The sequence below is a fragment of the Cuculus canorus genome, chromosome 1 (genome assembly GCF_017976375.1).
Source record: "Cuculus canorus isolate bCucCan1 chromosome 1, bCucCan1.pri, whole genome shotgun sequence".
Classification (NCBI taxonomy): Eukaryota; Metazoa; Chordata; class Aves; order Cuculiformes; family Cuculidae; genus Cuculus; species Cuculus canorus.
The window spans coordinates 178,372,745-178,444,833 of NC_071401.1; the positions used below are offsets into that span (position 1 = coordinate 178,372,745).

Sequence of the window (72,089 nt, forward strand, 5' to 3'; positions counted from 1 at the left end):
TGACTTGTGTCTTTGCTAAGGAAAAGATTAAGGATTTCACATTTCAGGTCTAATCTCAAGGCTTTGTGCTCTTGCCGTTTGGCTCTCCCTGAGGATGAACAGACCTGTCTGATCTGACATGTTCAGAGGCCCATGATTCGTAAGCTGCTCGAAACAGCAATGCAACTCTCCAAAAGAACTGAAAAACACTGGATGAAAAAACATAGATTTATATATGCCGAGGTACAAATTCTGCATCTGCACATTCTCAAACATCTTGCCAATTTAGTTTTCTCTTTACTGAGATCATGACATTAAGAAAAAATTATCTCAAATGTATTTATTTATTTATTGTAAAGATAGACACTTCAACTAAGCTAATTTTCTAAGCTCTCTCAATAGTCAAAGGTGAGTTGATTCCTCCCGTTTGACTAAACACCTTCTTTTTAGATAAGAGATATCACTCCACTTGCAGTATTCAGAGGTTGGCTAACTCCATTTCCAGTAGTTTTCACATAGTATCAAAATGATCCTATTTATTGCATTTTAAGGTACATTTCAATTTTAATAGGATGCGCATTAATTGTTTTAAAAATACTCTCATTTCAATGCTTTCCATGGGAAGAGTTAAGCAAGAATTCATTGTAATTATTGATTTTTTTTTTCTGATCTGTGTTAGATTGCGTACCCAGTACTCAAGCTCTGTCAGAAAGGTCCCTTAAAACATACGTTTCCAGTTTAACACAACACTAACAGTAGTTTGATTTTAATGAATGCTGTGCCTGTAACTTAATTTAAAAAAAGCAAAGACTTTCAAAATGTATTCTCAATGTACGTGTTCATATGTTTTTGTAGGTAAGATACAGAATTTTGGAGCTCAAGTTACATATCAGAAATTGTGGTAAATTTCACTACTTTAATGAGAGGGAGTTCTTTGGTGTACATGATTTTTGTCATGTTATATGCAAAATATTGTAATGTCCATACTACAAGTGAGTTAACAATGCTGGTTTTTATATATGCTATACTTTTAAGTACCAATAATTATGTGTAACATTCACATTTGTACATCTGCCTTGTATTGCTACTTAAAGAAAAAGTCATAATACATGATGAGGCAGCTTGATGAAAACTAGATATTTACTAGAAATAATAGCTCCAAAATTTGTCTTTCTAGGGTTCTTGTAAGAGACTGATTCTTTTTGACTGCCTTAAACCACTTGTTTTCGACTGTAGCAAAGGCAGTGCCTGTCAACCTTATCTTACTCTCACAAGCAGCCCAGCTGCGCTTACTGCCCAGAGAGGTCACGCTACAGTCTTGCCGGTAGGGCGAGCAGGGGCAGAATGATGATACCTTGGACCCACCTCAGACCCCTAAGCTCCCCCAGACTCAGTTCTAGAACTTTCGCAGAAGAAGTGCTGTGTTGGGCCCCAAAAAACTATAAACAATACTCTGGAAGACAGGCCTTTTGCAGCAGCGCACTCACCATCCTGGGAGAGAGAAGAGGAGGACCAGAGTTCAGGTGTAGTCCTTGCACTTTTCTCTCTCCCTTTCCTCCCTTTCTCTCTTTCTTTGTTTTCCTTTAACACAGATTTAGCAAGCCAATGCTAATTTTATCCATAAGAATGCCTGTACAAATAAATTCCTTTTCGTACCAATTGTTTGGCATTGTTTTGCCTTCACTTAGCCCAGTGGATTCTGAACCCATAAATTTTACAGGGACATCCACGCTCTTACCCTAGTGGCCCCTGGACTGTCCAGGCTGGGTCATAACAGTTCTCTCTCTTGATCTATTTTCTTGCATTCTCCATCACTCTAAAAAGTGATGCAAACCCACAGAAATTAATTACTTCTGGAATGCCTTATAAAATTGTCTTACTCTTTATTGCTATTCCATTTACAGGGTTCAGTTACATCAGCTTAGATGAATTAAACTTGAATAGAACAACTTTCAAGGGTGAGATATTAATTCTGAGAAAATAGTTTTACATATGCTTTCACTGTATGTTTGATACAAATATATTATATGAACAGCAGTTGAATATATACAGGCAGGGGTTTTGTTTTCACTTCCTATATTGATTATGGGTGGTATCCTGGAAACACAGAACTCTCACCTAAAGAGACGCAAACAAATTAAAAGACCCCAAGTATTTCAAAGGATTATGACAAATTAACATGCATTGGTAGGGTAGTAATCTGCTAATAATGGTATCTGAGATAATTGCTTAAATCTAACATCTTAAGTTAAACCTTAGGGAAAATGCTGCTTTCTATTTTCAGCATAGTATGATGTAGGCAGAAGCTGTATAGTGCTCCCAAGTATTTTAAGCTTTGTAAATACAGAACACAGGTATTCTGTCTCTTAACGCTAGATGGCAGACAAAAGTGGGAAAACATTTCCTTATTCACGGAGCTAGAATATGGAGAAATTAATTTGCAACTTGAATGCATGTTCACTGAAAGTTCTCAAAATAATAAGAATGAAGAACATTGGACATAGACACAAAATATCATGCTTATGATAGAGTGGATAGTTTCTGCAGCATTTCATTTAGTTGCAGTTTTGGCTCAAATACTGCAAATAGTCAAGTGAAACATTTCTACCTTGTTTTCTTATTGCTTTTTTATCTCCATTACTTCCCTTCAATATTTTGCTTTTGTTAAAGAATAACTAAAAATTCTTGAAGCCTCAGAAAGGCATAAACAACTCAAATGGAAGAGAAGCTTCCAGAGGAAACTGTTCTTGCCGGGTAGTCTCATGGTTGTGAAATTGCCTTCTGTAGATCCGAAAAGCAGATGATACAAGACTTGTATTGCAACTGCTTAGTATCTTTGTCTTATATCAGTTATCAAAAGTAATTAGGCCTGTTTGTTCCTCATTGTTATTAAATCTTAGAAAATAATGTGGAAGTAACATGTTTGCTAAGGAGGTAACTTGCTTTCATAGAATGTTATAAATTGTTGTACTAAATATTAACTAATCAGTCGACCTAGCAGGTAGTGAATATTTTGGGTTGTTACCCCATGCCTCTCACAGATGCATCTTCCAAAAGAAGTGTAGGAGGGTCAGAATCCTCAAGGGTACATCCACCCTGAATCACACATTACAGTGGGAATTCATCAAGCTGTAGCACCACAGTAACGTGACTGCTTGCAGGATTAGAACTAATGACTGCACTGGGCACAAGGCACTTGCTCTCTGCACTAGGTACTGTTAAGTAACAAGAAAGTCTTGAACTGCTGTACTAAAATCTGCTTTGCATTGCCTATTAGGTGTAGATGTGTAGGGCATTTATGGGACTGAGAATCATGATAGACTTCATTGCTATTAAGCCATGATGGGCATATACAGTACTAGAGCCATATCAAGAGCCCATTAAATCCCACCTGATTTTTGACTCTGTGTGCTACTACTGTAGCTGCACAAACTCCAAGCCAGCCTGGCTGTCTTCAGTGCCACATTGGGCACTGTGGGTAGCCTTATGAACTATAATCAGAAAGAGCCAAGTTTTTCTCGTGGCGTCTTTCCTGTTGGAGTTGTTCCAAATGAGAAAAATAAGTGTACTGGAAAAGAAGGTTAAGTGCAAAATATGGCTTTTCTGCCTCATGGTTAGGGAGTCATCTACAAGGATGGCCATACCTTTTGGTCTTGGTTTCTCAGATTATTCTTATTATGCAATAGCTTTTGGTATAAAATTAATAAATAGGATCAAACACCATACTGTTGCATTCCCCTTCCTATGTAAGTACGTTAGTCACAAAGATACAACATTATGTCCCTTTCCCAGGCTTTTATCTTGGTTCCATGAATTTTCTTTTCATTTCTGCATAGTCATGTAATTTCAACAAAAGGAAAAAGCATTTTCCACTCTGCCTTACAAATAGATTGGAAATCTCTTAGGGAATCAAAATTGTGCGTTCATACATTTTCAGGCTGAAAACAGCAGTGAACCTATTTTCTTTCATCACCTAGGCAAATATTCTATTCAGAATAGTGTTATACTAGATATTGTTAATGACCTTCTCTTTGTTCCTCTTACCTCCTGTTCCTGCTGTTCCTCCTCTCCCTGGCCAGAGATCTCCGTTTTCTTACTCCATTTGAAAGAAATGGACAAATCCCCACGTTTTACTTGAAGGAATTGTTGTAAGATGTCTATAGAATTATAGGCTCTGCATTTTGAATGGATAAAGCTAACTGGCTCTTGTTCCAGTCAAGACTCTCAATTAGAAACTGGATCTGGGCTTTATAATAGTTGTGCCCCTCTCTGTTCATTTTTCCTGCTCTGCTAAATTCAAGAAGTTTGCTGCTTCCCACACAATGTAAAGTAGCTTGGATCTCTAAATCAGGATTCTGTATTCTGCTTGGTGAATTGGTACCTGAAGTCCTTTATGCAGCTAACCTTGATTCCCTGTGCCTTCACAGCTCATAGTCAATGGTCTCTGGACTTTTGTGCGTTCTAGCAATCTGATGGCTAAACCCAAGAGCTGAACTAATCAAATAATTATATAGTAGTTATGAACAATGCAGTTAATTACTGAATTTGAAATTCAAACTCATGCTAGAGGAGACTCATGCCTTTTCAGCTCCCTGTGATTACTATGATAGTCATTGTGTTATCTTTCAGCCCTCAAGAACTGATAGATGTGAATTTTGTTACTGCAGCATCTCGTTGACAGCATGATTGTAGAAGTGCCAAAGTTCCTAGCATGAATGGAAGAAGATCAAAACACACAGTCTCTGTAGGTCCACTGGAATTAATTCACTGTCCACATTGTTTGCAATTGCTTATTCAGTATTGTCAGAGAAACAGTCACTGCTATTTACTTTGTCTTTTAATTGAAACACTGAACTATGTCTGTCCTTTGCACCAGATCTTGAGGTATTATACTAAATTCCATCTTAGCATTTTCCCCTTTATTAAAAAAACTGTGGTTATAACTTCTCATCTGTGCAGAAAGCACTTTGTTATTCCTCTTCTAAACCAGTCCATCATAGTTTCTTCTTCTGAAGCTAAACATTATTTCCTTATTTTTCTTTGCTCTGACCAGCCTTGGTGAGGCTCCTTTTCTGTCAGTTGTTTTCCATGGCTGTGGCGGCAGGTAAGCTGGCAGGCTATTTAGTGTCCTAATGGAGAATCCAGACTGTCGAATGCTACAAATGAAAAATAGATGTTTTGTCAGAAGCCAACTTAATTTGTAACGATTTATTTCTATCTTAACTTAAAGTAGCCTGATGAAAATTGTAGAAGCATGAGTAAAAGCTCAGTTCTGTATGGGTAAACACTATTTATTGAAGTTGCACAAAATTTTATACCAGCAATGGGAAAAAGTTGTTATTTAGAGAATAATTTATAAGCTGTGGAAGATAATTCTACTATCATAATTCAAACAGACAAATTAAGCAAACCAGTTTCCAGGCTTTGGGCTGAGTGGGACTCTAACTCAGTGCTGTCAGTAACATCTGTGAAATCAGAAACGTGGCCAAAGAATGAGGACAGGACTGGTGAATAATCAAGCTTTTACTGAAATAGGTTAAAAACTTATTCAATAGACGTAATCTCCTTAGGGATTAAAAAGAGGCACGTAGTAATGTACGCAGTTAGTGGTGCTGTTTTACAGTGAGTACCTGGGACTTGCCTAGTTACAAGTCCCAGGGGGTCCATAGCTGTTGTTTTCACTCTGGCTTTAATGCCTGTGGCTAATTCCTGCTGAAGGAATTTTATTTAGAAAATTCTTGTCCAAAATATTGCCTAACAGTAATTATAGTAGTTTGTGTTGCAGTCCTACATTTTAAGGCTATAAAGCTGAATTTGTTGACATGTAGCTTTTAATCTTTCTACACTAGCAATCTTTAAATACACAGTTAACTTACTCATCTGGGAAGTGCACATAGTTGTACAGAAAATGAAAGGCACCCAGATTGTGTGTGTGTGCAGGGCAGCAGCATTTGCACTCACGTACATGTGTACACAAAACATTGGCACGTGCACAACTGAGAGCTAGATCCACTTTGAAGTGCTGAAATTTCACTTTTGGTATATAAACAGTGGTAGCAGGACAGAATCTTGTCTCCTGTTCATTATAATGTTAATTTGAAAAGTTAAGGGTAGTTTGTAGTGCATCTGGACTGGAAATGGATGTTTTGGGATTTTCCTGACATTTTCTAATGGCCTTTTGCCTTGCCTAAAAGTTCTCCTTCCTTCCCTAAAGTGTTCTTGTCTAAATCGAACCCTAACTCTTTCTGAGGAATGGGGTTATTGACACTGTTCATCATTTTGTGTCTTCCCATGTCGTGACGACAACTGCCTACATTGCATGATTGCATATATGCCATCTACAATATTGTCTGCAATACATTTTTCTTGATCTCTTGTTGGCACATTGGCTTTAAGTGTTGCACTTGAGGCTGCTTTAGTTCCACAGACCCTGTCTCCTAACATTCTAACTATATAGGTTTGGAGTGAATCATTAGGCCTGGTCCAAAGAACCTTGTATGTTAATATATCTATTGAATTAGCAGTGGTTTTGTTTGTTCTGTTTTTGGGTTTTGTTTTGTTTTTTTCTTTTTGTAAGAAGCTAGTATTGTGGGAGGTTGTACCAGTATGGCAGCAAAAAGGTATACATGATTTTAGTCCAGAAAAGATGATTTACGGTGAAGTAGTTTATCAACTGCATTCTGGAAATAAGCAATATTTTAATATTGAAAATTATGAATTACCTTGCTGTAAATGCATCTATGCTATGGACTAAATCTTTGAGCAGTACTTAGGTATAACTTAAGGCTAATCTCATAGGTGAAAGAATCTGTTTGCTAGCCATTACACTACTTTCAAAAGGAGTTCTTGTTACATTTCATGCTACTGGTATGTATTTGCATTACTTAATACGTTTTTGAATGTTTTTTCTATCTCTAGGGCAATTTCAATGCAATACTATGTTAACTCTTTTTATCTACCTGAGAATATATTAATAAGTAAATCCTTTATATAAAAATATATTAAGAAGTAAATGTTTCTACCATCTTCTTGATATCTGAATCTTTTACTTTCCACCCTGTCTGCGGTAGCTGGGTTTTAAATTTTATAGTTTGAAAAGAAATAGAATCACATTAATAAGGAAATAATTTTTAATTTCTCTAAAATCCTTTAGAGATGTTCTGTCCCCTGTCACTTGGGAGAAGAGGCCAGCTCCCTGCTCTCCACAACCTCCTTTCAGGTAGTTGTAGAGAGCAATGAGGTCTCCCCTCAGCCTCCTCTTCTCCAGGATAAACAACCCCAGCTCTCTCAGCTGCTCCTCATAAAACTTGTTCTCCAGCCCCCTCACCAGCTTCGTTGCTCTTCTCTGGACACGCTCCAGAGCTCAACATCCTTCTTGGAGTGAGGGGCCCAGAACTGAACACAGTACTCAAGGTGCGGTCTCACCAGTGCTGAGTACAGAGGGAGAATAACTTCCCTGGACCTGCTGGTCACACTGTTTCTGATACAAGCCAAGATGCCATTGGCCTTCTTGGCCACCTGGGCACACTGCTGGCTCATGTTCAGTCGGCTGTCAAACAACACCCCCAGGAAGCTCATGTCGAGCTTCTCATCGACCAGCATCCCGAAGTCCTTCTCTGCAGGACTGCTCTCAATTACATCATCCCCCATCCTGTATTGAAATCAGGGACTGCCCGGACCCGCATGTAGGACCTTGGACTTTGCCTTGTTGAACCTCATGAGGTTCAAACGGGCCCAGTTCTCCAGCCTGTCCAGGTCCCTCTGGATGACATCCTGTCCTTCTGGTGTGGCAACTGTACCACTCAGCTTGGTGTCATCTGCAAACTGCTGAGGGTGTACTCAATCTCCCTGTCGATATCACTGATGAAGATATTAAACAGCACCGGTCCCCTTACGGACCCCTGAGGGATACCATTTGTCATGGATCTCCATCTGGACTTCGAGCCATTGACCACTACTCTTTGAAAACGACCTTCTAACCAATTTCTTATCCGCCAAACAGTCCACCCATCAAATCCATCTCTCTCTAATTTAGAGAGAAGGATGTTGTGGGGGACCACGTCAAAGGCTTTACAGAAGTCCAAATAGATCAAATCTGTCGGTTTACCCATGTCCACTGCTGCTGTTACCCTATCATAGAAAGCCACTAAGTTGTTCAGACAGGATTTGCCCCCGGTGAAGCCGTGCTGGCTGCCATTAATCACCGCCCTGTCCTCCCTGTGCTTTAGCATAGCTTCTAGGAGGATCTGTTCCATGATCTTCCCAGGCAGGTTGAGGTGAGGCTGACAGGTTGGTAGATCTTAAGATGTCCCTTCCAACCAGGTTCTATGATTTAGTGGTTCTATGACTAAGGCACTGAGGCTAGTCAGTATTATAATAGTCAGTATTATTGCCACAGGAGGAATTGTGGCCAAGATTTGCCTAAGTCCTAGCTTTGAAAATACCTCCTTAAATAACAAAGTGTCTTGGAATGATAATCCAGCTACAGATACAGAAAAAATGCTTACCTGATTTACATCGTATATAGCAGCAGTAAATTTAGATGGACTGCTTGGCAGTACTACAAATGTAAAGTATTAATGCTAGAGGAAGGATGAAGGAATTATTATGTGGATAATATTGGAATTTCATGAATTGCAACAATAACAACAAATCAGACAGTATCTTGTCTTCTAAGATAACATTAAAGAAATAATACATTGAGGAAACTAGATTAAAAGATTTTAGAAAGTTTAAATTATTCCACAGTCCTAACGCTATGATAGGCTAAAGCCTACGCTAAATGAGTCTTGGGCTATGTTAGTATACCCCACAGCAACCTAAAGAGTACTCTGTACCTACGCGTAGGCACTGAAACCTTGATTCTGTTTGGATGCGATGGGATTTGACACGCACAGCTCACATGTAATCCACAGGTCAAAGAAGCAGTTATTCCTCTCTGCTAAGCACTCCTTAGGCTACATCTGGAATACTGCTGCCAGTTGTGGAGCCCCTGCACAGGAAAGGTGTTGATATGCTTGATAGAGCTCAGCATAGGACCATGAAGGTGATTGGAGGGCTGGAAGACATAATCTGATGGGGAGGCTGAGTGAGCTGGTCTTGTGCTCTGCATCAGGGAGGAGGATGCAACAATAAAAGGTGTGGTAAAATAGCGGTTTTCCTAATACAGAGTAAAACCCGAGATATAGTTACTGAGTAAATCTTCAGTCCGTTCCAATGCTGGAAACCCTGATTTTGTCCAGTGTTGCATAGAGTTCAGATGGATCTTCCTCCAGAACACTGCATAGATGTCATCTGTGGAGGGGTTCCTCCACCCTCCTACACTGTGGAACCTTTTATGTTTTGCAGCAAACAGTCATATACCTTCTCCTGACAGGCTGGGATGTCATCTCTGTCATAAGATTCGTCAGCGCCACCATAGGCTTTACATACAACGCTCAGTAAAGCAGACTCGTCCTGTTCAAGATCACTAACTACTCTAATACAGCATTTTCCACAAGGCTCCTAATACAGCTTGTTCAGCCTGGAGGAAAGGCAGCTTCAGGGAGCCTAACAGTGCCACTGGTACCTATGGGGCCACTGGTACTGGTACCTACCTCTCAGACAAGAGGTCTGAGCTAGGGTCTTACTAGGGTCATGGCAGAAGAACAAGAAAAGAGAAGGTAGTCAAAATCAGGGGCGGGGGGCTGGTTGCACAGAAGGAAAGCTTTTTCACAATGAAAATACTTAAGTGTTTTCAACTTACCCAGTTACCCAGGGAGGTTTTGAAGTCTAAGCTCTTGGAGGTTTTCAAGACCTGAGTGGACAAACCCTAACTGAAGTGGTCTGAATTTGCTCTTGTCCCTGCCTTGAGCAGCTATTCTGTAATTCTAAGCAGACACCTAATTTAAGGCTTAATCTGTGAGCTGAATCCCTCCCTGCTAGCTAACCTGAGAAATTCACAGAGAAATTCAGTGAGAAATTCTGCTGAAGTTAATGAAAATGTCCCTTCCCACACTACTGAAAGTAAATAATTTAGGAAAAGAATTTAACTTGGACAGCCACAAGCCAGAATGAAGCAAAGCTGGACAACAGGAGAAGCAATTGGAGTAAAAGAACAGCTAAGGCTACTTAAATATTTTCATCTGTTATTCTGTTTTCCTTTTCCCAGCAAGTTATATTCCCAGAGTGGATTCAATTTCAATATAACATTATCTGGAATATCTGCTAGTGTGTATGAAAAAGATTGAAAGGGCACAATTATAAAGTTATGAAACCATGAACATATATTGAACTGATTATATGCAAGATGGAGTATAGTCTTACATCACAAGGGTGATTTGTACAAGGAGGGCCACCTCCCTTTTTTATAAACATGGCGACAGCTACTTGTTGCACAGTGTGCTTGCCCTTTCACTTAACGTCCAGGTGCTGGCACCAATCCCTGTTATAGCAGATCTGCTCCCCAGACACTGTGTGCTGTGTATGTGTGTAGGTCTAGGAGGAGTTGTGTGTTCCCAAGGATCTTGCTGAACTGTTCTAGGTGTAGGTGATAAGACTTGTGACTGAAATGTATGTCTACTCATACATTATGCATTGTGAAAATTGTACAAGCATATGTATCTGGTATTATATTCTGGTTAGTCTTCCAATAGTATCCTAGAGGTGACTTGTGTTGCATTTCCTGTTCTTTTTAAATATAATTCCTTGATCATTTTTCAGGTCATGAAATGTAGATTTGTTTTTACCTTCTATGCCTGTCTCAGGGCTTAGTTTTCTCTTCAACATGTTCCTGTTTAAACCCACTCAGTACTAGCTCTGCCTAGACATACACGTTTACTACATATCCTGCCAGAAGAATAAAGACCCCACCTGGCTTTTTGTTAACGTGTGGAGTGAGGGTGGTCAAGGTAAATGATTTTTGAGCATGCACTTGAAATTTTGTTTCCATCTGAAAGCAGAACTGGAGGTCAGCAAGCCTGCTTTATGGTGCAGTGTTTGCCATCAGCAGAATTGCCAGGGGTTCATGATCTGTGGCCAATTTATTTACTCTTCCACAAGTTTCTGGGTGAAGGGAGAGTGATGGTAAAGGCAAACCCATTTGATCCCTTACAGTCTTGCCATGCTGTTTCTCACTAACTGAGGTAGAACTGGAAGGAAATAGCCTCAGGTATCCAAGTTTCCTACAAACCGGCTTCCATTTAAGAAAAAAATATCAGGTATAATAGATTAAATTGTTGTGATTCAAACTGTTTGCAACGTGGTCTTAGAGAAAAGCCATTGTAGACTCAGGCAGCTACATTGGTGTTCAGCCAGATCTGGATTATGGATACAGAGCTACTGTCAGTGCCAAAGTTTCCTGAGGATGTTTAGCTTGTCTATTGTCTGTTCTCATAGGCTTACCTTCACTTGAGGTATTAACATCAGTCCCATGGTGGGATGGAAGGGGGAAAGAAGGAGAGAAAAGAGATCACACTGTTTCTACAAAGCATTGTAGTCTACCTCAGCATCCTGTTTATGAATTTCGTCCTTCCCCTGTCTGTTGATACATGAAAACATTTAGTGCCAAGGAGTTGGTAGTGTGTGAGATTCCTGAGCTGGTTTTATAATGTAGTCAAGCAATTAATCAGTGTAGGTGCAGTATTATGTACCATACACCTAGCATGGACATACCTTGAACCTTATTGGTTTCCTCTTCAGAAAGACCTCAAATTACCAGTCCCCAACTGTAAGCAAAAAGATATGAGTTCTGTATCTTCAAACATGTTTGCATAAAAATGTTATCTTTCTTATTCAATTAATTAATTTTATTATATTTCTCTTTTACGATTAATAGAGCAGACTGAAGTAGAACAAATGAAAATAAATAAAAATTGCTATTCTTAGCTGCCCCTAGCACTATGGAAAGGTCATGTTAGAAGGTTGAAGTACAATGAAATTCTTGTGATCGTGATACAACTTAATTTACAAAAATAAAAACGATTAGGTACTGAAAAGTGACCTTTCAGCCTTTAGCACTATAGTAGAATAAAAAACCTTTGAAATTGTTTAATTGCAAAGACCTTTTCCTCAGTTGGATTTCCCACTGAATTTTCTCTTATTTTTCTGTGAAATTCTCAGTAGACTCCCAGTCCCATTAAAAGTGATTTATTTCACGTGTTATTTTTCATTTTACTGAGAAAAATCCTCTAAATCTTGACCCTGTCTTGAAACAAAAAAATATATTTAGTGCAGTTCAAATATTTTCTTTTTCCTTGTTTGGTTTTTTTTCTTTTTTTTTTTTTTTTTTTTAGAATCAGGTGACTCGAAAAAGAAGTTAAAAAACACTGTGGAAAAATGTCTCTGCTGCATTTAGGATGTGGTCGTGCCCCAGGAGCCTAGAGGATTGCAGTTATGATGCTCATGAACACAGGGGCCCAACTTTCCATCTACGTATAAACATTCCTCCTGCTTCAGCCTAAGCATGCACTTCTGGTTTGCGTAAACAAATATTTGCAAGAACTCTCCTGAGTAAGATCATTTCAGGATGATTTTGGCCACAGCTATTTACAAGTTCAGGTTTTGATTGAAGTGAGTAATTGAATTACGTTGAGCCTCTGAAGTTTGCCTTTTATTTATATATTTCCCCCAACTGTGTGGCTTGATTTGCCATTGGCTGCGGTCCCTGCAGCCTACCCGAGGGCTCTGCAGTTACATAAGGCTCTGTCTGCCTCGAGCCTATATAAAGCCTTTTTGCAAGCCAGCAAGAGACAGAATTTTATCAAGATCCACGTCCCACTGCTTTAGTTTGTACAAGCAGGAAGAGATTTGCTTGAAGATATACTGAAACCTGAACCCAGGCTGGTTTGTTTGCTAGCCAGTACTTCACAGCTGTCAACCTGAGTCGCAAGTAGCAGCTACTGTAAGTAGCTTCTGTGCACTATGAAGAATTTTTCATTTACTGTGCAGGGTAACACACATGAGACGGAGAGTCCTTCTCCTCACAGATTCCTGAGTTTGACAAATCAGTCAGATGCTGTCGGAAGACCAGAGAGAGATGAGCAATTAGCTCAAGTAGAGATTGCTGTACTGGGGGTCATATTTCTGACAGCGTCTGTGGGCAATTTTGTTCTCATACTGGTGCTGTGGCGAAGAAGAAAGAAGCTCTCTAGGATGTATGTGTTCATGCTTCACCTCAGCATCGCTGACTTAGTGGTAGCCTTTTTTCAAGTGCTGCCTCAACTTATATGGGATATTACAGACGTTTTCATAGGGCCAGATTTCTTGTGCAGAATTGTCAAGTATCTACAATTGCTGGGCATGTTTGCCTCTACTTATATGATAGTGGTCATGACAGTGGATAGATATCAAGCGGTTTGCTACCCTATGGTCACTTTCCAAAAGAAGAGAGCTCTCTGGAACATCCCCATTTGCAGCAGCTGGTCTGTATCACTGATTCTTAGCCTACCACAGGTATTTATCTTTTCTAAGACTGAAATATCTCCTGGTATCTTTGAATGTTGGGGTGAATTTATTCAGCCATGGGGCCCAAGGGCGTATGTGACTTGGATTTTTGTAGTCATATTCTTCATTCCCTCGGCCATCCTTATTACATGCCAGGTTAAGATTTGCAAAATAATCAAAAGAAATATATATGTGAAAAAGCAGAATGAATATGAAATAACAAATCAGAAACAAGTCCTGCCATCTCGAGCAAGCAGTGTGAACTGTATTTCAAAGGCTATGATCAAGACTGTAAAAATGACAGTGGTGACAGTTGTTGCATATGTTCTCTGTTGGTCACCTTTCTTCATTGCACAGCTGTGGTCTGTATGGTTCCCCAGTGTCGTGACCGAAGGTAAGATACTCTCCATTCTCATTCATAACTTCATAGCAGGCTAGCACATTGCTATATTGCTTTATACTTGCACTTAGCTTTTATGGAAAAGTTACATGTGATAGTTTGACTATGATTAAGAAGAAATTACTGGATTGATTATCTGCTGCATTTATTTAGGTACAGAGAACTTCATGTGTTATGTGATCAAAATATCATATAAATGTGTATCTAGTGTGTGTGTTTTGAATGATTAATGGTTTAAAGATTAATGAGCAGCACAGTGAGAAGTATCATCTGCTTCAGCAAGCGTTCAGACATTTAGAGCTTTTAAATATACTAGCAGCAATATTTCAGGTTCTTGAGGTGAAAAGTAATATTTTCAAAGTAAAATTATTCAAAGTAATAAAGTAGATATTTCTTATTTACTGGATACAACAGTGATGTTATAAGACATCTGATTTTGAGCATTGAAATCATATTGACGAAATCTCTGTAGTACACTGTGGAACGATTAGAAGCTGTGAAACAGCTGTTTATAGAGCAAAAAATGCAAGCCTGAGAGCGGTATCAAAGAACACCATATTATAAAAAAAATTAATATTCTCGAACTTATACTATTGGCTCTTTGTGAAAGGCACACTCTGTATGTGACTTTATTTAAGTTAATCTGTTCTGAACTCAAAGATATAAACCAAAAGAAAAGAAAGGATAATAGCTCTGCCTAATAAAAACCTCCAAACCTTCTGATCTCTGTTTTAAGAATTCTTCCTGTCAGTGTGGATCAAGGTGTATTCTACACATATCTATATCAATATCTATATCTGTATTTATCTGTATAGCAGATTAGTAATTGCTTTTCAGTTTAATGCAGGTACATCAAAAAAGAACTATATGGAACTATTTAACTCTGAAATAAATACAAACAGTGTACTTCATAGCTTCAACAATTACAAATTGCACTGAATAAATTGAAGTTTCGTAATGTTAGATTAACTTTAATATCTGAACAGGTACACCAGAAAGCAGCAGACTGTGAAAATGTTACTCATTTGTATGAGTGCTTGATTGACTTTGCTATTCCTTTAACTATTTCATTCTAGGTTCAGCTTTCACCATTATCATGCTCCTTGGAAATTTAAATAGTTGCACCAACCCATGGATTTACATGTATTTTTGTGGCCACATTCCATATTGTACAAATAAGCAACTGGAGAACACCTCAGCCCAAGAGGAATCGGTGATCACGGGGAGCGTTCATCTAGTAGACAGAGATCCTGAGGAAAACAGTACTTCTGCATAAATATTGAATGTTTTTTGTTGTTTTGTTACATTTGCTGTGTTTGCAAGACGTACTGATATTTTACCGCTCTCTTTGTTTTGTGAATAAGGAAGCTGAAGAATAGTCTTTTGTTGTGTAAATATATTTCTCCACAGTTCCGTGGCATATTCTCTGTTGCACAAGTGTGACTCAGTTCTTCCATCACCATTGTGTTTTCAGAGTGAATTCTTGTAAAGACTGACAAAGATACATAAAAGCGTATTAGATGTTTTGTGTCCTACAGTACTTTCTATTCTGTGATTCTGGATTTCTAAGTAATAAAATTGTAAAACTAACTGGTCCAACAAAACTGGGAAGGAATCTGACATAGACCTGGATATGCGTTCAAAGTGAACCATGAATCGTTCATCATTTTGGTGTAATTGGGGGACAGTGTGATAAATCTTGAGAAGGCAACAGAAAGTCAGAAAAATCCATTGCTAGCTATTATTAAAACCTGTTTTAAATGAACTCCTTGTATACTTTTATAAAATGCTTAGCAGCTTAACATAATTTCTCAAAAAAAGAATTCCGTGCTTGTGACACTGAACACCTACTTCAGTTTCGAATGCTATTGTGGATTGCTTGAGGTCAGCAGCGTAGTAGCAGTCCAGGATTGTGACTTCACACCATAGAATTTGATTTTCCACGCATTTCCTGAGGTGCAAGCAGTTAAATGTAACTCCGCACACACAGGCACACATATATGTACTTTAAATAAAAATGGGTGCTAGGAATGTACGCTTTCATTTGGTATTCACCCCTTTCTTTCTGGCATGCAGTTTATTGTCAGAGTGGGCTTAGAACTCCTTCAAGTTCAAACTCAATTATTTCCCCTTTGTGGTAAAAGTAAATCTGCATATCTTTCTCTCAAAATGGCATTTGCTAGCTAGTTTGTGGGTGTTTTCTGCAAGTAGCCGTTTATTCCCCTTTCAGTGTCTGCTGTCTAATCAGAGGAGTATGGCAGGAATATCAGCGAGGCTCAGTTGAGAACAAGGCTGCATTCACAGAGATTCTTGGTGATGCTTCTGTATCATCTGCCTTCATTGTACTATATTTCATCAATGTTATTCATATTTGATTTTTGTGATTGCTGGCAGTCTCAAATTTCAATGGAAAAGCTAGGAAAGTGGGTTTTTAAAATAGTCTTTAAATTATACTTAAAGAAATATTGGTTTAAACTAAACGCTGATTAAATTGTGAGAAGTGCTGCTGCACACTGAATAGTTACACTTAAGGTTAATGTCTGCCGATATGACTGAATATTCTGTCATTTCTATTCTCTGTATAGTTAGACCCAGTAGGAGTATGAGCTAATATTGCTGTTCTTTGAGATGGGAAAAGCTAGTGTCGCAGTCCAACTGAAAAGAATAATGAGTCTCCAGCAAGTAGGAGAAGGGCAAAGGTGAATGAAGATAGCACCAGAGCCAGACAGGAATGAGACGAGTTTGTGTGAAGTCTCTTACTGTTATATAATTGCAATTGATACTTTTTCTTGCTGTTTTTTTCTTGATTGATAGATATTAATTCTACCCCACACCATGTTCCTAGCCAGAGCACTTCTGTAACTCAAATGACAGTGTCTTTATCTGGGGTATGAACACCCAAAGTACAATTCATACTGTTGATGTTTGTTTTATTCAGCCACTGATCTTCTACGACTTTCAAATTAGGTCTCAGTTAGGCTCTCTCTTATGACTTAATCCATTGCTTGATGGTGGGTATTTGTGGGTTTTTTACTTCCTTTGTTTGCAGTCAGTATGATAATAAATTGTGCAAAGTTGAAGGAACTGTAAATAGAAATGCTTCAAGGAATTACCTGTGTCATTGTATTACTGAATTTGCACACTGAAAGTGTCTAAAATTATACATTCACAAGGGAAACAGGCATTCAAATTGTGTGCAGATAGTTACTCAGATCCAGAACTGATGTAAGTCCTGGTACTGCTCAGAAATGGCAGTGGAGCTGAGCCATTGTACACCATGTGATTTGGCCTCTGATATTTTAAAAGTATAATTTCTAATACTTACATTTCTGGATTGCTTATGTATTTGTTGCTGGCTCTATAAATAATCAGGTAGAACTTGATTTTTGAAATAACAGTGGCTTGCTGTGTTCTGTAAAAGTCTGAGAGCAATATTAACTGTCCATATTTCAGATATTTTTGATCATGTAACGAATGAAGTCCTAGAACTTCGTAAGTTCAATAATGAATGCTCACTGTCTGTAATGACCAAAACAATTATATTTTTGTCTCTCAAGTGCTTGCTTTCTGATTCTCTTATTTTCTTTCCCCTGAGATCAGACCTGCTGTAAAGAAGAAAAATAAAAGTTACTGTACTATGGTATCAATCTACAGGCCGTGGACGCTTAGTTTCATTCCATCAGGGAGTATTTAAATGCAGGTATTCCTGTGTTTTTCTCCTAGTCAAGTGGCTTCGGCTGCATTTTCCAGATGTAAGTCATTATCTCACATGGCCTGCCCTGCCTGCCCAGTGGGCTGTACTGACCCCTGACAAACATGTTCAATGAGGCATTTTTTATGTTCCACAATTTTCCATCAAAACTCATTTTCAAATGATGACAAATTCATTTTGATAACTCTTTTTCCTAATAAAGTACCCTCTACAGGATTTTTTTTTTCTTAAAGAAAAAAGACTTTTAAATATACAGTAAAATTTGTCTCTGTAGATTTGGCCATAAGTTTTATTGGGAGTTGTAGCCTAAACATCTTGTGCCCCTGTTTTCCTCTATATTTTAATTCTTTAGCTGGACTATATCTTTTCCACTTCAGTGTCACTTCGATTTCCAGTTGGCATTACACTGTCTCATTTAGAGGGATGACTGTGAGACATCACTATAGTCTGGCCAAGGTATATAGTACCTATGTGACAATCAGAAGCCTGAATATACAAGTCCCTGGAGGCACTGTGGAGGCACGTGCAAATGAAAAAAATCCAGTTATGAAATGAAAGCCTTCCTCATCTAAGCCTAGATTATGTGATATTTTTACACAAATCATTTCTGAAAAGGAAAATACATAGCATACAAATTTGCACTCTTGAAATGAGTGGTGATGTTGTTGATACGGGCTCTGCAGTATAGTTTCTACTTATCTGGGTTTGGGGTTATTTTGCCTTTTCAGGGTTTTGTTACCACTTAAGAAAAGCACAGTGTAGTAAAAGGAATTCAGTTATTTCTTAAAAATTTTTGGTTTATTTTTGCAGTACCGATAAGAAGAATTGAAGACAATGTAATCTATCAATTCTGTATAGATTTATTACAGGAAAAACAGTCCAAACTCTAGCAGAATGAAAGGAAAATCCCAACATGTGTTTTGCACTCTTTACAGCAGATATTGATAATTCTGGTATTCTACAGACTGCTGCTGTATTTTCATAGCCAGTCCTACTTCAGGTCCTTGTAAATGGTGAATGCTGAAGCCGGAGGTTTTGAGTGATAGTACTTCTCTTTAATGAAGTGATGCTAACAAATTTTAAAGATGGTGCCAAACTAATATGTCCTGCCAATTTCACTTTTGTCACTTAGTTCTGACAATAGCAACAAGTTCTTATGTGAAATGATATGCATTGTAGCAGGAAGACTGGCAGAGTAATGTGGACACCCAAGTTGGAACTGAGAGAGTTTATTATGTGAGGCAGACGTGGCATGCAGACATGGCTGTATTGTCTAGTTCTCAAACACATGGCCAGGATAAAAGTATCCTCAAGAGCTTGCAAATGTTAGCTATTCTTGGCTGAAGAGTATCATCAACAGACAAAAGCAAAGCAAGATGATCCAGCTACTCATTTTTTTTTTAGTCAAATCCATTTTGGTTGGCTTCCTAAAGAGAAACGCAACAGTCCCCCTCCCCTCCTCTCCTCACCCCCAAACCAAGCAAGCCACTTTCTGTTGTCTTCATAAGGCAGGTATTTGGCCCTCAATGCCCTGAATATCTATGGGAAACATCCATAATTGTGAAGCAGGTGGTTCATATATGCAGCAAAACGTGATTGCAAAGGAAAACAATTCACTTGGGAGTTGTATTGCAGTAAGGCAGTCACAATTTTTTTATTTTCTACTATATTAGCTGATCCATATAGATTTGAACTGAAAGAAAATCACACTGTTAGAAAATAAGAAATAAAAACTGATGTAATTTATGTTACCACATCAAAACTCCAACTACCACTCGCAAACCCACCACTTCATTCCTGTGTGTGCCAGTCCCAGGCCCCTCTATGCTCTCGCGGATCCAGTTAGAGCCTCATGATCTGCAGTACTGTTCCAAAACTCTGCCAATCCTAATCTCTTGCAGAGATACCCCAGACTGTCTTCACTTTGCCTCTCGGAAACAAAAGAATAGAAGCTGTATCTTTTTCTTGGGCTTATATCATGCTCCTGCTATTGCCATTTGAGGACCTTCTGAGTGTCATCTCATTAGGAGGGCAAATTCTGGGCATCTTGAGCAGCCCTTTGTAAAATTTCCATTACTTCGTGTTTTTCAGGAACGAAAGAAAGAATAGGTTTTGAGTGAAACTAAGTAGGCTGTACGCACTCCCTCTTGCTTTGTTTTCTTGCTGACACAGCAGACCGAAGCATATGCTTCTCACCAGCAGGTCATAGCAACTAATTTAACGAACCTATTCTATCATGCAGTTCTTTAATGAACTTTGAAGGTAATGAAATTCTAACCAAAGGCTTCTTGAATTTCCACCCACATGTTGCCCTAGACATGCAGTGCAAACATATTCAAGTGCTATTGCATCCATCAAATGCTTTTTTATATTATGACTGACACCCTGAAAGAACTTCAGAATTATGGATTTACATTCCTTGCATCCATTTCAGTATACTCACCAAAAGTTGTTAAATTATGTATTACCCAGATTTTAGCAACACATCTCCTGAATCCTGAATTAACAACACAGGATCTTGTAGAGAAAAATTTCAATGCCATCTGGGAAAGAAGTCTAAAAAAATGCCAAACAAAAACATTTGATCGTGAAGATCTATGGAAATTATACCTGGGAAGTTGGATATAACTAGAGGCAGACATCGCCTTATGTCCCAGTAACCACGTTTCAAGAGCATTGCTGTAGTAACAGATATCAAAACAAAATACAGGAAAGAATTGATGTTATTGTCATCATCATCATCAAGATCAAGATCAACATCATCATTATTATTATTTAAATGAAAGCAGCATATAATCTACAGTAAATTTTAGAACAAACATAATCTTGGCATAGCAATACATGCAGACTAGTTCTGAAGCTGAAAAAATATAAAAGCCATTATTTCAATTTTTACCTCTGTTGTTGCTATTTTGTTTAGCTAAAAAGATATAGTTATGTTCTTTATTTCCAGAATTATTGTTCTGTGCATTTAATCTCATCAAGCTGCCTGAAGATGAATATTGGCACAAAACATTGAAAAATTGTTTCATATTTATAAGTTTAGTCATGTACATATTAAACCAAAATTGTTGCTTTAAGAAGCTGGTCTTGTATTCTTTAGCTTATTCTTCAGTTCAGTTATTAACTCTATTCCCACCTTTGGAGAGATTCTAGAACTGTATTATCCACTAGCTATCACAGTATATTGGAAACGTTTCCCCATGTTTCTAAATGTGTTAATAGATGTCTGGCCTCAAATGATTTAATGCTGAGTGGCTCCAGCTTTTGATTTACTGATAGGAAAAATTGTACTTCATCAAGGAGAATGCAGACCTTCTGGCAAGAACAGTGATGATGTGAACACGCTGCTTATTGATACGTTTAATGTAAATTCCAGTCTGCTGGCAATGTGATTCGTATTCCTGATCCTCTATTGACCAGACTGATGCAATCTCATGTTCTGAGATGGTATGTGTTCAGCTGTAACTATCTGTTCACAAAAAACTTGGGCAAAACTTCGTGAGACAAATCCTTATTTTCTCCTGAGCACCTGAGTATCTTGGAGTTTAATGCATTTGCTGTGTAAGAAGATATTAAAAACTCCACTGTAGCATTTGGGCTTGATTTGCGTTTCCATTCACACAGAGGAGTAATACTGGACTGTATGATACATGTAGACTCTATTAAAGGAATGATGTGATAGAAAGTCAAACACAATGCTCTGAAAGAGCCTGAATGTCAATATGCATGTGCTAAATACACTAGTTAATGACATAGAGTTGCCATAGGGATGCTCTGCTGCTGCTGCTGCTTCAGATCCTGGACGAGGCATGCCCAGTGATATACAGAGTCTTTGGGAAACTGGGAAACTTCCCTGCCAAAGTCTTCCAGATGAGAACGTAGAAGATAAATGGAGTAAGGTGTCATATAAAAGCTCTCCCAGAGTGCGTTAAAAGTGCACATGCATGAAAGGTGCATACTGGATGGCTAAAGCATATTGTGTTTAATTTGCTAATAGTGATGACAACAGATGATCAGAACTTGACCACATATATGATTAACAAGGCTATCTGCCACTGTGCCTAGACACACAAACTGGCGAAGTGATCAAGAAGTATCTCAGGTGATGTCCCTACTGTATGACTAGCACAGCACAGACATATTGTTAAATACTTGTGCTTCCTTTGTGGTGAAACAGTGCACTGAATATCCAATTGGGCCTGAACAAAATAGAGTGAGTGACTAGGGCATTGGAAGTTGACATCATGTCTTCTTTGCCTCAGTCTTTAATAGTAAGGTAAGATGTTCTCTGCCAGAAGGCAGGGAGAGAGAGCAGAACAAAACTCCACTCATCCACAAGGAAATGGTTAAAGATCTGATCACTCAATTAGACAATCACAAGTCTGTGGGGCTGGATGGGATCCACCCAAGTTTATTAAGGGAGCTGGCAGAGGTGTTCACTAAACCCTTTTCCATCATGTCCAGCAGTCCTGGATGACTGTGGACATTCCACTGACAGGAGGTTGGCAAATGTTATGCCCATTTACAGGAAGGGTCAGAGGGAGGATCCAGGGAACTACAGGCCTGTCAGTGTGATCTCAATGTTTGGGAAGGTCATTGAGCAGGTTATCGTGAGTGCTATCACACAGCATGCACATGGCAACCAGGTGGTCAGGCCCAGTCAACATGGGTTTATGAAAGTCAGGTCTTCCCAAACTAACCTCATCTCCTTCTAAGACAAGGTTACCCACTTAAATGGTGAGTTTAAGACCTTGAATCATTAAAAGAATGCATAAGTCCAAGTAGAAAACCAAAACATGAAGATAAGGACCACAGCTGCAGTATTAGTGATTGCTCAATGGAAATTCTCTGGGGTAGCTGTTAACTGGGTAGGAAAACACTATATAAGCCTTTGCCTTTAATTTTCATTAAAGCAATTTCACTTGTCACCCCGAAATGGAGTCTATGCCTTTATTCACTACAGCCAAGTGCAGAATCCTGCACTTAGGACATCACAACCCCATGCAGTGTTACAGGCTTGGGGAAGAGTGGCTAGAAAGCTGCCTGGTAGAGAAGAACCTGGGGGTGTTGGTTGACAGCTGACTGAATGTGAGCCAGCAGTGTGCCCAGGTGGCCAAGAAGGCCAATAGCATGTTGGCCTGTATCAGAAACAGCATGGCAAGCGGAGCCAGGGAAGTGATTCTGCCCCTGTACTCAGCACTGGTGAGGCTGCACCTCAAATTCTGTGTTTAGTTTTAGGCCCCTCACTACAAGAAAGATATTGAGGTGCTAGAGTGTATCCAGAGAAGAGCAATGAAGCTGGTAAGGCAGCTGTAGAACAGGTCTTATGAGGAGTGGCTGAGGGAACTAGGGTTATTTAGCCTAGATTAGAGGAGGCTGAGGGGAGACATTATCACTTGTTTACAACTACCTGAAAGGAGGCTGTAGCAAGGTGGGTGTTGGTCACATCTCGCAAATGATCGGCTATAGGATGAGAGGAAATGGCCTCAAGTGCCGGGGGAGGTTCAGACTGAACATCAGTAAAAATTTCTTCACTGAAATGGTTTTCAGGCACTGGCAGAGGCTGCCCAGGGAGGTGGATGATTCACCACCCCTGGAGGTATTTAAAAGATGGGTAGATGAAGTGCTCAGAGATATGGCTTAGTAGTGGACAGGTATGTTTGGACTCGATGTCTCAAAGGTCTTTTCCAACCAAATGGTTCTGTGATCATTGTGCAGGCAATGTGCAGGCATTGTGCAGGCATTGTGCAGGACTGTGCAGGCAAGACCTGCCAAGGTGCCACTGGCTGTCTTGGGAGCCCAAAAGTCCGAAGTTTTATGCTCAATACTCCTCCTGCCTCCATCTCTTCATTAGTCCATGGAAGTAAAAGGAGGAGAAGACACGTGGTTGCATCTTTGCAGCATAATAAACACATAGATGGATAAGTCTTTATATTCTGATTTCTTCCCATCATGTCATGTCAGTCTGATTGCTTTTGTAGAAACTCCCTAATGATTCTGCCAGAGAAGGTGGTTACCCTCTCATAGACGGTTCTGCTGAGAATGAGACAATTAAGCTTATCATACTTGCAATTTAAGCAAGGACAGTTGCTTCAGACTAAAACCTCAGAACTGAACTGCCTTTAAATTGTTCATCATTCTCCTGCATTTGTAAGAGAAAGGAATTGTGCAAACAGTATTATGTTTCCTAGAAATGTCAACGTTTTTGTTGGCACTGAACATTAAGGGAATTTATTGTGAGTATGCTATATAGCTAGAAAATGTCACAATATAGTAATATAGGAATATCCTTTATCTTCAATGCTAATATATCAAAACTGTATCATTTCCCATTCTTACCAAATGATGATTTACTTTATAATAATGAGAGCAGGAAAAGATAAATGGAAAGACTTCTTTCTACTCTGAAAATTATTTTAAACTCTGCTTCTTTAAATTTTGTTCTTCACGGAATGTCCCAGAACTCTGAAAATTAATGTTAGTTTTATTAATTCAAGATTTTTTCCAAAATATCTCTGGTGTAAAGGGTAATTAAAATCATTTAGATGAGTGTTCATTAGTGGCACAAACTTTTAGACTTCATTGTGCTCCCCAAGGTGTGCTGCACCCTCAGAATGTGAACGATCACCCAGAGATGAAGGAGTTTAATGAATCACGTGTATTGGTTCAAACAAAATCTTATCTAAACCAAGCTTTGCAACTAAGTACACATACACCTTCAGACATACAGGCACATTCTACATTTAATGTAAAGGCAAATTGGATGATAAGGTACTTAAAAAGCTTCTTCATGTCCTCGTTTATTTAGGACTAGACCATTTACTAAAACATTTGGAATCCAGTAAAGTGCAAATGTGATTATTGCCCAATCCTACAACCTCCCTGTCAACAAGATTATTGCATCTATCTGGTTTAAAGTAAAGTCTGGCAAAAGGCTGCATCATGTGAAAACCTGTGGTTTCCTTTGTGGTCTCTGGAGAAAATGGGATGGCTTCTCCCTGGGCAGGCTTTAAGACAACATTGTCAAACACCTTAATGTGTCACATAGAAAACTATGATTATGACCTGTTTCTATGCTATGCAATGCTAACCCAGCGATCGTGTTTGGTGCCAGTTGTTGGGTTGCTGTGTAACTGAGTGGCATATTTGCAACCTGCCTCAATACCAAGCAAATACATTTAAGGAACCATAGAGTGTAGAAACAGGCAGTTACTAAGCAAGGTTTCTGCAGCACATACGTTATGGAACAACGAATTGTAACAGAGGTTTGAGGGTCAGTGAACAATGCCAATCTGTATGACACAATTACAGAAGCATTTGTGCTATTTTTTTCCTGTCCTCTTGAGAACATCTGCAGACAAAGTAATAACTATTAAAGTTTGCAATTTGTTCCTTGGCAGAAGAACAGTTCAAATCTTAAGCTGCTTATATGACTTCAATTTTTTTAATGTCTGCAGTTTAATGTTGATTGCTGTTTAAACAATCTGGCAACTCTTTCTTCCCAAGCCTTACTTTTTTCCTGAAGTTTGAAAGAGTTTTGTTCAAAAGTTTCAATGACTGAATGATAATCCCAAAGTCAATGAGTATCTAGTGGGTGACAACAACCTGATTTTGGGGCTCCTGGTCTTAGTTCTAGCTGAAGATATAAAGATTCAAGCTAACACAAGGATCTGGAAGAACCTTTGCAAGCTGTCTTTGGGGGCTGCCCTGGTCTGTGGCACACTCTATGTGATATCTGGAAGAAGAGATGATATAGATGTTATTCTTTCTATGCACCTTAGGCAAGGCGTATGAAGACATACAAGTGGATTACTGGTCCTTAACTGATTTTTTGGTCAGACAGGGAGAGAATATTATATAAATCAATTATTCTTTTCATTATCCCCTTATCATCTATGCTATTAAAAAAAAATCTTTAGCACAATGTTTGAAAGATGATTGTACCGAGTGCTATATAAACAGATAGATAAAAACTATTCCTTGTGTGAAATATTCACAAATTTCTTAAAGACTAAGTGCGACAATATTAGATGGCCAAAGATAGAAACTGTAGATCCTTTTCAGTCAGACAGTAATCTGAAAGTGTGAATATTTCCCTTACATGGTTTGTTTTATTTTCACCCTATGCATCAGCTGTTGAACACAGAGGCTTCCAGCCTGTCTTGTCGTTCAACAGCCAGATACGAAAACATGACTCACGAAGAGCAACACTGCACCAAGAATTAGTGCTAGCAAGTAAATAAGAATGCACCTCTCTCTGCCTTCATCATTTGTACCCATGGTACAAATGCTACTGCGAAGGTTTCCCTTATCTTTAAGTCACGGTGCAGTGTGATATATAATGTGTGTTTATGATGCTCATGATTGTGTGATTACAAAGAGACATCAAGATATCTGCAATTTAAGCAAAAAGCAGCCTCTGAACTGTATGCATTTAAAGGAGTGCCTTTTTTTTTAAGAACAGAAATTAATTACAGGTATTATTTTAAATAAAAGTCAGTTATACTATATACTCATCCTTAAAGCTGGTTTTGTTAGTCTTCATAAATATGAAAATAGCAGGACTGAAATGGGTAAGAAAAGTAAGAAATGAAGTGGAGGGAAAGGAGTTAGAGCCTTAAAAATTTGCTTTAAATAAAGATGGGAATACAATGATCATGGAGAAAAATAGGAATGGTACCAAGGATACTAGTGAGTATCAGAAGTTCAGCCTAAATTAATAGCTTCAGATACAGGCTTTCTTGTCAATCTCATTATTGTTGTATATGTCTATTTGGAAAAGCACATTGGTGTCTTATTCTGAGAAATTTGTAATATGGTAACAACGTAAATTCTTTTATAAAGTGTTCTTAAATAAGAACTGCAGGAAGTTTTAAGAGTGCGAAGCCCGTGAGGTTTTCTCAGTTCTAATTGTAATATCCTAGGCCAACATATATCAAAGAAACTGGGTGTTAAATAAAAGTACCAATGCATCATCCCTATTTTTATTGAGCATGCCATACTTGTCTTATTGAATGTTAAATGAACAGAAGCTTCTCAGACTAATAAGGATCCAATTAAACGTTGAGGCCACGTCTCTGATCCTTGTTTGAAGAAAGTGAACTGTGAAAAGTAGTTTTATTCCTGAATTTGATTGGGATTGTGCTTGATTATGTTTGGTAGCAGTGCAGTAGATTGCTAGTGGTATTTGCCCCAGTTCAACCACCAAAGGACAACTGCAAGCAGGAAGAAGAAACAATGCTGGAAATCAGAAGCCAGCTCAGGCCCTAGGCACTGGGGAGGCAGACAGGGTGGGCCTTGGCTGCAGACGGAGTCAGGATGATAGTCCTAAACAACACTTGCATCAGGACTGAATATTTGCTGTGGATTTATGGTCAAGCGCATGATTACCTGATGAAAATGCGTAGGCTTGAGTAGGCATTCGTGATGCCTGGGCAGTTGTCTTCCAACCGCTATACTCAGTTGTTCCTCAGATTTGAGATAACAATTACTTTAAATTTTCCTTTAATGTTGCCAGAGAAATATGTACAGAGTATTTCATTTTTTTTACAGTTTGTAGCTATCATAATAAAGGAATTTATGGGAGCTCCTGGCAATCCCTCATTTGACACTCTAGGGAAAGATGAATATGGGTTTTGTTTGATGGTTTTGTCTGAGAGAATAAAATCAATTGGAGAGTTTCATTCAAGTTGGGTGAAAGGTTTTAGCTAAAAAAATGTAAGAAAAAATTGCAAGATGTGAAATGGATCAGTTTTTTTATGTAAAGATTGTCAATTTATGAAAAAGTAAATAGGGAATCATCAGCAAAATGAAACAAGGTGATTTATTTTAAATTTTCTATTTCAGTAGATTAGAAGACTATCTCCATTTTGAATTTATTTCAGTTTAGTGTGATTGTTAATGTCCTAGTTTAAAAACTGTCCATTATTTAAACAGCTCTACCTCTGGGAGAATAGTTGGCACAATATGCTACCAACTACGAAAGGAATGGCTATGCCTCAAATTTCAGAAGCATAGTCTGAGATCACCTCCTGGGTAGTCACTGCTTCCCCCTCATACCATCTCTTGAAATGACCATAGAGATGACAGGGGACTTAGCAAATATAGACAATGTTATAATCCCCCTATAGCGGTGTGTCTGTGCCAGTTTTGTGTCTTCATTATATTGTTACAGCCAACTGAGCTTCTGAAGGATATTTCTGCTAGATAAGCTGTTCTTCTGAATAGTTATTAAAACCTATATTATGTGAAAAATAATGAAAGGCTAAAATTTCTTGGACTCAGATGGAAATGAACAGGGAGGTAATAACCAGGCAACATGATAGTTAAATCATGTATCTTTCCTGGAATAATCATAGAAAAGACCTCTGTGGGTAAATAATGCCTATACATTTTGGAATTTGTTTTATCAAGTGGCACACTAGCAATATGAACCAAGAGTTCTGGCAATTTCTAGCACGCAGGTACTTCACAGTATAATAAAGAAAATCATCTGAAGTTCTTTCCACAGGAAATGAATCCTGTAAGAGATGGTATAGTTCGTTGAACAGGCACCTCACCTCGCCTCACACTCCTATGTTGCTACGTTTAATCATTTCCTCCAGAAATTTGTTCAAGGATTGCATTGTGCACTGTTCCTTTATGAAGAGCATGCCCGTCAAAAATCCAGAATTTGTGCTGACTTATAACAGGATTATCTTTAAATGAAAAAAGTTTAGATATGCTTACCCTAAAGTCATAACATTATTTAGGCTAGAAAGGACCTCTGGAAGAAATGGAGTCCAACTCCCTTCTCAAAACAGGTCTAATCACTTCAGGTTGCTCAGGGACTTCTCCAGAAGAGAATGCGGAAGGGTTGCAGACTTCATCAATTCTATATTTAGCTCAAAGCCCTGTGTTTTAACTAGGTAAAATCTATTGATGGAGAATTTAAAGCAGCTCATTTATTCTGTTCTTCAAGGTCAATTTTCTAAGACGGTAATACTTGTATATTATATTTCCAAAGCATACTTGGGTTATGCCAATATACAAATAGCCAAGAAGTTGGCTCCTGTTCTGTATTTCATCATGACTTAATTTTGATTTTTTTTTCCTGTAAACTAGAGCCATGTGGCCTGGTTTTGGAATACTGCAAAGTTCTGACAATGTGGTGGAAAAACTGTTACGGAACTTCAGACATACTGATTTTTTTGTTGTTGTTATTCTCAGATTGCAATTCATGCTATTTCTATTTATTTCTAATTTTTGGCACCTAGAATTTTAACAGGATGGGAGGATTGTTCTGTGTGCATTCTCAGAGCTAGTTATTATTAGTGCTGACCTGCCACTAGAACACTGCTGGAACAGAGATCTAGTGAATAAAGTGAAAACGATCACACAACTCCTTGCAGCGACCCTTTGTGTCTGGTTGTCTGAACCTCGCCTGCACAAGCTCATGCTGCCTTGCTCTTGGCGTGTATTTTGGAAGCCGGCATCTAATTTAGGCCTTAACGAACTCTTGAACTTGGGAGTGCTTGATTTTGGTTTCAGTCTTTGATTCAGTACAAACTCAGCCCCATGTCAGTTTGGCAGTGCGAGGAAGACACCATACTCTCCTCAACGTTCCAGCCTCCATAATATTCACAAATAAGAGAAGTCACCATGCTGACCTTCAGTGCTTTCTCAGCCCGGATGGCTGGAGAATCAGGCTGGTGAGGGTGCACAAGCCCTGTGCAGAGATGGCATAGGAGCCTTAGCTGGGAGGCTTGCTGTGTAGCTGCGGAGGAGAATATAGGGCAGATCACAGCAAGAGCCTATTTTAAGTGTTTGGAAATCTTGTCCAGAGAAATTGTTCTTCTATTAACAACTCAGACAGGCTACACATGTTAGATGACTAATCTAGTTATCTAAAGCTACATCCTGTATTACTTTTGTGATCCACAAGCACAGAGTGATATAATTCTTTGGAAAAGGGCCTAAAAAAGTGTCTGAAATGACAAAGTGAGTAAGGGATTAGCAGGCACGGCACCCGGAGAGGTCCACGTAAGTGCGAGGCAGGGAAAGTTAATACTGTGAGTGATAAAACTGAGCTTTGGATAGGAGAACCTTCTTGTTTGGATAAAACTAGATGCTCAGTGAGAAAGGTCATGACAGGGTAGATAGACAGAACATTTTTTTTCTTTAATGTGAGGAAGACAGCATTGGAAGTTGAACCATTTATCACTAATTGCCTGACAAGTAGGCTAGATTTTTACAAATAGACAAAGATGGCTAACATCCCTGTGACAACAAAGTGACAGGTTATTTCTTGTCCTTGTCCTTGTTTCTTTGAGATAGATGTGTGAACAAAGGAAGTGTGATAAATATTTTAAACCTTTATTTCATTTAAGCATTAAATATTAATGGGATTAGTGACTTACATGCTAAGATATTGCCATTTTACATCATTTACTTTTTCTAGTGCTTGGAGGAAATGAGAGGAAGATGATAACTTTATGGACTCAATGAAAAAAAACCCAACACTCAGGGAACTTTTAGAACTTCTTATTTTGACAGTAATGTTCCAACAGGCATTTTGCACTGCTTTTCCACTTATTTACAGAATTTCCACTCTACCTGCTACATAGAACATCAAAGGCTGATTCCAATGAAGTCTGGGAAAAAAATAGCTTTCTGTTATATTTGAAATAAACAGTTCAATGAATTTGACAGCTGACCTTTGCACGTATCTTAACAGGCAAACAGAAACCAGTGGATATCTTTTGTGTTTATTGCCTGAGGAAGCTGTTGGAAGTGACTGCAGCTGTAGAAAGTAGTTCTGTCTTCTTTGCTTAATATTGTGAACTCTTGTGTGATGAAGAGATCAGCCAGGCACCGTGGGTATGATCCCAGCATCCCAATGTTTGGACTAAGGTTGTAGAGCACTGCTTTGCCTGCCTCAGGGTCTCAGTTTCCACAGGGAACATGAGGTATCTTCCAACAGATTTTACTGTCATCTTCACAGAACTTTCCCTGAGGCTGATTATGAGGTTGTCATGCACTCATCAAGTATGATCTGGCAGCTCTGGTGCTGTGTCAGCAGCACTTCAAGGAGTGACTGCACAGTCCACCCTTGGCAGGATGGCATGAATAATAATTGCTGTTGGATAGAATTGTGAGCGTCCATGGGATGTGTGAACGAGATGCCCCCAAACTATGTGAAAGGGTATCTGGCCAACTGACAAGAGGAAGATGAATGTTGGACGGATCAAACAGGGACTGGGGAACTGTGAAGAGACTTTTGAGACAAAGGAGTCAGCTTGAGAAGCAGTGTAAACATGAAAATAACAGTGGGAAGAGACTTCAGAGTGGGAATGAAGCAGTAGTGTAAGTCTGGTTTGACACTTTCAGAAGCTGCCTCACCAGAATCACAAGTTCTGCTTCTGCCTGATGGCATGTTCTCCCCTTTGGATATGACAAGCAGCCTGCATCCATCAGCCGGAATGACGGTGTGGGGTGCACCAAGTAAGGACCTGCTCTTGGGGCATACTTAGATGGCCTTGTGGGAAGATCTCTCTCTGGCTTTGAATTAGGGGGCTATATGGAGCAGTATGGGATTCGAAGCACTCACGTCTGCAGCAGGAGAGATGTGCAAGTCGGGGAACCCTCACTCTCAGGACTGAGAGTCAGGTGCATATAACACACACAGGTGAGGGCACAGGGGATGCATGTGCACCCAAGCGTGTTTGGGTGCTGATGTGTACCAGAGGGAGTAGAACTCTTCATTGTTAGTCATAAAGGGATGTTTAGAAATTTGTAGGTATACACTGATGTTTTTTAAGTGTCTGATATTATGGTGCATCTGTTGTATCGCTGATACTGATTTTGAGTGGTATTGAGCCTAAGTGCACTGACTGGCAATTAATTATGTGTAAGTTTGATCTTGATTTTACTTAAACTCTGTGAGTTGGTCATCTTTTTCCTGTGACAAGGATCTGTCAAGACATAGCACAGTCACTGTATAATAGTTGGAAAAAGTTCAGAGGTGATGTGATTTCAGAAGGGTTTCTCCAGAAAGTTGAAAGTGTCTGCTTCCAGTTAATGCTGTATTAACCATGCCTCTTTGGTGAGGCTGAGAAGAGAAGGTGATGCAGTGGCTACCTGGATGGCTGTGGTATCCAGCTCTCCCTCCTCTTCGCCCCCTGTAATCTAATATTCCTTTAGGGGAACAAGGCTGCTCTGCTCCTGGTTTTCCGTTGTTCCTTCCACCCAGTTTCTTCAGTTTATTAGCTTAAGGCCAACCTAGTTGCAATGAGCTTCTTTTGTCTGTCTTTGGTTTTAAGTACCTTTTACCATATTCTTATCTTCCTTCCATTTCTCACTCTAACTCTTATCTCCTAAGCCCAAAATATCTCCAGAATGCCCTTCTGTCTGCCAGAATTCCCCCCTGAGGGAAGGGGGAAATGAGTGATTTGACCGCTAGAATGGGTGGCAAACATTCTATTATGTGTATGTCGACTTCAAGTCTCCTATATATGGGTAGGTGTGTAAGGGACCGTCTGGCTGGCTGGGGGCAGCTTTGGCATCCAGTGTTTCTAGGATGGCCAGAGAAGAGGGTGGAGTGGCCAAGCCTGTGGCTAATGGGTGACTCTGTATTCCGGAGTCTGCCTATGCCTGCAATTCGGATAAAAATATCCTGTAAAGAGAGAATTTCCTAGGGAGCATTGTACAGAAAGCAGTGTGGAAAATTTACCCATGGTGTCCTATAAATTTAAAATAGCTGAACATGACATTTAGAAAATTCAGTCAGTAGAGCAAGCTGGGCAGTTTACAGGGTCAATGTCTGGATGAGTATATAAGTATAAACTGTTCAGCTTCTGTATCACCCAAAACATATACATGCTGTCCTGTAAATGGATTATGTGATATTCTACAGAGCAGTACAAATACATACAAATGGGTTCTTGGGAACCCAGTCAGGGTAGGATTTACAAAGTTTTTGCTTGTCTTTGTGTTCTCAACTCATATTAAAATGGATGAGAGCTGAACATCCACCTCTCCTAGAAAGTAAAAAAATAAAAATAAAAAAAAATCATTATTCATGTGGTGCCTCAGTTTCCCTTTTGTGAATAGGGAATAATAACTTTCCTTTGTTTCACCTCTCATCTCTTGCGGCTATTTTGAAGCTAGGATTATGTCTTAGGGTAAATACAACATCTAGCACAGTGAGACCTCAGACAAAGCTTAAGCAGGACAGTGAAATAAATAATGAACAGTAACACTATATCTTTGAAGTAAAAAACATATTATACCAGTGATTCTGTGCATAAAAGTCCTCCTTTGGAAGCAGAGGTATTGCACATGGCCAGAATTTTCTTAGAGTATGATTGTCAAGTTACTCTAACAGGTTGTTGCTCTTGAAAGAGCAGTTTCTTTCTATAGCTATTCATGATCTTACACCCCCAGTCTCTCCTTTGTGATGACACTGACTCAGGGAGGAGCTGAATTGGGAAAATAAATTGAGAAAGTTGGCCCATGACCTTTCACACATTTCTGGCTGTCTTATCCTTTCCTGCCTTGTGCTGGACCTAGCATTAATGTTCACAAACTGATATAATTTAAAAAAGAGCAGACACCTCAGGAGTAATGGACACATTTTGAGGGAGTGTGTTAGTTTTCGTTCAGATTTGCTCAGTTACATAATTAATCTCACCATTCCAGGAAAGCAATAGTAGCTTTAGTGGTATGTGAGCAAAGCAGCGGTGGGAGACTGGAGAAAAGACAGTCTGAACATGACTGTAATCAACAAGCTGAAACTTGTGAAAAAAAGTAGTTTCCATGTCCTCTTGGTGACTCAGTAATATTCAAACATCCTAGTAATACAGCTAATACTTCTATACAGGGACAACTCTGAGTAGCCTACTGATTATTCAGCTAGTGTTCAGACTGAAAACTAGTGAATGAAAACATAATCTATTAAATAATACATCCAGTGTGCTATATTATCTGCTTAACACTCATTTTGCATTTAATATCTGTGTAGAGTTGCCTGTTAAGTCTGCAGTAAGCTTCTTTGGATGAATGGTTTGTGCCTTTTTGATGAAAGAACTTTAATGTCATGTAGAATGACTTCCATGTGGATTTCCTCTAGAATTGTCCTCGAACTATGGCTAGATTCACCAAAATTCTCTTTCTTGCCATTTTTGAAGATAACTTTAGCATTTGCCTTTTTCCAGTCATCAGTCCAGTCATTATCTAGCTCAGGAATTTCTTGTTTAATCAAGCTGGTCTTCATCTCTGCCTAGTCATTTTTCTTGCAAACAAGAATGAAATGTACTTATTGTCCTTGGAGATCAGCTAGCATGCCTGGGCAGTTTTGCCTGTGGGAACAGCCTCTCAGGAGGGCAAATTTAACAATTCCTTTTACAAGCCTAATCCTGCTTTCCTGCAATTTAAGGTCTTTGGTCATAGTTTTTAGAAAATTTGGAAGGGACCCATGGGGGTCGTCTGGTCCAGTCCCACACCCAAAGAAGGTCTAATCTAACCCAGGTTGCTCAGGACCAAGGACAGAGGTTTCACATAACTCATGGGCCATCTCTTCTGCCCTCAAGGTTAAAAGGAATTCTGTCTGTCTGCTCAGAATTTACCTTATCTTAGCTTGTGACCTTTACTGCTCATCCCATCACTGAGCACCTTCAGAAGGAGTCTGGCTTCATCTTCCCTGTACTCTTGCACTGGATACTCAGCTACTTACCTTTCTCACTTCCCTCAGGGTCCACATTGCAGACAAATCTGTCCCCAACTGTGTCATTCCCAACCAGTTCTTCCTTGTTTTCAAGCAGAATATCCAGCAGAGTGCCTCTCATGGACAGCACATATGAAAAAGCCCTCCTCTAAGCATTCTATGAATACCTGTTGCATGAATGACTGAAAAGGTTCGTTTCTTATGTTTAACTAGAAACTAAATTACTAAAGCTTGACTAAGTTTCTATCTTGGCCAAAGCAATTAACACCCCAAATTGACACCATTTATTAGCCCATGACACTGACATGTATAACATAGATAAGATATTTAATTTGTTAGAATTTAACAACAATGTACAGCTCCAGTTATAATCTGAAGATATTGCCTGTCTGATAGGTGTTGACATGAGGAACACTAAAGTCTATTTATATAAAGGTTTGAGAATCATTATTAGAAAGGTCTCATTAGAAGCCGTTGATCGTACAAGACACCGCATGAGTAAATCTTTTTTACACCATGACAATTGGTTTCAAAAAGGGTGGAGAGGCCTACTTGCATAATCACAGTTCTGCAGTCAATCATTTAAAGGAATAAAAATAATTCCATTACTGACTATCATTATTATTATTAGATTGTCTTGAATAATTTAACATCATGATCAAAGCCACTTGCTGGTCAGATATATTCCAGTTTGTTTTAGATGATTTTCTGTTTAGCTCATTAATTAGGATATAGGAAATCAGATGAAATGCAAAGCTTCAGTTCTTCGTGTAACACATGAATACGCATCATTATAGACTTAGTTTGCTTTCTCACCAGACCTCAATGAAACCATGTGTAAGACTTATCTCTCATTAAAGTTCTGCAGGAAAACAGTACAGTTGAATACGGCTGTCTGGCAATCTTTCAGTTCTTATGACTATTTTCAATCATTTCAAAAAATAACACAGTGGGAAACACTGGAGAAAAATATATTTGGATATATTTACAACTGTTATGAAACTCCAAATAGTACGCATTGTGACCATGTGTTCCTCAGCAACACAGGCTACTATTGACAATTCTGATCTGCATTCAGTTCTTTATCCTAACTTGCCACAGCTGAGCTCAGGCTTTCAGTTCTTATTTCATTATATTTGAAAGTCTAAGTCTAGATGGTCTTAAATATCATCAAAATCTTGAGGGTAAAAATATTTTTTGCTTTTTTTATGCTGTAGCATAAAAAAGGGTGTGTTGTATGTTTTACAGGTATAGATTTCTGTATAATGAGAAATACTCTGAAAAATCAAGCAATGTCCATCTCAAACCATGCTCTGAAAATTAGTGTATTTTTCCAGTCTTGTTCTCCTTTGCCACAGCTCCACATTTGTAAAGCAGGGCTCATAACGCCTACTTTATCAACTGGATGCTGTGAAATGCATTTATATGCATCCAATGCTCAAATATTGGAAAGAGAATTAGTATGTAGGAAGTCCAAGAGGAAATCCCATGTTTAATGCAAAGTATGATTGGCATACAATGCCTAAAGCAATGAGCTGATCATCAAAGAATAAGAGAAACTTCTTAAATTCTGTCTATACTCTGAGAGAAACAAAGGTCTCAGAAAAATACCAGCAATCAGGCGTTACATTTAATCTCTATTATAGGCACAGGGAAGATACAGGCTTCTACATTGTTTAGCAATATATCATAGAATAGGATCATCACTTGGTTAGAAAAGACCTTTAAGATCATCAAGTCCAAACATATCTGTCCAGTACTAAATCATATCCCTAAGCACTTCTACCCATCTTTTAAATACCTCCAGGGGTGGTGACTCAACCACCTCCCTGGGTAGCCTGTTCCAGTGCCCAGTAAAACTTCCAGTGAAGAAATTTTTCCTAGTGTCCAATCTGAACCTCCCCTGGTGATACTTGAGGCCATTCCCTCTCATGCTATTACCTGTCACTTGAGAGAAGAGACCAACACCCACCACATTACAACCTCCTTTCAGATAGTTGTAGACAATGATGACATCTCCCTTCAGCCTCCTTTTCTCCAGGCTAAACCCCATAAGGATTGTTCTCCAACCCCTTTACCAGTTTCATTGCCCTTCTCCGGACATGGTCCAGGACCTCAACATCTTCCTTGTAGTGAGGGGCCCAAAACTGAGCACAATATTTCAGGTGTGCCTCACAGAGGCACAATCACTTCCTTGGCCCTGCTGGCCATGCTGTTTCTGACAGAGGCCAACATGCTATTCACCTTCTTTGCCACCTGGGCACACTGCTGACTCATATTCATCTGACTGTCAACCAACACCCCCAGGTCCTTCTCTGCCTGGCGGCTCTCTAGCCACTCTTCCCCAAGCCTGTAGCGCTGCATAGGATTGTTGTGTCCCAAGTGCAGGACTCTGCACTTGGTCTTGTTAAATCTCATCCTGCTGGTCTCAGCCCATGATCCAGCCTGTTCAGATCCCTTTGTAGAGCCTCCCTGCCCTGAAGCTATCAACACATGTTACATGGTGTGCATAATGATTATCCAAATTAACATAAGATTGATGGTAGCACATTTAACCGTTCGGGTTTGGAGCCTTAACATTGCTGTAACTGGTGATCACCCGTGTATGTATATCTGCAGAGTGGAATGAAATTTAGGTCATTGTACATAAGTAACTATATGCAGATAAGATCTTTTGCATTTTTGCAACTTGCTGTGACATTATCCTCATCATTACCAGAATCCCTAGCCAAATGTGGCTTAGTCTTCAAAAGATGATATTCACAACCTGCTATTTTTCTACCCCTAGAAATGTGTTTTTTTTTTTTTTTTTTAATCTTTTCTTTTATCAGCTCTGGAGCTTTTATTCACGTTTAGCTAAATTTTCATTGCCATTGCAAAGATTTTCATAGCATGTTTCCATCTCACTAGATTAAAAAAATCACCAGATCATGTGTATGGACATATTACTTATTGTAGCCTCTTTTGCAGATAGTCTTTCTGGTCAAATATAGTTTATTCCAAGCAACTGAGAATGGAGTGGCTATTCTCACATGACACAGGAGGATTTATCAGTAAAGTATTCACTGATACTGACAGGACACACATACCTGAATTTACATGCTCTTATTTGAAAATGTCCTCTATAGATGGGGGAATAAATGAATGAAATTGCAACTTCAGACCAGTAATGAACGAGTCATATGCCTCACTGGTTGACATTCATGCCTGTCAAGAATGGAGCAGCATTTCCTTGGGTTTCTGTCATTGCATCTGCCAATGTCTAAGATGTTACTTTGCTTCTGTCACTAATGTGCCCTTAATGCAATCATTTACCCATCTGGGTGTCAGTGCATTGGATGCTATTTACTGAAGACCTTGAAAACATAAAATGGTGTTATATTTTCTTTTTTAAGTATTTCAAGTGTACCATTTACAGGGGAACAAATCATTCCCATCTGTCTAAAACTACTGCAATTACAATATGTACATCTTACTATTTGTTTGAGTAGGCAATAGCTTAATTATACTCCTGTCTCTTAGTGGCACATTTGTTCTCATTCTGTCTCTGTTTATTTTTATGATATTTGAGGCATTGTTCATGGTATCTCAGAAACAAAATAAGCTGTGTGGTGCCCAGAACAGTTATTTTAGCCAAACATGAAAATTATTTTTGCTTGAAATCTCTCTAAAGTAAACAACACCTTATTATTGAAATAGTACTTCTAACATTAATCCCTCTAATTTGGCTTCTGCTTGACCCTAGCTCTGAATACAGTATGATTTAAGAAGAGTCCTGTATTATTTTCTCAGACACATATTTTAATAGTGTTCACCACCATTTGAAGGGTAATGAGAAATTTACTCCGACCTACTTGGCAGTATTCTTCCTTTCTGGACCCAAATATGTGTTAACGGGGGAAGCCTGAGGAATGTATCTGGAGAGGCGATATGCTCAGGGCAAAATGTGGCTACAGAGCAAAGTGAGAACTATGGTCCTTTGACAGAAACATGGTTGCCTGAAGCAGACAGTATGTTGTATATAAATTTGTAAGGTAGTAAAATGTCAGGCACAGAAAAAATGAAAAAACAAAAATATAAAATAAAATAAAATAAAATAAAATAAAATAAAATAAAATAAAATAAAATAAATTTAAAAAAAATACAGTTTTCTGTTTCCAAGGTGAAAAGCCTATGCATGACTTGTGACTTATTATTATGACCTGTTTAGATGGAAATGAAAGTTTTCTATAGGGCAAGTGATAGCCTTTTACACAGAAATTAATTTCTTTTTAATAAAAGAGCCTCTGAGACTCAAGCATGGATGCACATTGCTGCTAGCAGTAAGAGGAAGTGACTTGTTCTTCAGCTTTGGTGTTAACTGCTTTTCTTTGTTCCTCTTCAACAGATTTTTACACCAGAACATTTTTTTTTTCACTGCATTTCACACAGCATAACTTTTAGACACTTTCCATTTATAAAATTTCTACATATAAAATTTACTGCATGGAACGATTTATAGAGGGGAATATTCACTCTGCTGCTTATCTTATGGGAATCTCAGCTGAGCACTCAGCAACTGTGTCTGTAACAAGAAGTGGTCGATAGGAGAGGTGGAACATGTTTTTAGATTTTTTTTTCACTGCCAGAGTGATTTTTCTTTTGAAAGCTTTGTCTGTGGACTCATTTTGACTGTATTTTAGTTGAACTTGTTATATTTTGCAGGACTTGATTAAAGATTCCAGGTACTGATTTCCCAAGTCACCCAAACCTGTCAGATCTCAGAGCAATCGTTTATTTAAAAAAAAGTCTTTCACTGTAGGAGTACTGGAACTGTGAGGGAACATAAATATAGGACCTTCAGTAAATTGATGCATTTTTCTTTCACATGCAAGGTTGTCATTCTTATAACCCTAACTTGTTTTGTTGCTAGTCTGAAATTTCTTAGATTCCCTTCATCGTTTGACAGCTGCTGCTGAGATTCTTTATAAATATGAATGATTGCTTCTCATAGACACTATTTAATCTGCATCACTCCACAGATGTATGCCAATGAGTTCATTTATTATTATTTTTTGCTTGTGGGGTTTTTTTTTTTTTGTTTTTTTTTTTTTTTTTACCATCAGAGAAGAAAAAACTTGGTTCAGGTCTATTTGCTGGCTTTATGTTTGTATTCCAGGGTTGTGTTCATGCTATTAGGTGAGACTTTGTCACAGAAGAAATTGAAAAGCAATTATTTCTTTGCTGCATTGAAGATGGTCAGTATCACAGTGCTGTTGTACGGTGCTCCGGGTGCCTTTGTATCTTAGCCTCATTGACGCAGTCTTCACCTCTAGATGCTGTGGCACTATTTCTTCAGGGTCACTGTGGCAGCATTTTCCCCATGTGTTATTCTGCTGCCTTAAGTTTCATGACTTTGTGACTGCAAATCTCTATATTGTTGTTACGGTGAGTTCTCATGGGAGGTAACTACTACTAGTCTGAGAATCACACCCTTTTCTCCATCTTTCTTTCACTTCTTGTTTTGCAGACTTTAGCTTATAGCAGAGAAAAAGGAAACACAGAGCAAAGAAAGGTAAATAGCAGTCATTTAAATATAGCATAAATAGTATCCAGTGATACTTGTGCACAGGAACTTAACAGCCTTTATACAAGCGGCACTTACACTTAATTAATATATTTCAGTCAGTGCTAAAAACATCATAAACTGGTACAAGCACCAGGGTCTTTGAACAAATCACAATGGAAAGTACTGGGGGGAAAGTCTAATGGAAGTAATCCTCCTTGACATTTTCAGTGTTGCTACCTGGAGAGAGTATCCAAAGGAGGACTGTTGCTGCTCTTCCTGACTGGGTAGGGGAAATGCCTTCCCTCCCTCTGCCTCTCCTTCTCTCTGTCTGCTTCTCTCCCTCTCCATTTCTCCCTCATTCCCTTCCCCTCCCGCTTTGGCTTTCCATCCTTTACCTTTATCTCTCCTCTTCCTTTTTTCTCTCTGTCTTTCAGTTTTTATTTTGTCAGAGAAGTACTTTGCACTCATAACTGATGAATGCCACCAGCTATGAACCACTCTAATAAACATTTGTGCATATGAAATTGTCTTGACATCACTTGTGCAATAGTGCCATTCAACGATAACGTGCTCCTTAAATGTAGATCTTCACAGTTTTAAAGCCCAATCTGACGTTCTTTACAACAGTAAAGGCATGATCACTTTAGAAACAGCTGTGGGATTTGGAAATATTGCATCTTTCTCCCAAACTCCAGCTGTTTATTACTGAGAGGTACTGGAGACAATGGGTATCTGGGAGTGTTGCTCATCATACACCCTACTGAGTGCAGTTCACACACTCCAAGTGATCTAACAAGGCTGTATCTCTGTCAGGCTTCACTTGCACCCCTTGTAACAGCTTTTGACTCCAGAAATAGGTCTTTTCAGCTGGGAAGTATTTCCCATCTAACACAAGATTTTATTAGAGACAACTTCAATGTATCTGATCTATTCCAATGATGTTAAGTTCACTGCTGAAATTCACTCAAACTAAACATATTTATTTCAGTGAGTGTGCACTAAATTAGATCCACCCACCGTCCCAGTGCCCTCCTGCAGAGGCTGTAATATCGAGTGCAAGGACTGCAATGAGTATCTGGGGTCATCTGCTTTTCACATTGCTGTAATTAAATTGAAAGAACTCCTGTGATCCCAGCTATAATTTCTTGCAAGTCAGTTGTGGCAGTTGCTACATGTGAGATGTTTGATCCTCCAGACTGTAGTACGAGGCCCACTGATATAAGGATTTTTAGGCAGTCCTGAAAGACTAACTGAGTTAGGGAAGCAATTCAGAAAATCCAAACTTTTTTTCTCAGGAACTGATTCCAGGCTGCTAATAAAAGCTGGTTAGACACAAGGGTTAATGTGGACTGCTGAAACTACTGGGAACATTCTTTCCCACCTTCCAAAACTTGTTTACACTGTCCAGTGAGAGACACAGTGTTATGGGAAACACTATCTTTAAATAGTATTATTTCATTTTTCAAAAGACTGGACCCTTTGGAGGACTTCTTCTTGGAAACTATTAGGATTTTGGTGGAGGTAATGTGCTCTGTTATGTGTCCAGAACAAAGCAGTTCTGGACATCTGCACAGGGCTGAACCTCAGCCACAGGCAACAAGGCAATGTTTAGGCAAAGAAGAAGCCAACATCAACAAGGCGTCTATTTTAAGTATAGGTAGAGGGACACATTCCTCTTTCATGTGCTTAACACTGTGATGTGTGGACTCCAATGTGAGTAGCTGAAGTTCAGAAGATATTGAACCAGATTACCTTTAGTATATTTTCCAGTCAATAGGCATCTACAAAAGGCAGTTAATGTCATTGTAAGTAAGAATCTATAATGGGTTATGCAAAACCCTCTTCGGAAGTTTCTGTTATTCTAAGATTATAATGTGAGCCTGGGACAACTTGTTCAGACTTATGCATGTAAAGTTGTGTTAACATGAGTCCCAGAGACCACAGGTTTTGATCTTTTCTTTTTTTCACATGCAGCCTTACCTTCCATTGCATCTGAAATCTGCCTTTGCTTGTACTTCTGACCAGATATTATAAGATATGCCAGCATTGACCATAATTTTTGGAAAGCAGCAGCCAAAGAAAATTAAGTGATAATGAGGGGTTATTCTTCAGAGATTTGTGCCTCACATTGTCTTCAGCTAAATTATTGCCACAGTGGTCTGCACAGGTATAAGTGATTTTTGAAGGCACAGCCAAAGATGTGTCATGCTGCTGTTACTTTACAGTCTCAGAATGAATAAGAACTGCTCACAATGAATAAGAACCAGCTGTTCCTGATGCGCAGGCCCTGAGACATTTTCATTTTAGCTCCACAAAATTACACATAGAAAAGTTAATACTAATGTTTAAGCTACCCAAAGTTTAAGCAGTTTATCCAAGATTTTGGTTCTAGGCTACCACTAATTTACATTCCCACAGGCCTCAATAAGTTCGTTCTATAACATTCTGTGTCCATACCATTATATGTGAAGGCCTCTGATCTTAATCTAATTTCTGTAAAGCAAAGAAACATTCAAGAAATATTAAAAAATTTTAATTTTTCAAATTCATATCCGATTATGGTAATTGTTGAAAAGATTAGATTGCTGGTTTATTTACAACTTTGACAAGCTTGGTTTATTACCACTGATTACCATATTCTTCTAAAATTTGTTACTCATTTTAATGACAACCTGGATAAGGAATTAAATTAGGAAGAAATTTGTTGATTCACAGGAAAAATAATCACTCTGAACAGAAGGGACTAGTGACAAAGATTTAGCCATTACAGTTATTTTGTGTGTCGCATGAGGTATGCCTGCCTGTTGGGTCTGAGACAGGGAGCATAAGGTGCTGTTCCAGTGGTCAGTCTCCCTCTCACACTCCCTGATGGTCTTCAGCCTGCTCACCTCCTCCCTGCGTTCTGTCACCAAGCAGAAGAGTGGTGAAACCATCCTTTTTGTTGCATGTGCAAACATACAGCTGGAGGCTGCAATTGATATCTGCTGTCTTCGAGCCAAAGAAATAGGAGGGATTCTAACATAAACATATTTTCCTAGAATCATAGAATCGTAGCACAGCGTAGCTTGGAAGGGACCTCAGAAAATCATCAAGCTTTGATGGGAAAGGGAGTCTAGATGAGATTATCTAGCACCATGTCCAATTGTGTCTTGAAAATCTTCAGTGATGGGGACTCTAACATGTCCTGTGGGAGGTTTTCTGGTGAATGATTGTTCTCACTGTAATAAGTCTTCTTGTATTGAGATGAAACCTCTCCTGGTGCAACTTGTATGCGTTGCACCTTGTCTCCATGTGGCTCATTGGGAAGAGGGAGCCTTTGTCCTCTTTGTAGCCACCCTTTAAATACTGGAATGCTATAATGAGGTCCCCTGGAGCCTTCTCTTCTCCAGGGAAAAGACACTTGACTCTTTCAGTCTTTTCTCAAAGGGCAAGTTCTCCAGCCCTTTGATCATCTCTGCGGCCCTCCTTTGGACCCTGTTCAGTCTGTTTGCATGTTTCTTGAATTGTGGGGACTAGAACTGGGCACAGTACTCCAGATGCAGCCTGACAGATACTGACTAGAGTGGGATAATGACATCTCTGTCTGCAAGGAGCTTTTTTTTAAGCTATTGAAGTTGTTATTACTGAATTAATTAATGTATCAGTTGTCCCGGAAGAGGATTTTGACATGAAGAATACAGAGAAGAAACACAAATAATCTTTTCTTTCCAGTGCTCCAATTTCTGCCACTTCTGGTAATCACTATCTTGTGGGAGGGTTCTGCTTTTGTAGGAAAATACTGGCAGTTTTCTAGCTCAGAGAGCTGTATGAAGGGCAATTAATTAACAAACAGAAGAGGCTTTGGTTAGTTAGGGATTACGCTGCTTTCTGCCTGGGAAGCATAGCTGTGGGGGAGTGTGAGTGTTGAGAAGCTGAAGAGATCTGTACTATGCTAAAAGAGAATAGATGACTGCTTCAAGCTTTAGTACCTTTTTCCTGGGAAGAGCTGTCTTTTCTGAGTAGAAACCCCAATTAATCCTGAACCCTTTCTAGCATAGGTTCCATCTGGCTCCTATTAAAAAGGAAAAAATCCCCAGTAAGTCACATCAAAGGACAGATCACCTCTTCAAATCTTCCAACACATTGGTTTATTTTGTGGCATTTTTTTGTCCTCTCTGAGGTTTTCTAGTACTGTACAAGCTCTCTCCTTCTTTTATCGTTTTTCAGGGTAAGGCAGACAGTCTTCCAGGTGTTAGACAGTGACATTTTCTTGCTAATTTGCTTTTTTTAATTTGATTTTTTTTTTCCAAATAGGGACTCGGTGTGTTCTGAGGCTGTGGTTGTCATTCTCATTTTTAAAATGTCATACAGTTTCATTGTAACATTTTAAAAATGCTGCTTATTGTTAACTTCAGAGCAATAAATTTTTTAAATATTGACCTAATTTTGGAGGCCTTCCTGATCAGAGCATGTGAACTCTCTGTATCTGTCATGGAAATAACTTTTGATTGGCCAAATGTGAAAGGAGGATTTGATCTTCCATGTTTCATGAAAGTCAGTAGCTTGGCTCAGGAGAGACATCCTCCTGGTGGCCTGATGGATAGACTATGGAGAATCCAGGCCTGAGATCACCTTCAAGGTACAAATCAATAACATACCAAACTTCATTGATACCACCACGTGTGTATTTTTGGCTTCATTTTCTGAACCTTTTCTCTTCTGGTTCAGCAGCTAGATGAAAATACCCATTATTTACTCAAAATATATTACTCACAGTGACAGCATTAGATATCCATCACCAACCTGTGCGTGCGTGGGCTTTATACAAGTGTCCTTTTGAAGCAGGTTGTTGCAGTGTTCCTTGTTGTGACAGGGAAAATCTGGTCTTTTACTTTTACAGGACTCTAGGACCTTGTCTACTATCTGCTCCCATCATCAGACTCAATTCTCCAGGCCATAACAGCCAAGGTTTTTGTAAGGAATTAAGTGTATGCTCACTTCACTGACGTGGGCTTACGTGGAGTGATCTGTACAAGTGGGAACGTAAGGCTGCATGTAAGTTTTCAGTATAGTCTGCATGTTGACCTCCCCCAATAATCCCTCAGACTCGTATCAGATGTTTTCTATGGTGTATTTTTCATCAGGAAAAGAAGAAAACAAACACAGAATTCTGAATGTACAGAAGTTTCCCCTTTTCAAATCTTCTAGAGATTTGCACCTCAGCCTGAAACAGCAGCTTCCTTTATTCTATTTATTGGAAATAACTGTATTTTTGTAATCTGAAAAAGGCCTGGTACCTAATTTTCCTGTTGTGGGCTGTGTTTTTTCAATCTATGTAGTGAGGCAACACCTGTGAACGGCATTTAGTAAATGCAGCAGTGAATTTAAAGAGCAGTGAGAGAGATTTAGGTTAGATATTGGGGAAATACCTTCTAGTGGGTATTTGGGCATGGGATTAGGTTGCCTAGAGAGGTCAAAGAATATTCATCACTGAAAGCTTTCAGGGTCTTGTTTGACAAATGTCTGCCAGGAGTTATTTAGTTGATCCTGCCTTATAGAGACAGATAAGTAATGTGACCTTTAAAGTGCTTTCCAGCTCTATTTCTTATGATTGCCAAGAAAGGAACAGCATATATGAATTAGGAAACAGGAGCAGTCATGCCTCATCCTAGGTTCTATAACAGTCTTAACAATAGGACTGTGTAACAGGGAATAAAACATTCATCTTCCTTAAGCCTCCAGGTGCTCTGCAATAATTATGTGTGCTTTAGAATGATACAGAGGAAGTATCATCATTAAATACAGAAGTGAAATCTATTTTTAGACACGTAAAGGGCCATCCTGTTAGTAGCCTAGCAACAGGCTTGTCATCCAACATTGTAGAGCATTTTAAAGACACACAGATGTGCCTGAATGAATTCTTTAAAGATAGAGAAAATGTGAAAATAAACTGGAAGTTCTCCTGCTTACTCATCACCATCAGCATCAGCAGCATCAATCGCAAAAACTTTCTGTAGGATGTGTTCATTTTGCGTCAGCCAGAGAGCCTCGCTGATTTCCAACAGTGTACTCAGATGTGGCAAGATAATGTTACTGTGGAGTAACTTAAAAAATGACTTCTGATAAACAAGATACTGAAGCTAAAGCCTGCAAGTATTTGTTTAGTCCCTTAACTGAGCAACTGAGTTTTCCCAAGGTGTCAGCACAGAGCAACTACCTTTTTCTTCTTTCATTTTTTAAAATCTAATAGCTGCTTTTAAAGAAAGACAAAAAAAAAGAAAAGGAAGGGAGGAAGGGAGGAAGGGAGGAAGGAAGGAAGGAAGGAAGGAAGGAAGGAAGGAAGGAAGGAAGGAAGGAAGGAAGGAAGGAAGGAAGGAAGGAAGGAAGGAAGGAAGGAGAGAAAAGGGCACCCTGGCACAGAATAGGAGGAGGGGCAGTTAGTGAGTTAATTATACTGGTTTAGGAACAGGTATATTTAAAGTGATATACGGAGCAATAGTCAAGAATATATGTCCTTCAGGGCAGCTATAGGTATAACAGGACAAAACTGCTGATATGGAAAAAAACAACAAACCTATATCACAGCTGGTTTTTATGTCCAGCTACTTTCCTTCACAGCTGCTGCCACATGTATGTGCAAATGACATATTGGAAAAAGCTGTCTGACAAAAATAAAATCATGTTATGCTCCATATTCAGTCTGAATCAGAGTTGTTTATGAGAAGTTTTCCATGGGTGCAACAGGAGACTGTGGGACAGACCAACAAATCTTTCCTGCCCTGGACATAAGATTGCTGAGTCTTCTTTTGACTTTCCACTCTGCCACATCGAGCAGCAGGGGAGCAGTAGTTTGACAAGTATAGGCAGTGAAGACTTGCCAGTGATATGTATCAACTCTATAATGTGTGTGCAGAGACTAGTGCAAATGTCCTAAAACAGTCTCCCTTTTAATCCCTAGTGCCATTTCAAATGGGATACTTTTTATTTCTGAGGCATATCTTCCTTGCATTGTGTACAACTAAAAATTCATCTCTGATCATGCCATGTATTTCTTTAGAAGAGGAATTCTGTTTGTGATCACTAGCATATTCTTTTATTAGTTTACAGCTTTGTTTACCAGAAATTTAAACTACATATATCTCCTTTGCTGAGAAATCCCATGTGCAATCCTTGCAGAAATATTGAGTCTTTCTAGAAGGGATGCAGTGATAGAATGGCATTTTTACAATACAAGTGATGTATAAGGATATAAATGTAGTCCTTCCCATTGGAACAATCTGGTTAGATTCATTAGGGACTTGCAGACTCAATCTAATGTGTACAGTCAGTAGCACTCCTTGAGAGACAACATTTTTTCTTGTATTTCAGACGAGGGTGACATCTGCCCCTGCCCCTCTGCAGGTGAGTATGAGCTCACATCTGGTCTCTCTTTGGCAAAAAAAAATGCGGTGAGAGGCAAGTTGGAGTAGGCACAAGCTCAAGTCAACTCTAGAAATGCCGTAGGGATCCCGCCTGCTGGAATGCACCCTAGGCATAGTAATTCATCTGAATTTACCTGTTTCTCTTGTTGCTCAGGATGGATAAAAAGATGTGACTTCATTCACAGGTACCAAAGGATTTGAAAGACACAACATATATCATTTTGTTTTCACATTTTCTTCAATTCTTTGTAAACTTTGGTGCCATTCCGACAACAACTGTCTCATAGTTAGATCTTTTAGTATCCATTAGACAACAAATGTTCTTATCTAAAAAGATTTTCATCATCTAGACTAGGCAGTATAATTCATTTCTGTTACAAATGCTTTTGTAATGTGGATGGTGTAAAGTAAGGACATGACAAATATACATAAAGATTGCTGAAAGAATTCATATATAACTAAATGGTTCCAGGAAGATCAGATATGTTATTTCTGTACTTTACGTCAGAAAGGATCACTGCAATTTCATTGTCTAGTTATTTTATGACCATATAAGTGCACTAGAGATAGTGAGCTGAATACACAAAAAGACCACTCAGTTAACAGGTGGAGTTAGGAAGTAAAAGGAAAAATCCATCAAGCGGCCTTTCAGAGCTTGCCATGAGTTAGGTGTTTGGAAGAAGCATGGACCCTAGAGCACCAGTATTAGTTGCCCACACACCCAGTAGACTGCAAAGGACAGGTGGCAAGACGCACACAACAAGCAAATACTCAAGAAAGAGGTAGACCTAAAATAGTTCTGATCTGTGATTTTGTTTCCAAAGCTGTCTTCTGTTGGAGATGGTTCCCTGCTTTTTTTTTTTTTCTTCATTTTTTCTTTAATTTTCTTTTTCATTTTTTTCCCTCCAGAGAATTGAATAGAGGTAATATTAAGTTTGTTTCCTTTTTAAATGTGCCGAAGGCTGGCATATCTGATGTATCACTAGTGATGTCTGGGTCTGAAATTATAGTCCAATGGTGAGAATACTTCTCCAGGAAGGGGAACACCTAGATTCAGTTTTCTGTTCAGATTATGAGGCTTCAGACTCAAAAATCACACTGCATTGAAGAATGACCATGTGCACAGTAGAATCCATTTATTGCTGCTAGACGCTTTAGACAATTTGCTCCAAATTCTCCTGCAGTGTCTGGCAACACCAGAAGCAAGTCCACAAAGGTCCTTTCATAATGCATACGTGTGTGTGTGTGTGCGCATGCTAATATTATTTAAACAGAGAAATGAAGAAATGCTATTAGTAAGTAGTACTATAACCAGCACTAGGTTTGTACAGTGAAAGAACTGTAGGTCATACCTCTTAAAGACACAAGAATATTACACTGAAGAAAAAAGAAAGGAATTACTCTGCAATTTAATGAGAGATTAACTTATTTATCTAGTCTTCTAACTCTGCTTTAAGGCAAGTGGAATGAAACACAACTGAAGGCTAAATAAGGGTTCTTTCAAATTTACTCTGTGCTGTGTTAACACCTTGACTGCTACTGGAGAATGGTTCTAATGCAAATTCTGAATCTTGTTCTCTTTGGTCCCCTGCCTTATGTTTTTAGTGCAGTAGTGAGTTTAACATAAATGCTGATCACCTACCACCTCAGCCTACTCTAGACCCAGACACTGTTCTGGCACACAATGCTACATGCGTCCAACTACTTGGATAAAGGTGGAATAGTGTTTAGTTTCTTCTGTCTGACTCACTGAAGACTGGCTAAAACGTCACTGGCTTCTCTGGCATTTTTACTGTCTCTTTTTAAAAATGTATATTGAAGCCCTCTTTAAATGTCTTCAACATACTGTAATGCTTCACTTCTGCAGTTTACTTGTTCTTGCTTTCCAGCTAGGGAATTATCTTGGGTTTATTCTTCTTATATCATATACCCAACAGTAACAATCAGTTCAGTGATCACAAGAAGCCAAAGGTTGAGCATGAAATATGCTTCATTTAGTGTCCTGAACTCACCTGTATACCTCCTACAAGAGCCTTTTAGAGGTACAGCTGCTCATTGAGGTTCACTTCCTGTATTTGTCTGGAGGTGTCATTTCTCCACTTAACTGTAATCGGCTTGGGCAAGACCACTGTTTTATTAGGATGTCTTCCAAGTGAGACCAGTTTAGTGTAGTGATAATGAATTCTTTGTAGCTGCTGCTAAATCTTTACAAATAATACCATTTAACAATCAGTCACTCACTTAACTGTAGCCTAAGTCGTCACCTTCGGCAATTTTAATAATTTAAAGAGAATGCATTCAAGAAGAGTTTTATAAATTTAGTTTCGTTTTTGTTCAGGTACTTAAGTATTTCTTCTGTTGGTTGGATAACACATTTAATAGGAGAGACAGGACAACAGCAAGGATAGCAATCTAGTGAGACCTTACTGAAAAAATCTGTGTACAAAATGCACTAAAACTCCTCTCTGTTTAAGCAATAGCTTCCATAGTTTCTTTCTGGCTAGGCTTCATGTTTGGTCTAGCCCCTGTTCAAAACTGTAGCAAAAAGGTTGTCTGTGACTCAAGATAAACAGAAGATTAGGACTACTCACTCATGACGAGTGCCTCCCTAAGGAGGCAGATGCTGCAGCGATCCTGGGAAAGTCTGGCTAAGAAAATAATAATAAACAAGCCTCCTATTCTGCCAGCTTCCAGCACTCATTTCTTCCTTGTATCCTCATGACCAAGACGTTCAAAGCCAGGCTCGATGTTGTTGCACAGCTGCTTACACACCCTGTAACCATGTCCCAGATGTATGATAAGACTGAAAGTCTTCCAGAATTTTCTTCATAAATGATGAAAAGCCAAACTTTGGCTTTAATATTTCCTTCTGCCTCACTTGTAAGCCTAGGGAACGTGCTAGTTCTACACGAGGCTTATGGCTGACTACAAAAGAACATATTGTTGCATACTGCTGAAGGGGCTGCTTCAGTCATTTCTTTGCTACTGGTTTGCTTCATTGTTTGTAGAAGTGTAGTAGTCATAATGCTGCCAGCTTAAAACAGGAACAGAATCGCAGGTTCTTCTAAAGCATAAAGCATGTTTTTAAGCCAGCGAACAAATATATATTGGTGGATGGACTTATTTGGCTTTGCTTTAAATATTTAGTCCATGACTGAGTCATTTCATCATGCTTTTTTTCTGAAAATATGAGAACTAGAAACTTACCTGAGGCTCTCTTTCAATGTTTAAATATAGCAACCTGGGCTTTAACGTGTTATTCATTGCCAGACTTTCATAAAAGTTATAGAGATTGGACATAACATTTTAGTAGAGGTGTTTCTCTGTGTGTATGCTGAGATCAGGAAAAAAAGAAGAACGCCTAAACGAGGTTAGAATGTCACACTTCATAGGTGGAAGTGAGGAGTGAGTCTCTGAAAATCCTAAACTGTGAATTTCAAGGATGACTATCCTAACATTCATCCTCAGCTTCCTCACCTCCTCCTCAAATCCTGCCACTTTTAGTCTGTCTCAAAACCAAACAAAGTGCTCCTTGGATGTATATTGACAGATTTAGGGATAAGAACTTTCTAGTAAAAATACTTTTTTTGCCCAAGTGAAATCAACAGCCTTGGCTATTCCCCGGTGAGTGGTTTGATGCATGGAGACTGCACCTATAATTACCCCTCTTTTGTTTTCTTGCCTTGGCTATTGAAATAAAGATGAAAGTGTCTTTTTTGTCTCCCAAATAAAATTTGAGGGGAAATCTCAGAATCCATATGTATAACTTCTCTTATTTTTGTGAAGAGGCGTGGGAAGGGGTTTTCTAAAGAAGCTTTAATGGATACCATAGAAGCCCTACAGATATTCTACAAAATAAGGAGGGCAAATGAATGATACAAACAGAGATAATCTATAACAAAGGAAGAATACACAGCTGATAGATACATATCTAAGCAGAGTGGAAAGAACTGAAAAATGTTAGAAAAATGAAAATGTTAGAAGAAAGAAAAATGTTAGAGCAGGAAATATTTTTCTTTCTAAGCACAATAGATCTTATTTTGTTAAACGGCCATTATGGCTTATTCAATTAATTAATTCTTTTCACTTTCCCCCCCTTGTCTTACAAATCTATTTTCCCTTTTTCTCTCTTGTTTGGCAAATCTATCTCTCAGGATAGCTACCCAAATGAAGGAAGTTGAACATTCTACTATGTATCAATTGAGTCAACCTTTCTGTAAGGATGTACTTACACATGCAGTAGCTACCTTAAAATATACGTAAAGGGAAACCAATTTTCACCAGCTGGGAGAGGTAGCAAATAAAAGAATTAGAAGCATTATTTCTAATTTATCAATTCCAACTACAAAAAAAATATCCAAAGTAGCTTTAAAATAGTAGTCTGCAGCTGGGTAAGATTCTTGTCCTATTAAAACTGATGGAAGAAATCAGGAGGAGGGTTTTGCTTTTACTTTTGGAGTCTTCAAGAAATGTGACATTACTTTGTCACCCATTAAGGAGATAAATCATGCATGCTGTTTTTTTCAAATCTAGGTCTCTCTGCTGTCTTGTGTTGAGAGTCTTCCTTTCCAGAGTATAGTTTCCCATGAGCAATGGCTCAATGACTTTCTTGTGCATATTAACCACCAGTGGTATCAAGGAAGGGGACAGGTGGATTGTTTCTATTAGACATGTGTTTACATGTGTTATATAGAAAAATGATTCCTGTCTTCTTACTTAAAGCTTGATCCAAATCCTACTAAAGCCACTGGAAATACTTCTGACCGGAGGACTTTGATGCAAATATCTATTGCATAACCGAGGAGGCTGGCTTGGAAGAGAATATAGAAATCCACACACATTCAGGGACAAGATCTGGTATATATTTAAAAGTGCCTTTGTAAAAGTCAAGATAATTTTCAGCCCTGTACAAAACTACTAGGAGACAACAAAGAAAGATGTAAGACCTTGAAAGGCTGAAAGAAAATTAAAGCTTTTTAAAATCAATTTGCTGTAATAAAACACTAAAAGGCCTTAATTACAGTCAGAGCTAATGTGGGACACTGTGTGTGTGGGAGTAAATACATTTTATGTATCTTAACAGCTTACTATAAACTTCACAGTTCCTGTGTTACAGTTTTTATCTGGGTTTATAAGTACATATTATATTTAAATGGATTATACCCGAATAAGTGCAATGGGCAAATGTTTGCAAACAGAGAAGTTATGCACTGTTAAATTACTTAATGAATATTAATGCACATTAATTCAAGAGGGAAGCAAAGAGATGAATAGATTCCCAGCGCTTTAAAGACATTTATTCTTGCCATCCTTTGTGAGTTCATTTTAATGTGTCACAGAGTTTGTTTTTATTAAAAATTTCTAAAGATTAAATTTTTTCGATATTAAAAAGGTTTTCCTAGGGATCTTACAGTTGAAAGCACCTAAACACAAAGTGAAAAGCAGTCTGAACACATGCAGAAGCACTATGTTACTCCTTCTTGGGTATTTTGAAATTCTAATAGCATCAAATGTACATTCACCGACCCCAGAAGAAAGGATTCTGATTTCAAACTTTTGTCTGCCTGCTACATGGCTCCCTGCACCTTCCTTTAAAAAAACTAATTGTGGCAGGTCTTTGAGACAGCCTGTTGATCTGAGTGGGCTGATCTGCTCTCCACAAATAAGGCATTGATTGCATTTCACACTTAGCTGTGCAGTGAGCATCCCCATCCTTGCTTTTCCTAGGCAGGAGACACAGGAGAGGTACCACACGTCACCCCTGGCACTGTTCATGCTGTTTGTGCCCCATAGCTGCTATATAGAGTGACCTGGAAAAGACTTCCTCCCTTCCCAGACCCACATGTCCAGGAAATGCCTCTTCCTCTAGCAGTGGCTGGTGTCCTGAAAGCCACAGCAATCCAACAGGATTAAACTGAGGATCTATCTTTTATGAGGCATTCGTCTAAGACTGAAGGCATTATAGGATTTGTGTGCATTAGCGCATTGACAGGGCTGGGGCTGAGCTCTGGTATGTCCTCACCATCTGCTAAAATGTTTGCACAGACTTTGGCCCAGTTCTGGTCTCTGTCAGTTAGTGCTTCCCAAACAGACTCTGGGTCTGGGATGGTTATCACAAGCCAGAGACAATTCCTAACAACCACAGTAATATATTAAATTTTATATATATATTATGATATATTAATATTAGTCTTTATATAATGCTACTATAACTACTTAGTTTAGAGGTGTCAGAGGGTTTGGCTGTACACCTGTGCTGTGCTGTGTTTGTTTCGGAACCAAGGATCAGCTCCCTCTCCATTTTACTTACCAATACAGATGTGACCACAAAGTTCAGCAACCAGTCTGTAAACAGAGCAGTGTTTCCTAAACTGCTGTGGGTTATATTTACTTGTGGCATCTGCCACAAATCCAGTCCTGAAGCCAGAGATGACTACTGTCACTTTACGACAAAAAACATGAACTATGCCATTACCTGCCTGTACCTAGTGGCAGGTTTTGGTGTGGCTGGTGCACCTTCCTGTAGCCACAGAAGACTGCACTTACCTTTTTCTATTGGGATGTATTTTCAGCTAGCTTATGCTATGTTTATATTATCATTAACATTCTTTGGAGTGCAAATAATAGGCAGCATTTCCATCTACAGAAAAGAAACATGCAGCCTTGTCAGCAACTCTGCAATAGTCAGATTTGCATGTGTATGTGACATCGCTAAGAATTACACCAATATCTTTCTCAGAGTTCTAATCCACAGGAAAAGTAGGACCAGAGAACGGTAGAACAATACTGTACAACTCTGTTGGCTTTCCTAAAATGCACTTTAATCGCTTCCCTTTATCAGGCCTATGCAGACTTTGTTTGCTCAGAGAAATTAGCTGCAACTAATTTACAAGCAATGAGTAACAGGCAATTTATCTAGGAGCTTACAGCTGTTGCCTGGATACAGATCTATTCAAATGCTTTTATATATAACATGCTTTTACGGTATTTGCAGCAATTCGTTTTGATGACAAATTGTCGAGCAGAAAGTCAGGGCATAAGACATTACTATCTTAACCTCCTATGTGACACAGAGTACTGTCCCTGCGCTGGCACTGAGTAGGTATAAGGAACAGTATCTTGAACAATATCTTGTCAAACCGTTTTTGGTGCGAGAATCCACATGGCTTCTGAATGCGGTTCTTGATTTGCCTCTGGAGGATTAGAGATCTAGGACTGCAAAGAGCAGAATTTGATTTAATCACCTGACTACTTTTATTAGCAGCTGCTGTTATTTTAAAGGGTAAAAAGAAATTACTATTAAAAAAAAGGCAACCTCAAAACAATTGAAATACAGTGAGGTAATAAAGAAAACTCGCTATATCTCTTAAAAGTCAAGCTGTTAGAATTATTTGCAAGGGTGTTAAAAATCTGTTAATGGGAACAAAAATTGTAAACCAGATTATTATACAGTTTGGAGAGGTGTTTTGAACCAGCTTTTTTTCTTATTCTAATGTGTGCATTTGCGCTGCCAAAATCAGCCTGTGTAGAGATGTGTGGCAATCAAACACTGGAATTCCCAAGGCTGCATCCAAATGTCCAGCCACTGAACTGTGTCCCAGAATCACAAGACTCTGGTGGAAAACAAGGAAATCTCCTCTGCAGAGATTTGCTGTTTACTTTGATTAGACCCATACTCTGCTTTTAAAAGAATTAACAGCCTAATGTAACAGTAACATATCAGGTTATGAGATAGATGTTCTGTTTGTTTTCTGGCAGATAAAGAAATCAAAGTGAAAAACAAAAGAGAGATTAAACTAACTCACATATGAGGACAGCTGTGAAGCTTGTGTTGCATTTTCCCCTCTTGATTTATCCCCTATATATTTGAGCATCATCAAAGAAGGGACATCAGTACATCTTTTAGAAGTCTAGGATCTCCGAGTGAGGAACTTACTTTTGGTAATTTGTCATATTCCTCAGGTCCTCTTTCCCAGGCAGCTTCCCACACACAGCCTGTACAGGCTGGGTAGAACAAGCTGGTTCCTATGCCTAAAATCTTCTGTGCACTACGGTATCTGAAGATAATTTACAGCAGTTTATTGAGCTTTTTAAACTTTTAGAAGTTTCTAACAATCAAGATTTTCCCTAGTACAAAACCTACCTAACATTTTTACAAACTTCAAGCAAGCAAGCAAACAAATGCAGAAGTTGAAGTCATCTTTACCCAAAGTTGCTCCCCTCCATTATCTTTGGCTTTTGCGTGCTTGGTACACATTTCCTCTGGGTCTTAAGAGAACCTGATGGTCACTTTTTAAGGAAAATCACTACTAAATCATTCTGACCAAAGCTATGTAAAATAGGAGAAATTAAAATGTAGGCAAGCATGAGTTCTGTTCCCAATTCTTTGAATTCTCAATTGACTTTTGCTATCTCATTTTTTGCTTGGCGTTTGTAAGTATATTATACAGAATATTATCATCAGCATACCAAGTTAAAATGGCATTTCTGTATTCTTTTAAACATACTCTTTATTCTGTTGAGGTATTTTGAAGAGGAAAATGACTATGCTGTAAAAATCAATACAGCAATATATATACTGCCTCTTTTCTTCCTCACAGAGAAAATAAACTTTTTTTGGTGATGTTTAGAAATATAATCTCAGTGATCTCCCTTCTTGCAAAATGCAGTCAGCTTTCCATGATTGATGAAACTGCTGCCACTTAGCAAAAAACATTCAGGGCTTTGCTAGCAAGGTTTTCCTAAGAAGATAAATTCTTGGAAGATTCAAATATTTCTTCAGCTCAAATGTCTTTATCTACAGAAATACAGCCAGCGGTGCATTTCCCACAATGCAGGCAGGAGGAGCAGCAGGAGGCAGTTTTCAGTGTTAGGGTTTTTTTGCCATTGATCCCAGAGAAACACCTTTACCTGCTTGTCTCACCTTCTATTTTGCCAAGTAAAACTGGTTTGCCAATCACTTGGGTGGTAGCTACGCCAGTTCTATTACTGAATAAAGAATAACTTTCTTATTTTAACTTCAATAAGAAGTGGCTGCGGTGCCACCCTTTCAAGGATGGTAGATCAAAGACAGAAACTTCTCAGCACCTGTCATCACTTCAGAGCATCAAAGTGTTCATTGAAATTATAATCTTTGGCCGTATCTCTTTAAGGTATGATATGGTTTCTACAACTTGAAATGAAATCTCACCTCAAAACTGGAAAATGCTTATCCAGAAATCCAAAATTCAGAACACAGGACATTTTATGTTATGACAAAAGTAAATTCTTGGAAAAATATCTCCAAGATCCTTTTACATTGAACAAACCAATGGCTAAAATTTTAAGATGAGATATTAAGATGCAAAGCAAAAGCCCAACCTTTCCTTGCAAATGGCCAAACCTGCAAGTAAGTGATCAGACAGGAAGAAATGAAGAGAATAAGAGAAAAACATCATTACCACTTTTTTGTTTCTTCATTACAATTTTGGAAGAGTCTTTAAAAAAACTGTGTTTAAAGTAAAGAACGAAGAAAAGAAGTCTAACCAAGTGTAGGAGACACGTAAGCTGCAGCTGAGAAACTGAAAGAGTGTAAATGCAGGTAGCTCGGAGGGTTTGTTGCCTTTGCACTGTGCTACCTGGAGCTATGCTGCCTTGCCCTACGGCATCCTGCAGCTGATGGCTGCATGAAGAGACTCACGGGCCTGAGGGAACAGGGATATTTGCTGCTAAAATACGGCGAAAAACGCACCAAGATGACCAAGCCATTCGGGAACAGAAAACAGTCAGGAGGGAATCTGCCAGTTACCTTCATGTCCAGAATAGCTGGCTGTGGTGGGAGACGGGTGTTTGACTGATGCTTAGTGATGATCATGCAAATTTTTCTGTTTGTTTTTTGTGTGTTGGAGTTGGAAGGTAAAAGAAGGTGATGGTCTCTTGAGATCAATTTACATCTGTAATTGATAACTTCAATATTGTTGTCAGTATAAAATGAACATTAGGAAAAAGAATCAGCTAAAGCAGATTTTAGTGGCAATCTTCTTCCCTGAGAATGACTAATTCACGGTCTGTATCAAGTTTGGGAAGAAAAGGTAAGCTTTTTTCCTTCGGAAACTGAGTTTTATGATAGAAATAGTTTTGATTAGCTAATAGTCTTCAATATCTTCCAGCCTTGTATTAGCAAAGGGTAGGAAAAACACAACTTGGAATTTACAAGGGACTGTAGGAAACTTAAAATTATACTTCACTGTTTGTTCTCTGAAAGCAAAATATAGGTGGAAAATTATCAAGAGTGTACCCTGTGGGAGACAGAAATTCTTAATCCTACTGGATGAGCATTTGTTAAAGTTACATGGGAAGTGCTGAAGCAGTCTGCGGGGATCTCAGCTTATGAATGCTGTGTTTCAAAGCATCAGTTTTTCCTTGTCTGTAATTTGATTCAAGTTTCAAGAGATATTTGTTTTGACAGTTTGAAGAGACTTTATGACAATGCAATAAGTTTATTTGTGCACACACAAACCTCTTTTCCCATATTTTAAAGCATGTGAGATCAAGACTGAATTTTCATTTCTGCAGAAAATAAAGCTATGTTTTATAGCTCCTTAAGAAAGCAGTTTCAGAATTATAGCTATCACAGAAAGGCTTATAAAGCAAGGTTATTTTTTTTTCACATTAAAAACCACAGAAGACGTGGCAAATGTCCAGAAGTTTTATCCTGTGAATATTCTTTCAACATTTGTATGTACTGTCATGAATGCTCCTATTGAAGCCAACCTTAAGTGTAATTAACAATGCAGTATTAATAATTATTACTATCAATGTATGCAAAGTCATTTCAAAAGCCTTACATTTGAATAATAATTTAAAATTACTTAAATTATCATAAATTAATGTCAGAACATCAAATTATTGTAGCAGCTCAGGCCAAGAGTCCACTTAGTCTGGGATTCTAACAGTGGTCAGAAGGGCAAGAGTATGACAAATGTATATGAAGCTTCTCTTTTACCCTTCTGAAGTATTTTGCTTACTTAGTGAGTCTAAGCAGTAGAAGGGCACCCAGAACATTTCTTTCCTATTCATCGACAGTCTCCTCTTGAGCCCAAGTAGACTAGTCATACCGACAGGGTCCTCTGGCCAAGTTTCATGAAAATCCCCTCTGAAAAGGTTCTACCGATTGAATCTGCCTCCTTTTGCTTACTTCAAATATTTGTGAGATATAGAAGAGACTGCGTGCAATACAGAAAATTTAATTAAAAATGTCAGTAATCTCCTGTTTTTCTCTATAGTATACATCTCTGTATTTGGGTCTTGGTGGCATGACATCTGTAAGATCAAGACCTACCATATACTATGGATTTATCAACCAATCCAATATGTATCTCTGTTGTCAACATAGCATCTGAGCAGCTCCTCCTTTTTTGAACGAGAAACAAGTTGGCCAGGTTGAACTCAAGAGCAAGGCTTGACCAGTGTGGAAGTAGCCCACATGGCTTATCACCCCACCCTTAACAGGTCTCCATTGGCCGTCCTCTCCCTTCCTTGCACAGATGACAAGGGCTGGATCCCTCTCTGTCTTCTGCCTTGCAGGTGCTGCTGCCAGCAAGTGCTGTGGTGCTGTGGCTCTTCACAGGTGGAGAAAACCTGAGTGCTATGATTAATAGAGTAAATTATAAAATAATACAAAGCATCCTCTTTCTCAGTGGATAGCACTGCAGATCTACAAATGCTCATTTCAGAAAGTTGCTATTCTTTGGCCATGAGTCAGATGCAAAAGGAAGGACTCAGCAGCGTGTGGAGCTGTACTGGGAAATTAGAGAGCAAGCAGCAGACATCCTGGCACACACATGTTCTTCTGAAGGTGACAGCTGCTCTAGTCTGATTAGCAGCCGTGAAACTGTTTGGTTGTAAGCCAGACTGATAAATGAAGTAACTCTTTCAATGCCAAATCTGCCTTTAGACATTAGAATGAAAATATGTTAAGTAATCTGTCCTTTCTTTCTAATCCCACAGCAAGTATTTTACCGTAAAACAAGAGTAAGGCCCCACAATGTTGAAAAGCGCTATCTGAATGTAGTGGTATTTTTTTAGGAACTCTGAGACAAGTAAATAAACTAGTTCAGACTGTTGAATAGGATCAGAATTACCTCAGTCTATTTAGGAAAAAAAAGGGATCCTCATTTCCCTTTGGTTCTGAAAAATATTACTGGCTGTCAGCGGTGTCCAAAACTGTTTTCACTTTAGCTTTGCCTTCTAAGCTGGGCTGCTGAAGAGCCTGTTGGATCCCCAGAACAGAATTAATGTGATCCTAGCTACAGGGGTTAGCTAGGAGTGTCTAGGTTTCCTGTAGGAGCTGCAAAAGCTAAGCATGCTAGAGAGTGGCACCCCTACGCTTTGGCACACAAAAGATTTTATGAAGGGATAACACTGACTTCAAAGATAAGCAACTTGCTATGAAAATTAAATCCCATTGAGGATGACGACAGCTGGGGAAACCAAATAAGAAGATTAGTGAAAAAATGTAGTAGTCATAAGATTCAGCAAGTCAGCAACTCCTGTTTGATCATGGAAAGCATTTTTGAGATAGTGGAGAAAATAGCATCCTAAGGATATATCCTAGGTACCCTCCACCATGGTATGAACTTGATTTATACTTAAATATTGATGGCAAAGAATAGAAGAAAACACTGGAAAATGTGTGAAAGCTTACAGGAGGGGAAAAGATGTCTGCAAGTTAATTTGTTCTTAATGAAAACAAACCAAAAGAGATCATATAATTAGTAGCACTGAAACACTATTTCCTGTGGGTCTGCAAACTGTCAATAGCTAAACTCTGGCCACATCATCCCACCGCAGACCCCTTAGTGTGCTGGAGGTGGTAAGCTCCTGTTTGCTCCTTATGCCTGAGTATTACCATATCTTGTTGATGAGCTTGGCAGCTGCTCACTTAGAAATCGTGTTGTGCTGCTGGTAGTGATATGTGAGGAGAGCTGCTTAAGCAGAAATGCTCTTTGTGTGGAAAACAGTGTCTATTTGCAGCCTAGCAGATTTTGTAAAGGGTAGCTCAGGCTGTCAAACAAGACAGCTTGCATATTATAACATCCATGCTGCTAAAATCAGAAGTTTCCTTTAAAATAAAGTGTTCAAAATTATTTCTAGTTGTGGGCGTGTGACTTAATGAAATAATTGGAATGACATATGGGAAATAAGAGGATTTATCAATTACAAGATCTTTCTCTTTTATTCCATCATTTAAGTTCTCCAGTACATTTCAGTCATTTCTGGGAAAACACTGTGCTAATTAGTTTCAGTTTCCCTGGGGAAAGGATCTGACTGGGTTTTTTTCTTCCTTTGAGAGCATGTTTTTACACTTTTAATCAGAATATGCTGAGATTGCCTCAAATCGTAGCAGTACATCGAAATACATAATAAAGCCTGGAAAGTGGTAGTGGCAGGTTGGCTTCTTGGTTTTATATTTCTTGGCATTTTTACCTTTAAAGAAACAAACTTCAACCTGTATATAAATACATATCCAAATATACTTACAGTTCATCTCTTGAGATTTTGGTGATTGATTTCTGAGACTGAATTTGGAAACCAGCAGACAAAAGCAGGTTTTAGAGGCAATTGGCAGCCCCGAGGAATGCTACCTGAAGTAGGAATGACACTGTTCACTTTAAAGAATAAAACTGATATTCAGGCCCCCTTTTACTCTCTCACTGATGTTTCTGTTTCAGGGTCAGCAGCACAATCTGAAAACAAAGCAAGGCTTAGTATGGGAGGATTATGCTGTTCCACTGCCCTGATTCAAATGGATGTTCCTAGTTCTCCCTTAATTATACTGGGATGTCTTTAACACCATCATAACTCCAAAGCCCGCGCGCGAAAGACTCTGCTGCCCCCTTGTTCTCCAGCCTTTCACCTACTTTTCTTTCTTTTTTTTTGCTAAACATGGTAATGGAAAGATTTACAAAGAAACTGTAAAACATTATAAAGCAGTAATTATGTGTTAGCAAAAATAAACTGCTAGTGCCAAAGTATTTGTACTAATTCTAAAAAGCTGTGTCAAAGAACGGAGCACATTTTCTCTGCCTTTTTCCCTAACTGGAGCAGATACAGGACAACACATAGAAGCTTATCCAGTATTCTGACATGTTTTGCATCATCATGATGCTCTTGTCACCTAGCAGAGGCAGAGCTCTACATGCCATCTTAAAATCAAAATGGCATTTTTTTCTGCCTTAAAGCAGTAGAGCTGGGACATGGATTGAAATAATTGTCATTCTTGTTTCATCTTATTTTCTTTTTCCTTGATGACAAATTCTCATCATTAGTGAACCCAAAAGACAATACAAACCCCAAAGTCACTTAAATCACTTCCACCAAAAATAACGATTGTCTCATCTGTATACTCTTGTGTGAACACAAACACATCTTTCTGCTAAGATTCTATTCAGAAATCACAACCAGGAACACCTGACTTCTGTTTTATGCAGTATTTGTCTGTAGAACAGAGACTGTTTCAGTGTGGTACTGCAGACCACGCCAGTACTCAGCGCCCCTGTCCTTTCTCCGCACCTGATGGGGAGCTGCCCAGCTCAAACATTCCCACTGCATCAGAGCTGCAGCAGTAGGAGCAATAGAGCAGCTCTGAGACGGAGCTCTAAAGGCCTGGTACAACCAATATTTCTGGGATTTTGTGTTTTCATTCTTTTGTGACTGAGATACTAGACTGGCCTTTGGGAGCTCTGGAGTCTTTTCCCAAGAAGATCCGCTTCCCTGCCCAGCTCTAGATATATAGAATAGTGTGGCAAAATCATCCTTGTTTTACATGCTAGTTAATTCTTCTATTAGATCCATTATTGAGTATGTTTTCAGGGCCTGTTACTCCTGGTTCACTTTGTAGTAGTAATGAAAATGAGGCCAGTGGGCAGTTGTGCTGTGGTTGAGATGGGTCATGGGAGATGAAATTTGGATCCAAGTTTGACATTTTATGTTACTTTGGCCCTTGCTCTCTTTTAAATAACTTTCAAAATATTTTTAGAGCATGTTTTATAGTCCCGTCAGGATCACAAGTTAGTTCCTCTTCTCTTACGTTTTTCATATTAGATTATGGTTTGGCTCAAGTCTTAAATAAATGTTTTCAGTTAGAATCCTTTTCATCAGTTTTAATAGTATTGTTTCCCTTTGCATCAAACATTTCAAACAGAAATGCAGTATGCATGAAATTAAAATATCTGAATACTTACTATCAACGAATGCATGTAGAAGGAAGATATTACCCGTCTAGGAGTTTAAAAAAAAAAGACAAAGGAAAAGTGCAATGCTAACATGCATGTTGTACATGGAATTTTGTGAAGCTGCTCTAAATGGAAGTAGCTGGCAATTATGGAATAATCTAGGTTGTGAATGATGCAAAATATGCATATTGTATTTGCTGGGATTCCAGTTCTTATAGAGCTGCATTTTGCATATGGTATTTATGGCAGGTTACTGTTCTCACTTGTCAAATGAATAAAATGTTTTTGCTCTGGAAGGCAAGGCTTCCTTTAGGAGCTACTTTACAGTGACTCCTCTTCAGCAGCAGATGTGACACCGAACTTGGCAGAATGCAAATATTTGTCCTTTGTTGCGGTTGCTCTGAAGCCCTTTGCAACAAGCACAGGTCACGGTTGGCTGGGAAGCAGCTTCTGATGCATAATAACATCCAGTTTCACATCAACCAGGAATTTTGTTTAATGGAGGAGCGTGGGCTCTTAGATATTTGCAGAGAGAAGAGGGAGTAGCATTTTTCACAGGAAGAGCTGAATATCTTGATGACAATTCTCTTGTTATTTCAGATCTAAAGGGGGCTTTCATGAGTATGGTGCTCAACTGCTTTGATATTACATCATGTTAGGTGTCAAAGGTACTCTTCTCTCTTTCAGCATTTGTAGTGCTTTCCCAGCCCTGAGGCTGTATGAATTGTGTTACATTTTCTTAGTAGTTATTGCTGTCCATTTTGGGGGGCAGGTTGCGGGGGAGGGGAAGGTATGTTTGTGGTGGCTGTTGTGGCTCCAGGCCATCAGCACAGACCATCATCCTTGGCACACCAACCCCTGCCTCCGGCCAAGAATCTTGGATCTATGGAGAATGAAAAAGATTAATAGCCAGATTTGTAAAGTCAGTGTGATGTGTAACACCTAAATACTTTTACAAATACAGCCTTCAGTCTTCATCTTCTTCTTAAGAAACAGAAATATTTGAGGAAAGGGCAACAGTATGAAAAACTATGTGCTTGGCATTACCTATGTCTTACCCTGTGCAAGGGTGCTGGGGGAAAGGGCAGTGGAAATCTGTATTCCTTATTTTTCTTTAAGGAGATATTACAGGGACACGCATTAGGAGAAGCAGTGTTAAGTTTCATACATCTGACTTGGTCGCCAGTGCATTTGTGGGATCAAACACGGGGCCACCTGCCTGAGCCTGGCTTAGAGGATTTCCTTTGTAACAGAAATGGACTTTTGCTGTAAAGGACAGGAAATCGTCTGTGTGGCTTACAAAGAATATCAGGGTTGGTTTAAACTTTAAATATTCATGACTCTACTTTTATTTATAGTCTTCACACAGATGCCTTGAAAATCACAAATCTTCTGGGAAGAAAAGAAATATGAACAGCACTTAATACTTTTAATATCCCTGAAGTTCTTTAATATTATTGGCTGCTGCTTTTTCTTGAGAGAGCTGAAGAAACATGGACAGTTGCACAAGTGTCAATATTAATTTTAGATTGGCCATTTACAACAATAGTTTGTCTGAAAGACAAGTTGTTTCTGTGTCAAAAAACATCAATTTGCGCATTAGAATAAAGTAGGGGGAATTTCCCAGATGGCTATTTATCCTGTCAGATTCCGAGGTAATATAAAAGAGCGATTTCAAACACTGCACAATGTTAGACACTGTCCTGCAAAGAAAGGCAGGATGTATTATATAACATTTCATTACTCCTTCATTGTTCAAAATTGTTGTGGAAAGAATGAAATGATTTTTTATCATAAACATTGAGAAGTGAGAATATATTTGTTTTAATACTAAGAGGGACAGGATGGTAATATACCTGGGACTTGTTCTAGCAAGACTATTTCAAAATTTTCTTATTTCTAAGATGTGTGGTATCTTGAGTGGTTGTGTGTGTGCATATACATGAAAGAGAGTAAAAGACCCTATCAGTTCACATCAGTTCCGTATTGTGTTCATATGAATGCAAGACACTCACTGCATCACTTCATCTGAAATGAAATCTATGTTTTACACTCATATTTTTCATTGTTCTTAAACATACTTATGTTAAACCCAAAGAAAAAAATTTCATGGTTAGCTAAGGCATCATTCAGGAAGCTTACCATTTTTTTTAACAGTCAAACTATTTTTTCCTGGATTATGTAATTAGTAACCAGAAAATCTGCATTTGTCAAAGAAACAGATGAAATAAATAGGAAAGATCTGTAGTTGTGGTTTTATTTTTTATTCTTTGCCTTTTATTCTGCCATTCCTCTATATTATCTGCTATAAACAATGTGGGAGCTGGAGCTGTAGACCCCACAGTGGCAGATTATTATTAGCAAAATCCTTTCAGACATAATGGAGAGTTTATTTTAAATGAAGTAGGTTAAAAAGATATCCTGTTCATTAAAACAGTGACAGAAGAAAAAGCAGCGGATAATGAGCACAAATGTACGTTTTATTTATGGAGGTTAATTAGAAGCAATAACAAATCCCAGTTAGATTTTTAATTAAAAATATATTTGACTGACACAGCTCTGGGAGTTGCTACAGAAACACAAGGTCAGCCACAGTTGTATCTGAGGTGACTAATTTCACAACTTTTAAACATACAATTCACCATAATGAGATCACAATCATTAATCCAAATGAAATTGTATTTTACATCTTTCGCATTAAAACCTTCAATGTACTTCAGCAAGTTATCTATTTTGTGAAATTTCAATAAAAATTTTTACACATCTTTATATTTGCATAGCTTTGGATATCTTATTCTGTATTTAACATATGAAAGGAATTTACAGCTTTGTCCACAGCTTTTCATGTATACTGAGGAGTTGCTTACCTTTGTTGGTTTTAGTCACTGTTCACACTAATCTCATTTCAGGGCTTTGAGAACACAAGTGTCTATAGCAAAATCCCTCATCACACTACCAGGTGCCTGCAGCTTGGATCAGGCACTGCTTTCTGCCTTCACAGGGGGAAAATTCAGTGTTTCTGTAGCAGGTGGTGTGCTGAGCCTGCTGGAGGGGAGTTGCCCTCTTTTAGGGCTCTGCACAGGTGATTGTGTTGTGCAGGGGAGCTGCTGCATTTCTCGTGAGGCGTGGATGTCTTTCAAAAGATCTTGGTTGGGTCTCTGACTCGAAGAGAGCCTGCTGTTGTACTCACCCTTATGCAGAGATGGCAGAACAGCCACTTTTTCCTGAAAATGCTTGGTCAGTCTGCTGCAGTCAGCCCTGAGGAGGCCAATGCAGCGTTATGAGAGTATTCGGCATTTGTCAGTAGGTACTGAAGCCATATGAGGTCACTGCTCCAAAGCTGCCCTGTAGCCAAAGTCAGCTTTATGTGGTACAGGATTTCTCATCACATAAAACACTGAAAAAAGAGCTTTGATGTAAGTTTAATAATATGTGCAATAAGCATAACATCTAAAGGGCTTGATGCACTTTGCATGCTGTGAAACTTTCTCTCTCGTGCCTTTATCATCCCTCATCTCCAAAACAGCAGCTGTTCTGGCCATTTAGAGATCCTGAAGCTTATTCTTATGTGGCCTCATATTCTTACGTGGGCTGAAGGTCAAACTGCTGGGATTTATAATCTATGTGCTTACCCATGCAGAAATGGCTGAAAAAGACCTCTTGGCCTCTTTGCGGTGTTTGCTGCAACTCCAGAAGGAAGCTATAGCAGCCACAATGTTGTTTTCAGTCACAAGGTACTATAAGCAGTCAAATGTGTCTGACTCCAATCAGTTTATGCTATTTATGAAGCAGTGTGGAGCTCTTAGGTCTGATATGCACCTTGTGAGGATGTTCTGCAGCGTTGAGTGCCTCACGGACTCTCCCTAAGCCAGGCACTTGGTGAATCAGTTTTCCCGCTTGTCCAAAGACTCTAACTATATAAATGAAACATGTGAACAGAATCCCCTCTAGAAGCTTTGAAAGATCTTCCTCTTGTCACTGGCTGTAAGGAAATTAAGGCATAATTTGGAAGAACTACTGTCCCAAGCTTCTTTATATTAGCATTTATTCTTCCTAACTTGTCCCTGTCTGAGAACTGGAAGTGATTTACCTGTTGAAACACAATATGAGACTCATTTTATGTAACTTTGGGTAGTTATAACACACATATCTAAATCTAAATCTAAATCTAAAATCTAAATCTTTGTCTACAACATCTCCCTGTCCACAGTCAGTAGATAAAGAGGCCTTTCCTCAGTTCATTTCTTCTTCACACAAAATATTGCTGAACTGAGGTGTACCTCATGATGGAGACAGCTGGATTCATGTGAGATACCTCATTTTCAGGAGGCTGTGGTGGAGTGGCTTGACGACTACAAATTGGAGAGGGGAAGATTTAGATTAGACATTAGGAAGAAATTTGTCATGATGAAGGTGGTGAGGCACTGGCACAGGCTGCCCAGGGAAGCTGTGGCTGCCCCATCCCTGAAAGTGTTCAAGGCCAGGTTGGATGGGGCCTTGAGCCGACTGGTCTAGTGGGAGTTGTCCCTGCCCACAGCAGGGGGATTGGAACCAGATGAGCTTTAAGGTCCCCTCCATTCTATGGTTCTATGATTTTACGATACTATCAGTGAACAACATCTTGAGTACCACTTTCTGTGCATCCAGAAGAGCTGCAACCCCCATCCCCACCAGCTGTGAGGCTCATATTTGCCTCTAAAGCCAGCGTTTACGTTGACATGGCTCTCTTCACCATCTGGTTTTGCCATGACACCTTTTTGCAGCCCTGTTCCATTCATCCAGATACTTCTAATCTGTACTGTAATGACCTATTATCTATTGTATGTTGAGAGTAACACTGTAATAAGCAAGAAGAAACTTGCCTGATAATGTAGGACCAGCATTTGCCTATTCCAGTGTTGTTCATATCATCTGAAGTTGTGTATTCTCAGAGCAAAGTCTGTCCCATGACATTTTAAGAGTTGATTATGCCCATGCATAAAACTGTTGAACATGTGTCTTCCCAGTGTCCGAACCATAGCTGCAGGACTTGAGTAGCAAACTGGACACCCTCGAGAAGGGTGTGATTAAACAATCACACCATTACCCTGATTAATATGCAAATATGCAATGCCAAACTGTTCATGGGATTCAAACTTTAATCACTGACCCACTTCAACAAATGAGGAATGTGATTATGCTCCATGTTAGGACAGTGAATACATCTTCTTCTGCCACCCACTTGAGCAGAAGGCTCTCGAATGTCATGGTTTATGCTCAGAATACAAATTAGCTTCCTCTTCTCTGCAGCTTTATTTCTGTAAGATTGAAGACAATTAGTCATACTATTTTGTTCAGATACTACCCTTCTTTATTAAGATACATTTGAAATAGAAGAGAGAACAACCGTGCGTAGCTAATCTGTTTGCATGTTTCAACGACAGAACAAAAATAAAATGCAGGTCTTTGACTTCTACAGCACGATCCAGTAGCACCATCTGCTGTTTACAGGGAGCACTGAGGTTTCATAAATGCAATGTAAGGTATTCTTTTATATGTGTTTTCCAAAAACATCTCTACAGTTTAACCTGTTTGAAAGGATGAGACACAGGCTTCTGAATTGCTTTTAGGCTTTCAGAAAGAATTCTAAGTGTCCTTTGCAGGAAAGGCAGATACTAAAACAGTGATAGACTTTTTGCAACGTACACCATAATATTGAATAATCCCACGAGGTGTGTTTACTGGAAAAAGTTTGTTTAGAGGTCTTATTCCTATTCTTTTGTTTGTGGAAAATATTTTGATAGAAGCTCACATCTTCCCTGTAGCATTAAATTAGAAAGCCATTGCACTGGGTTCAGGGAAGAAGAAAATAGAGCAGTGATATTTTTATATGTTTTAGACTGAATAAAATTCTAAAGTATTTCCAGAGCTCCACTAAACATTGCAGAAATGTAAAAATTGTATTAGTAAATCATAAAATTCTCTGGTAAGTGAGCAAAGAAACATATTTTTTGTCCAAAACTAAGCCAATATTTAAGTCATTAATGACCATATTATTTTTCTCTATTTGTCTTCCTTTTTGCCTTGGTGCTAGTAATTCATGCCTTTCCAGTGCATTATTGGATTTTCTCTGCAGCTTTGAGCTGTGCCTGGCAATGTGGGATTCCAAAGAAGTGGCAGCATCTGCAACTGATGCTGCATCAGCAGTGCAGAGATGCCTTACAGTAAGGAACTAAGTGCCAAAGCCCACTTCTTCCTCCCTGTCCCCTGAGCAACTCCCATGGCCCTGTGCATCTCTCACAAGCCCCTAGTGTGAAGGTGCCATTTACCCTCCAGCCTTAAGACACAGCATGAGTCTTCTTTCTTGTGGACTATACGCAATGGGTGCAGCCTGAGTCACTCAGCACTAACCTGTGTCTCAGGCCTTTCCTTGAGGCTTGATGTCAACTTTTTCTAGTGTCCCAGGTTTGCCCAGAAAGCTGGTGGGTCTTTCCTGGTATGCCTTAATGGGTGGATGAAACCTCTTACAAAGCAGGCTCTGGGTTTCATTGCTCTGCTGTCATTATGAAGTTCAAAACATCTAAGACTAAAGGAATTTCAGCACTTAGATCAGCAGGTTAGAAATAATACATCCTGCCCAGCAAAGTCTACTGCTGTCATGACATAATTAACTAATTATGGCTGTAGGAATCCACAGTGCGCAGGCAACCTCTGCCAACACGAGCCCTCACCTGGCTATTTGATGCTGTCCTTGGATGTTGCACCATCTCACTGCGAGATAGGAGGTCTGCGTTAGGCTACATTTGGTGCCTTGCTAAGGCAGCACTGGGTACAGGTTGAAGTGCAGGACCACAGATTTGTGGACACTGACCTGTAGTTAAGCTGCATTATCAAGTGAGGGGAAGCATTTGAGTCATACCCAAGGCAGTTTGGACCAAAGTGCAGTTAGGTATGAATGAAACTGATCTATTACAGAAAAATTTAGGAGATGGAAGCAAGTGTAATTTTTAAAATGCAATATGTAGCTTCAAGTTTACTAATGAGAACACAGCACTGTCAGATGACAGAGAGCCTCACAGGAAGCAGAGTGGGTGACTGGCCTGTGACAAACAGGACCCCAGGGCACCATCCCAGAGCACCCCTCCTCATAGACTGGCTTAGGCAAACCTGAAAAAGGCAAAGAAAATTATTTAGGAAGATGGCATTATGAGTGAGCCCATGTCTGCTGCTGGTTTTTCTAATGCAAGAGACAGGTCTCAGAATAGGTAAGGGTTTAATGTGGAAAGGAAGAATAATTACAATTTCACTAAGGTAAAGGAGAGTAAAAAGATGTGAAAGACATCTAATGAGAGATCTAGACAGGCTTCAAATGAATGTTTGTGAAGCATGTAAGACTGCAGTCAATATTTGCACCATTGATGCAAGGAAGTACAGAAGTCCTGTATCCTTATTAGTCTGAAAGAAAGAAAAAATTGCCTGTAGCTGGCACTGCATTCAGAATGAGTTAAATAAAACTTCACACTCCACCCTGTAAAGAAGCTGGAAAAACAGGGGAAATAGGCACCAGTTTGTTCCAGATGGTACTACACTGCTTCTAGGTAAGTTTCATTGAATTGGTGGAATTTAAATGAAGATCTAGTAGAAAGCCAAATGTTAAACTCCTACAGTAGCCAACAGACAGTGGAAAAGAAATACAGCTTAACAGATCAAGATGTGAATTAAGAAAAGTCTACCTGTGTTAAATCTGTGAAGTGTTGAAGTAATTAATTACAGCAGTGGAATCTGGCAGGCAAAAGTTAAAAAAGGAAATGCTAATTAAGAACCTTTAACTTTGATCAAGATTAAACCTGATACATTTGAAAAGGAATGATGATTCAGTGCTTTGAACTTTGATGCTGGGCTGCATCTGCACAAAAGCAGTTTCTATTTGATCTCATGAATAATACAACAACTTTGAGAGTCCATAAAGTTCAGTGAAATAAAATTGTGTATAAAGGCTGTGCAGCTTCATGGTTAGGAAACACCAAAAGCAACATCTACATGTAGCATCTAATTCAGTGAGATGTGGCAATTTCCAACAGGGTATTTTTCCTTCCTCATGATCAACCCGAGTAATTCAACGGCAGTCTATATCATTGAAGCAAAGGACCTAGCTTTACTTTCCTGTAAGCAACAATAATCAGCAGTAAGATTAAATATTTTAAAATTAATGCAAAAGTACAAAATATTTTAGTAGAATCAATTTGCAGCAGTTACCACAGCATTGATTCTGGTCTACCTTCAAACTACTTTGTAGAGTTCAACCTCTTCTTTGCTACAGGACTGGTCCTGAGAAATGCGACATAGAAAATAATCTTGTTTTCAGGACATCTTCAGATATTTTTTTAAAGTTGGTGATGCCGCCTGCTGCAGAAACCATGAACCCAGATGGGATGGACACATTATGATTTAGCACACTGAGAGCAATGAGGTATCATAATTTAGAATTAAAGAAAACTGGTAAATACAGACCTATAGTTGTAAAGCTCTACTTGAAAACACCAGGTTAATAAATTGTCATATTATTTAACATCTTTCCTTAGACACCTTTGTTAACACTTACAATATCTTGCTGGGCAAGAAAGTAGGGGTTACTTCAGGCAGCCATTAGGTAATAGGATCAGGTGAGAAAGAGTCAATTGTAGGCCTTAAAAATGACCTAAGTGACACAAAAAGTGTGTTTAAAGAAGAAAGGTAGAGGGCCTGCTATGTCCACGCTAGGCACATTGGCCCAGATCGCCCTGTAGGTGGGAGATTTGTACACTTGGTCACATGCTTGTAGAGTCACAGTATTTTTCTGCTACAGTCCCCAAAAACTCCATAGAAGAAGGAAAATTGCGCATTCGTTGTTTCCTAGGTTTAAAGACATCTATGCCACAAGTAATGTTCTCAATTTTGATACTGGAAGCAATTATTAAAGGTAAGAATATATCAGAAATCTAAATAACACGTTAAAAAAAAAAAACCCCGACAAACATACTTTCTTCAGGAATACAGTTTTGCTGAGACTACAGCTAAAAGTGTAGTAACTTTTGCCATGTCTGAGCTCTTTTGCCCTTCAAAACCTGCAGTGGACTTCTGAACTGGGCAGTAAGTCTTAAAATATACAGTGTTAGCAGGGGGGTTATAGCGAGTCATAAAATTTCTGAAATCGCCAAATCACTTAGCAATTTCATATGGCATTTTGCAAATCACTTTGGAAGTTCTCTTACTTTATAAAACAATTACAAAATGTGCAGTTCAGAGTGTCCACCTGGCCAACATTCAAGATTAGACCCTATATAGCAGCAGCGTTTCAAGAGGATACAGGATACCCCTTGTGATTTTGGAGCACAAAAGGCAGAACAGGTGTGTTTTTATGTTGCAGGGATAGTACTCTAATAAGAAGGAAACAAAGGAGTAGGCCACAGAGACCTGGTAAATATTTCATTGTATTATACCTGACTTTTATCTTTAATAAAAGCAATTTTCCCAAGCATATCCTGCACTCAGAGCCTGAAAGAAGTCAGCAAGTTTAAGGACAAAACAGACGCAGTACTCCAGATGTGGCCTCACTAGGAAAGAATAGAAAGGGAAGGTAACTTCCTCCTACTTGTTGGCCACGGTCTTCTCAATGCACCCCAGGATACAATTGATCTTCTTGGCCATGAGGAAATATTGCTGGCCATGTTCAGCTTACTGTCCATCAGG

At 38.9% G+C, this 72,089-nt stretch overlaps 1 protein-coding gene across 1 annotated transcript; it reads left to right on the forward strand.

Moving 5' to 3' along the window:
• The first annotated feature begins 1,289 nt into the window (after positions 1-1,289).
• LOC104062394 (arg8-vasotocin receptor) lies at positions 1,290-21,032 on the forward strand. Its single transcript, XM_009564439.2, has 3 exons — positions 1,290-1,502; positions 12,252-13,795; positions 14,878-21,032. Exons 2-3 carry the CDS (start codon positions 12,880-12,882, stop codon positions 15,075-15,077), a joined length of 1,116 nt encoding a protein of 371 aa, XP_009562734.2. The 5' UTR covers positions 1,290-1,502; positions 12,252-12,879; the 3' UTR covers positions 15,078-21,032.
• Positions 21,033-72,089: the final 51,057 nt, after the last annotated feature.

Excerpts from the sequence above, each read along its gene's own strand:
- LOC104062394 (XM_009564439.2), top strand. The coding sequence starts at position 12,880 with ATGAAGAATTTTTCATTTACTGTGCAGGGTAACACACATGAGACGGAG. Across the intron at positions 13,796-14,877 it reads CCCCAGTGTCGTGACCGAAG|GTTCAGCTTTCACCATTATC; the intron begins GTAAGATACTCT and ends ATTTCATTCTAG.